Raw genomic sequence first — 72,089 nt, 5'->3', positions numbered from 1 at the left:
GAGTATAGGTGAGGAGGTAGGGAGGGGATAGGTCAGTCCAGGGAAGACGGACAGGTCAAGGAGGTGGGATGAGGTGGTAGGTAGGAAATGGAGGTGCAACTTGAGGTGGGAGGAAGGGATGGGTGAGAGGAAGAACAGGTGAGGGAAGCAGAGACAGGCTGGACTGGTCTTGGGATGCAGTGGGGGGAAGGGACAAGCTGGGCTGGTTTTGTGATGCAGTGGGGGGAGGAGACGAACTGGGCTGGCTTTGGGATGCAGTGGGGGAAGGGGAGATTTTGAAGCTTGTGAAGTCCACATTGATACCATTGGGCTGCAGGGTTCCCAAGCGGAATATGAGTTGCTGTTCCTGCAACCTTTAGGTGGCATCATTGTGGCACTGCAGGAGGCCCAGGATGGACATGTCGATTGAGGAATGGGAGGGGGAGTTGAAATGGTTTGCGACTGGGAGGTGCAGTTGTTTATTACAAACTGAGTGGAGGTGTTCTGCAAAGCGGTCCCCAAGCCTCCGCTTGGTTTCCCCAATGTAGAGGAAGCCACACCGGGTGCAATGGATACAATATACCACATTGGCAGATGTGCAGGTGAACATCTACTTGATATGGAAAGTCCTCTTGGGGCCTGGGATAGGGGTGAGGGAGGAGGTGTGAGGGCAAGTGTAGCACTTCCTGTGGTTGCAGGGCAAGGTGCCGGGTGTGGTGAGGTTGGAGGGGAATGTGGAACAGACAAGGGAGCCGCGGAGAGAGTGGTCTTTCTGGAAGGCAGACAAGGTTGGGGATGGAAAAATAGCTTGGATGGTGGGGTCGGATTGTAGATGGCGGAAGTGTCGGAGGATGATGCGTTGTATCCGGAGGTTGGTGGGGTGGTATGTGAGAATAAGGGGGATCCTCTGGGGGTGTTTGTGTCGGGGGCAGGGTGTGAAGGATGTGTTGCGGGAAATGTGGGAGACACGGTCAAGGGCGTTCTCGACCACTGCGGGGGGAAAGTTGCGGTCATTGAAGAACATGGACATCTGGGATGTGCGGGAGTGGAATGCCTCATCCTGGGAGCAGATGCGGCAGAGGCGGAGGAATTGGGAGTAGGGGATGGAATTATAGTGTTCCTGACTGGACCCACAACACATTGTTCTGGGAAACTATCCCAAGAACACTCTATGAATTCTTTTCCACCCTACATGAAGATTGAAGTCCCCTGCAATTCATGGACTGGCTTTGTTGCATGCCTTCATTATCGCCTGATTGATTCTCTGACCTACCAAATATCTACTTTTAGGAGGCCTGTACACTACTCCTATCGGTGTCTTCTTTCCCCTATTAATTCTTGCCTCTACCCATATATATTCTACATCTTCCAATTTAAGAATATTTCTTGGCATTGTACATGTACCATCCAATTCCAAAAAAACTACCTGAGCTCCCTTTGCTATTCCTTGTCCTTTTGAAAAGTCACCTGCACCTGAATGTTTCGTTGATTTCACTGTGTCCATGCCTCTGCAATAGCTGCAAGATCATTCCGGTTATTGTGTATTTGTGCCATCTATATTGTTCCAAATACTATGCACATTCACATAAACAGGCAACAATTTTACCTTTTCACTGTGTTTTTCCTCATTTAATGGTATTTAGTGCCGTTTTCCTATATATGTCTGTATGCTTTGACACTTTCTGTCTCACTTTGGGAATCATTATCCACATAGCTGCCTTGTAATGTTGCCATTTGCTCTGGCTTTGTAAGTCAAAATTTGCCCTCTTGAAACCCTTACCCTCCCCCCCACCCCGGCAATTAATTGAAGTACAGCCCTAGTTATTCCATTCAGCTTGACATAGAGCTCTCCAGGTTTGTCTTTTAGCACAGAAGTCTCGGTGAATTCCAAGTATTTCAGCATTTGTCATCTTAATCCACTTTCCCCGACCTGAATTTGAACTGAGATAAACTCTATCTTAGTTTGTGCTTCTCTCTTTAATACAGGTGCCATGGTATGGCGACTTATGAAATTTTTCACTTTTTTTTGTAAAAATACACCTGACAATAAAATTGCCAATCCATTCTATTCTAATCCATTCCTCAGAACACTGGCCCTAGCACAGTTCAAGTGAAGTGTATCCCACCAGAACAGCTCCTTTCAACCCCAGTGTTAGTACCAATGCCCCACAAACTACAATCCACCTACAATGAGCCTCACATTTAACTCCTTGCCTTTATCTATCCTATTACACTTTGCCTGTGTCTCAAATAATAATTCAAGATAATAAGTACCCTGGAGGTTTTGCTTTCTAACTTAGCTTCTAACTGTTCAAAGTTTTTCGGCAAAACCATTTTTCCATCACTGCCCCAATGTCATTGGTAGTAACATGGATGATGACAACTGGATCACTATATTTCCAAGCCATTGCTGAGAAGCGAAGGCTGTATTTCACTCCAAGTCTCTCAAGCTAAAGAGAAAGGAGACAGGACACCAAATGACTCTCTCTCTCTCTCTCCCTCTCTATCTCTCTCTCTCACACACAATGCTAGAATTCAATCTGGTCAAAATATATCAAAATATATCAAAGGTACATGTACAGAATCACAAAATTTGTGAGGTTTAACTGTCAAGGTCAAGGTTATGTATGCAACCCAATCAAAGCTGCAATACCCTAGCTGCCCTTCACAAACAATTCCAACACTGACCCGTGTTGCATTTTGTAACTTTTGACTTTTTGGACACCTCTTATTTTTCAGTTATCTGCACGTTATGTTACTAACTCCTCTTGTGTTTAGTAATTAACATACTCACAATCTGTCATACAGCCCTAATGAAGGGTCCCAACCCGAAATGATGACTTTCCTGCCCCTCAGATGCTGTCTGACCTGCTGTGCTCCTCCAGCTCCACATTTTATCGATACTCACGCTTTGTTCATTCAAGAAAGGCTGGTTAAAACTGACTCCTTTGAAACCATAAGTATATTTGGGTTTGGAGTAAGTTATCCTCAAGGGAAGGGAATCTTTCCCAAATTTACTTCGATGCAACCAAGCAATGAGTGAATAAAGAGGGCGAGTCTGTTTCTCCTCACATTACCATTTGGAGCATTCTGTCAGGAGTGAAAATAAATTGGGACACCTCACCCAGAGTCTGCTTGCATCAATCTGAATCAGGTTTTCGATGTAGAAGCATCCCAGAGGCCTTTGTTGAAGGCGTACAGGTACTGGTTTATGGAAGATTCTATTCAAACGTTATTCCTCGTACACTACTACTGCTGACTGTCCTAAGGGGCTGCTTTGTCTTTGATATTGCCAACATATGCTCATTGGAATCATCTCCAGTGGAGACAGGCAGGGAAACCATTGTTTTCACTATACCCCCCACAGAATCTGGTAAGGAACATGTGCTCCCATGGGGTTGGGACCCTTTGTAACCTCCAGTGGGTGCGGTGTAGCCTCCTAATACAGGCTTTCCAGCAAAAGGCACCTTCAAGATGCGGTAAAAGTGCAGGAGACCCATGGTCATTCTCCTACCATGGGATGTCCTGCTGATGAGAGAGAGACAGAGGAGTTATACTCTCTGTATTAGGAGGTTCAGGTTACCATGTCATGACACACTAAAATCTGTGAAATGTGACACCTGCTTCCGCTGCGACCTATGAAAGGCGTTATATTTTTTTCCCTGAGCTTGAGGTTCCCATGCTTGGTCAGGTCTGGGGTGTTTGTTACAATACAGTACAGATCATAGAATCCCTGCAGTATGGAAGCCAGCCATTTGGCCCATCAAGTCCACGCTGACCCTCTGAAGAGCATCCCCAGTGGACCTAACCCATCCCTGTAGCCCTGCATTTCCCACAGCTAATCCGTCTAACCTGCATGTCTTTGGACTGTGGGAGGAAATCAGAGCACCTGGAGGAAACCCACACAGACTCTGAAAGAACATGTATACACCAGGCAGACAACTACCTGAGGCTGGAGTCAAAACCAGGTCCCTAACGCTGTGAGGTAGCATAATTAACCACTGAACCACAGTGCTGCCTAAACAGACAGAGGGCAAAAATTTAATCCTTGGACTCTTCATTCTGACCAGCTGGGCAATGCAACGCAAGTATGTGATGGATAATAATGTTCCGTAACTATCAAGTAGGAAAATGAAGATGAACAATGCTGTCACTATAATCCAGGCAGAACTTGCTGTGCAATTGGAACTGCATTGAGTAAAATCATCAGTCACTGGTGAATAAATGTGTTCATGATGCAGATGTCATCACCCATTGTGTAATCCCGACTGCAAATGCAGCTAACCCGTTTGGCCTTTCTTCTCTTTTCCTGATATTTAAAAAGAGCTAGGGGTACAAACTGATGGAAGCCTTCATGACCACTGATACTCTCTCATTTGATCAAGTAGGAGCAGTAGCAGAGAGACTGAAAGGGAGGCTGTGGAGAAAAGATCTTAGCACTTAACTTTGCAAAGTATATTATCACTGCACTGCCAGGCACTCATCCAGATTGTGGGCAACACACTGAATTGGGTAATAAAATGTGAGGCTGGATGAACACAGAAGGCCAAGCAGCATCTCAGGAGCACAAAAGCTGACGTTTCGGGCCTAGACCCTTCATCAGAGAGGGGGATGGGGTGAGGGTTCTGGAATAAATAGGGAGAGGGGGGAGGCGGACCGAAGATGGAGAGAAAAGAAGATAGGTGGAGAGAGTTTAGGTGGGGAGGTGGGGAGGGGATAGGTCAGTCCAGGGAAGACGGACAGGTCAAGGAGGTGGGATGAGGTTAGTAGGTATCAATGTGGACTTCACCAGCTTCAAAATCTCCCCTTCCCCCACCGTATCCCTAAACCAGCCCAGTTCGTCCCCTCCCCCCACTGCACCACACAACCAGCCCAGCTCTTCCCCTCCACCCACTGCATCCCAAAACCAGTCCAACCGGTCTCTGCCTCCCTAACCTGTTCTTCCTCTCACCCATCCCCTCCTCCCACCCCAAGCCACACCCCCATCTACCTACTAACCTCATCCCACCTCCTTGACCTGTCCGTCTTCCCTGGACTGACCTATCCCCTCCCTACCTCCCCACCTAATCTCTCTCCACCTATCTTCTTTTCTCTCCATCTTCGGTCCGCCTCCCCCTCTCTCCCTATTTATTCCAGAACCCTCACCCCATCCCCCTCTCTGGTGAAGGGTCTAGGCCCGAAACGTCAGCTTTTGTGCTTCTGAGATGCTGCTTGGCCTGCTGTGTTCATCCAGCCTCACATTTTATTATCTTGGATTCTCCAGCATCTGCAGTTCCCATTATCTCTGACACTGAATTGGGTGGCAACTTTAGACCAGGATGTTAAGCTTTGGTGCCTTGATCTCCTCTGGTAGCCCTGAGGAAGACCCTTTGGTCTAATGCTGTCCACCAGATCCTCCAGGCCCTTATCAGAAAATCAGGGCATCAATTTGCTTGTAATGGCCATCTCAGAGGCTATGCTCCCACAATGAAACTGTGAAAGGCAATTCTCGGCATGCAGTATTTGCATGGTGTATAACTGGGCTTTGAATACAGTGTGAGTGATGGAAACTTGGTGAATCCCAGCGGAGGAGAAAACTTCCACTTATGGTGAACACAAGATTGTGAGGGTCCAGTGCCATGGGGACATGGTGCATAGGCAAAGAGTTGAGTGAAGAATTACACAAGGAAATAGACCAGAGTTTCACTCATGGAGAAAAAAACCACACAAAGCACTCCAAAACTGACACTGAGCTAAAGTTTGGGAAAATTCATCCCCTGGTAACTTTTTATTGCGTTTTTTTTTTAACAGATTAACCTGTTCTACTTTGAAATGACAAACAGTTATTCTGTAACAACAACTTATCTTTTTAGGGACACATTGAAGCAGCAGGAATGATATGCAGAGACAGAGATCATTTTTCATTTAACCAAACAGGACACATGGCCTTTTTGAGGGTTCATTCCTGCATTCATTATTGTACATAGGACTGACAGACATTTTATAAAATCCATTTCAGTGTGAATTTCTGGTGCATGGAAGAGATTGAGTTAATCATCATCAGCACACAAAATGCCAAAGAGTTCAGCAGATACAGCCAAACTAAGCTTGACTAGATGACAGTAAAAAGTTATACAAAGTTACAAAATTCTAACTTGGAAATAACTCAACACACTGTAAATCACTACATGCTTCTGAAAATTGTGTAAATATAACAAACATTAGATTATCAGTCTGACAGGAAAAGTCTAGATTCCTTTTCCACAAATCTGACTCTGAGCTGCTAAATTGCAGCTTTAAGCTGTGAGCAGTGGAAATAAATTAATCTGTCAAGGTCAGAGACCATGGGAGATGATTGTGACTGACTGTGTAATTCATTCAATTAACGATGAGACCCTAGACAATGCCCTAGCTAAGTTCAGGCCATATTTGTTTGACCTGTAACAGGAAAATTTTGTGCTGAAAATTATAGAAGTGGACAATGGATGAACTTAGCGAAGAGGCAGGCTCCGATTTTCATAGTGTTTAAAGAGTAGGTGGATTCCTTTGTGTGCGTTTCCTGCAGCGTTTATGAGCAGTCTGATCAATGTCAGGATTGAGTTCAAAAAGCAAAGGTTAGGTTAGTTGGGATGTTCAGTGATTTCAATTTAACCACAGATAAAGAATCTCAAGCTACCCAAATCTTCTTTGTACACTGAGGGGGCTTGCTTTTCACTGTCTTACACAAATGTTCATTTCAATCAACTGATCACTTTTGTGGTGTAGATATTACCTGTATGCATCAGGTAAGTGGTAGCTCCCAGTTTACTTCTCCAAACTTAATTTGCATTAACTCTAGAAATGCAAACTGGAAGAGACATAAAGCAGGCTGCCTGATTGATTTCACTTATTTTCCTTTGTACACTCATAAGAACATAAGAACTACGAGCAGGAGTAGGTCATCTCGCTCCTCAAGGCTGCCCCGCCATTTAATAAGATCATGGCTGATCTTTTTGAGACTCAGCTCCTCTTACTCACCCACTCACCATAACTCTTAATTCCTTTACTGTTCAAAAAGTTATCTAGCCTTGCCTTAAACACATTCATTGAGGTAGCTTCAACTGCTTCCCTGGGCAGGGAATTCTGCAGATTCACAACCCTTTGGGTGAAGAAGTTCCTCCTGACCTCTGTCCTACATCTGCTTCCCTTTATTTTGAGGAGGCGCTCCATATTCCTACTTTTACCTGCTAGCGGAAACAACCTCCCTGCCTCCACCTTATCTTTTCCCTTCAAAACCTTATATGTTTCTATAAGATCTCCCCTCATTCTTCCAAATTCCAATGAGGATAATCCCAGTCTACTCAGTCTCTCCTCATAATCCAACCCTCTCAATTCTGGAATCAACCGAGTGAATCTCCTCTGCACCCCCTCCAATGCGAATATATGCCTTCTCAAGTAAGGAGACCAAAACTGCACACAGTACTCCAGGAGTGGCCTCACCAGGACCCTATACAGCTGTAGCACAGCCTCCCTGTTTTTAAACTCGATCCCTCTAGCAATGACAGACAATATTCCATTTGCCTTTTTAATTACCGGCTGCACCTACAATCCTACTTATAGCAATTCATGCACAAGGACACCCAAGTCCCACTGCACAGCAGCGTGCTGCATTTTTTTTACCATTTGAAACATAGTCCATTTTGCTGTTATTCCTACCAAAATGGATGACCTCACACTTATCAACATTGTGCTCTATCTACCAGACCTTTTCCCACTCACTTAGACTATCTACATCCCTCTGTAGACTTTCAGTGTCATCTGCACACTTTGCTCTACCACTCATCTTAGTGACACCTACAAATTTTGACACACTACACTTAGTCCCCAACTCCAAATCATCTATGTAAATTGTAAACAATTGCGGTCCCAATACTGATCCCTGAGGCACATCACTAGCCACTGACCGTCAACCAGAAAACACCCATTTACCCCGAGTCTTTGTTTTCTACTGGTCAGCCAATCCTCTATCCATGCCAATGTATTACCTGCAATACCGCGCAACTTTATCTCATGTAGCAGCCTTTTGTGTGGCACCTTGTCAAATGCCTTCTGGAAATCCAGATACACCACATCCACATGTTCCCCATTGTCCACCATGCAAGTATTGTCCGCAAAGAATTCTACCAAATTAGTTAAACATGACCTCCCCTTGTGAACCCATGCTCGGTGTTCCCAATGGGAAAATTCATATCTAGATGTCTTGCTATTTCTTCCTTAATGATAGCTTCAAACATTTTCCCCACTACCAGAGTTAAGCTAACAGGCCTATAGTTACCTGCTTTTTGTCCACTTCCTTTTTAAACAGTGGCATCACATTGGCTTTTTTCCAATCGGCGGGAACCACCCCAGAGTCCAGTGAATTTTGGTCAATAGTTATGAGTGCACTTGCTATTTTCCCCATCACCTCTTTTCGGACCCTGGGATGCATTTCACCAGGGCCAGGAGACTTGTCTACCTTTGTCCCCATTACCTTTCCCAGCACTGCTTCCTTAGTGATAATGATAGTTTTTAGGTCCTCACCTGCTATAACCCTCTTGCTATCAGTTTTCAGCATGTTATTTGTGTCTTTCACCGTGAAGACCAACACAAAATCATTGTTTACTGCCTCGGCTATTTCCTCATTCCCAGTTATTAAGTTAGCTTTCTCATTTTCCAAAGGACCAATGTTTACCTTCACCACTCTTTTACGATTTGCATATTTATAGAAATGTTTGCTGCCTGCTTTTAGATTTTGAGCTGCTTTACTCTCGTAATGTCTTACTTTTCTTTATAACTTCTTTTGTGGCTTTCTGTTGGCCTTCAAAGATTTCCCGGTCTACTAGTTTGCCTTAATCTTTGCTTTCTTGTATGTATTTTTTTAATCTGATACTTTCCTTTATTTCCTTAGACATTCATGGCTGTCTATTTCTTTTCCTAAAGTTCTTTCTTATCGTTGGAATCTACTTCTGCTGAGGAGCACTATGAAAAATCGTTTTGAAAGTCCTCCACTGTTCCTCGATTGACCCCCCATAAAGTTTTAGCTCACATTCCACCTTGGCTAACTCCTCTCTCATCCCATTATAGTCTCCTTTGTTTAAGCACAGGACATTGGTACTGGATTTAACCTTTGCGCGCTCCATCTGTATTCTTAATTTGACCACACTGTGATCCTTCCGAGAGGATGCCTAATTGTGAGATTATCCCTGTCTCATTGCACAGGATTAGATGGAGGATAGCTTGCTTCCTCATAGGTTTCATTAGATATTGTTCAAGGAAATTATCGCAGATGCCTAGTATGAAACCCCCCTCAAGGCTGCCATTGTTGACCTGGTTTGACCGATGGATATGTAGATTAAAATCCCCCATGATAATTGCTGTACCGTTTTTACATGCATTAGCTATTTCTATGTTTATTGCCCGCCCCACCACGATACCATTATTTGGTGGCCTGTAGACCACACCTATCAATGACTTCTTCTCCCTGCTATTCCTAATTTCTGCCCAAATGGATTCAATGTTTGTTCAGTCTACTATCTGCCTTAATGTATAAAAGACTTTCCAATTGCAGTCTTCAGGCTTTCTTCTCCCAGTACAAACATGTTCGCCCCTGTTCTGGCATGGAGGTTTTGTGTGAAATAATATTGCGTTGTCACTGTTTTCATATCAAATACAAACGGTTGAATCTTAATCAGAAATTGGCTCAGTGTCATCTTTGACAATTTTCATGGAGGGTTTCTCTTCATGAGGCATAGCAAGTTTCTTTCTTATCTTACCACACTTGCCTTGTTACCTATGCCTCTATGGCACCCTGCTTGGTCATATTGACCCGAATGCCGCAGACAGAGGTACTCACCATTTCTGGGATATCCACAGATCACTGGTTCCAATGCCATTTTTTGGCATCCAGACATGTACCCAGTCAAGCACTGGAAATCCAGAATTGTCCTTCACTGCATATGTAGTGGGAGAGCAACCATAAACTAATGCTTCTTGGGTCTCATGGGTAGCAGAGCTAACACTTCTCTGGGTATTTAAATGCAATCTTACACCTATCGGTGCTCAAACCACACAGCTTATCTGTCCTTAGCCACATTCCGTCTTACAAAACTGTCAAAGTCAGTGCTGTTCTTTCTCCAGTGGCCAGTGTAGTCTAGCACCTTATCATTGTTCAATGTGGGACCATCACGTAGAGCAGAGTCAACAAATAGTCCCTAATGTTCAGTTTTATTCAATGGCAGAAGCAAGCAATGAGCAAACGAAAGGAAGCTGCTCTGGGAACAGGCAGGGACTACTTGCCTTTTGAGTACCAACAGGTTTGTTGTCAATGAGTGACCACTGAACCCAGCTGTCATCTGATAGAGTTAAGTGTTGAGTGAGACCTGCCTGGCTCTTTGTGCTTGCCACTGCAGTGCTCCATCTCGCAGAAGGTCATTTCCTCCTCCTCCTCAACGTCCTCACCTTCCTCCTTAGAACACTGCTGCTGTTCTCCCAGCTGTTCAAAATCCGAAATGTCATTTCTTTGTGCGGAGCGTGGCATGTTAGGATAATGCTGCATGCTCCAGGTTGTACTGCAAGGCCCCACCCAGACTGATCCAAGCATTGAATCCGACCTGCAAGGGGTCTACCATCTGCTTCACCACGGACCTGATTGAAGAACAGGCAGCATTGTATCTACACTCAGCCCCAGCCAGGGTGATGTGGAATGGAGTCAGCATCCCTGTTCGTTCTTTGTCTCCTAGCAGCCATCTTTGTCCAGTCCTTGAATCCAAGCAGAAACCCATGAGTTTGCAAATTTATGGGCAACATGGCAGCTTCTAGGATACTGGGTGCAAGAAATAGTAACAATAATCATGGATCACTTGCACGTTGATGGAATGTAAGTTTTGATCTATTGATAAACTCAGCAGCATATGACAAGACCCTATCAATGTCACATGTGAAGAGTCCTGCATGCCGTCCACCTGGGGGATGCTGGCTACACTGCTAAAGTATAATGGTCAGGCTGCATCACTAACCTGGTCACCACAATGAAGTAGTGTGAACTGGCACTTTGGCATCAGTCACCACCTTGATTCATTTGTGGATCAAAGATTGGGAGATCCCCAGTGGCTCCTTGGAAGGAGCCAGTCGCATAAATGTCTACAGCAGTTGTTGCCATGATGACCACTGGGACAGGATGGCCACCCATTCCTTCAGGTCACAAGTCCCACTCCAGCAGCTGGTGTAGCTATTGGCTGTGTCCCGGGACAGCCCTCAGTGCATGGTGACACAATGTCTCGCTCGTCCCGTGGAAATAGTACAAAGAATAATAAAGTCTGGCCCTCATGCCTATCCCAGGGGACCTGCAGTTGCATCGTCTTCATTTGGAGGTTTTCTGGCAACTGCTGGAGGTTGCTGTTGACCCTGGGCTTGCTAATACATCAGCTCCTCTTCCATTTCTCTGGCCCTTCATTGCATCATAGAGACTGCGACAATTACGTCTGATATGGCTGGATCAATTGGTCAATCTTGAATCTGCAACAAAAACATAAGGAAGAGGCCCTTAGCAAGGAGAGCAGTCAACATTTGCATCGCTTACAAATGACAGTGTAGTATATTCCACTTTACAGTCAAATATGGAGCTCCCTGACAAGGAGGGCCATGGAAATGTCACAACATGGTGCTTTGATGGAGGACCTTTTTCTGAAGATCGTCACACCATTCATCAGTGTTGCACAAGAACTGAGATCTTCACCTCCCAATTCCACATGACCCAACATCACTATTAGGAATATGTTGATGAATATGTGCAGTTTACATTTAGAGGAACCAGCTCTATGCCCCTGTGCAGCCTATAAGATTTTTCAGTAACTTTGTGCTTTGTGTCCACAGGTGCCGCTTTTAAGATCTCCTGTGATTACTTCTGTCTCACAGAGGTGACTATCTTCAATCTGCAATGACTAATAACATAGTCTAAATTGCTCATCACCAGCATTTAGCCCCCATACAGTTGCACTTCACACTTTACACCCAAAGATAACTTCAGCCTGGTTTGTGAAAGTGTCTGATTTAACACAATTTCATGATGAATGTTTTCATGTCACTCTCAAGCAGACTCCCTAAGCCCCAGCAAGGAAGAAGGTTTTGACCACACAACCTGGATGTGATCACAGCCATTTACCATTTGTAGTGCGCATTCACATGTTACATGAGCTTGGAAAGGAGCATGTGTTGCACTTATCATTGCACAACTCAGGCTCAGTCTGGTAATCAAGGAGCATCCCTGAAGTTTGAGGCCCCTTTTTCCCTGTTCTTTATCATCAAAAGCATTCCCTTACTAATGAGTGTGCTTAGCCATCCCGGAAATCCCTTGCCATTGGTCATGGGTTCTGTGGGCCCTGGTGTGGCTGGTGATGCTGATCTTGGAGCCACATGTCCCACCATGCATTTGGCAGGTATTTCCTGGAGATGGAAGTGGTCCTTGGCCTTGAGATCATTGGTATTTCTGTCTCCGATTCCTTATCTCTATTTCCTCTTTCTGGCGAGTGTTATTAAAGAGCTGTGTCCCTTCAGGCAAGTGGTTCTTCCAAAAATTCCCTTAGGGATACAGAAGCATTGTGAAGCTTTAAGACCTAACTGAAGGTTAAAGCATAATTAAGCAAACACAGATGCTGAGCATTGAAGTAGACACAAAGTGAGTGAGCTCAAAGAAAGCAGAGAGGTAGCCCTGAGTTTTATCCCACTTTAATTCATGAGTTGGGTGCCTGTAAAGTGTTCTTGGCAGCGGCATTCCAATGAAAGATGCTGGTGTGCTCCAAAGAACAACATGGGAATACAGAACTGTATTGTGAGTGGATCAGAGATGTCCCATGATAATGCGACGAGGCTAACTTTTGTTGAACACAGGGTTCTTGGATGGTGGAGTGCATATGGTCACTTCCCTGAGATGTCAGGGCCTGGTGTCATGGATGGAGTTCTGGAAGAGCAAACAGTGAACTGGTGTCACAAGATACCTTCTTTGATTTTCATGTCAAGAATTGTGGCTTTTGGGTCCTCTCCAGCCCACTGCCTGGGCCTCTTTATGGCCTCTTTGGCTAAGCCCCTAAACTAACAATAGACAATGTTGTCAATAACTGTAGATGTTCCAACAGATTTGACCTCAAACTGATTTGTTAATGAGGTGAAATGAAGAATTCTTTATAGATGTGAACCGGAAATGAACTTATGTTGGTGAAGTCATTGAAACACAATTACAATGTAAAAGATTAAAATCTAATGACTTGGTTTTACTATCCCAATGTACAGAAATATTATTATGAAATGGAACTATTGATGTCAGTAAATGAATAAAAGTAGCATAGATTAAAATTGAACTGGACAACTCTAGGAAGTGCTTAGTCTCTTCTTAATTAAAACAAATATACCAAAGGGAAATTAAACCACAAATACACTTCAGTTAAACAGCATTCTACTCTGAAATAATTACTGCAGAATAATCAACAGAAATGCAGTAAATGACTGTTGGAATTAAATTTTTGTTCCTGTTCTTGTTGTGGGCATCTGCATGAGGTACTATAACGGTGATGAAGGGGTTGGATCTGGTTGTAATATCAAGCATTTCCCTTCTAACCAAGCATTTGGAATGATATTGTCATAAACGTGAAGATTACTGTAATCTGTGCTTTCACAAATACACAGTTTGAGAAATAGAACACTGAACTGTTAAATCATTTGCTGTCAATGTATAATCCTCCCCACAACAATGTGATGTATTTGTAAAGTACAGTTAATGTAATAAAGTGTAACAAGGTGTTTAACAAAACTGATATCAATTTGTATGGCAGAATGATTTAACTTGGGAATGTGCAAGAAACCGGAATTGGAAGAGTGCAGAGATCTCAGAGGGCTGTAGATTGGAAGAGAGTATACAGATCAGTGGATGTCCGAACTTAGATGTGTTTGAAAATTTGAAAATGGAGTTGTTCTTGAATGGGGATCCAGTGAATGTCAGTGAGCTCAGGAATGTCAGGAGATGTGAAAGTTTAAGACTCTGCGTAATTTTCCTCTTTTGTAGCTCATTCTTTTGTCATATGGTTTAATACTTATATATGAGAACTTGGGTTCAAGGCACATCGCAGAAGGCAATTTCAAGAAGTGACTCCAATCTTTGGTTTCCTCAGAACCTTTATTTCATGTTCATACTAAATACTAATATATCTGGTAATCTGAGATGTATCAGACTCAGATCCTACTGTTACATTTTTAAAACTATTTTCTACTTGAGCTTCTCTCTTCTAATTTACTCTATTCCATTCTCTAACCCATTCTGTTCTTTGCTGTCCTCACTAAATCCTCCCACACCTCTGTATGTGCTCAGTAGAGAGCAGCTCTGCAACAGCTCATTAAGGCAATCTGCAATAATTACTCAGACAATACTCCCAAGCCTTCCCTGTTGGTACGCCAGGCAGCACAATCTTCTCCAAGGGGAGAAATAACTCTGAAGGTTGTTGGTTCATGCCTCACGAACATCAATCGAGTGAGTTATTTGCAATGCTGAATGGCAGCTGCACTGTTTGAACTATCATCTATTAAATGAGATATTTTCTGAGGCACTGGTTCCCTTCACAATCATAGAGTCATAGAGCTATACCCTTCATTCTAACTTGTCCATGCCGACTAGTTTTCCTAAATAAATCTAGTCCCGTTTGCCAGCATTTTGACAATATCCCTTTAAATCCTCACTATTCATATACCAATCCAGATGCCTTTTAAATGTTGTAATTGTACCAGCCTCCACTACTTCTTCTGGCAGTTCATTCCATGCAACCACCAGTCTCTGCATGAAAAAGTTGCCCCTTATGTCCCTTTGAAATCTTTTCCCTCTCACCTTAAACCTATGCCCTCTAGTTATGGACATTGCTACCCTAAAGAAAAGACCTTGGCTATTCGCCTTATCCATGCCCCTCATGATTTTACAAACTTCTATAAGGTCATCCCTTAGCCTTTGACACTCCAGGGAAAATTGCCGCAGCCAAATCAGCCTGTCCCTACAGCTCAAACCCTCCAACCCTGGGAACATACTTATAAATCTTTTCAGAACCCTTTCAAGTTTCCAACATCCTTTCTATAGCAGGGAGACCAGAATTGAATGCAGCTTCCCAAAATTGGCCTAACCAATGTCCTGTACAGCCACAACATGACTTCCCAACTTCTATACTCAATGCACCGACTAATAAATGCAAGCGTACCAAACACCTTCTTCACTACCCTATCTACCTGTGGCTCCGCTTTCAAGGAACAATGAACCTGCACTTCAAGATTTCTTTGTTCAGCAACACTGCCCAGGATCTTACAATTAAATGCACATGCCCAGCCCTGATTTGCCTTTCCGAAATGCAGCACCTCACATTTTTCTAAATTATACTCCATCTGCCACTTCTCGGCCCATCTGGCCATCTGATCAAGGTCCCGTTGTACTCTCAGGTAGCCTTCTTTGCTGTCCAGTACAGCTCCAATTTTAGTGTCATCTGCAAACTGACTAACCATACCGCCTATGTTCACATCCAAATCATTTATATAAATGACAAAAAGCAATAGACTCAGCATCGATCTTTGTGGTACCCCACCCGTCACAAGCCTCCAGTCTGAAAAGCAACCTTCCACCACCTTCTGTCTCCTATCTTTTAACCAGTTCTACATCCAAGTAGCTAATTCTCACTCTATTCCATGTGACCTAAACTTGTCAACCATTTTACCATAAGGACCCTTGTCGAACACCTTACTTAAGTCCATGTAGATCAAGTCCACCTCTCCGCCTTCATCAATCCTGTCCATTACTTCTTCACAAAGCCCAATTAATCTGGTGAAACACAATTTCCCGTGGACAAAACCATGTTGACCATCCCTAATCAGCCCTTGCCTTTCCCAATAGGTATAAATCCTGTCCCTCAGGATTCCCTCCAACAATTTGCCCACCGCTGATGCCAGGTTCACTGATCAATAGTTCTCTGGCTTTTCCTTACCACCTTTGTTAAATAGTGGCACCACAGTATCCAAACTCCAGTCTTGTGGCACCTTGCCTGTGGCTATCGATGATAAAAATATCTCAGCAAAGAGTCCAGTGATACATTCTCTAGCTTCCCAAAAAGTTCTCGGGTACAACTGATCAGATTTCACGGATTTATCTACCTTTATGCATTTTAAGACATCCAAAACCTCCTTGTCTATGATATGGGCATTTTACAAGTCTTTATTTTGTTTACCCAAGTTCTCTAGCTTCCATATGGTTCTCCATAGTAAACACTGATGCAAAATCCTCATTTAGTATCACCCCATCTCCTGCTGTTCTGTTCTTAGGCACCCTTCGCTGATTTCTAAGGGGTCCTAATCTCTCCCTAGTTATTCGTTTGTCTTTAATATATTTGTAACTTGTTACCAAAGCCATCTTATGTGAATATAAAAGATACAATGCAAAGTAAGGCGGTCTGAACAAGGCGTGTCTGGATAAATCTTATTCTTCAACCGACATCAAATAAGACAATTTATCTTGTTATTATTTTATTATTTGTTGTGTGACTTTATTTGTACTTGATTACTGTATATCCTCTGTTAAAATAGTGACCACATTTCATAATTATTTCACTGATGTGAAATAATTTTGCACACTGGATAATGTATTGTACAAATGCTTACTAAAATTTCATGCTGACAGTGCATTCTCTGGATGGTAGAAATACCATCTGGCAGAAAATCTTTTCCTACAACAAGAATGACATTTAACTTGGCCTAATTCATTGAGTTGTTATTTCTAACGTGTGTGAATCGAGGAGACTCCTATATCAGAAAATGGCAGCAGCGAAGGGAACCTAAAAGAAACTTTATATCTTTCGGCTCTCTTTGATCACCTTGACACTCCTGCAGCTTCCAATCTGCTCAACTAACCCATCATCTCCACAATGAAGTCTTAGTTCCAATTAAAACATTATTCTCTCTCACATTAGTTGCTTGCTGCCTGTAGGGCTCTCATCTCCACTCATTTAGGCCAAATGGACAAAACCTGAATGTCCTTGCTGAGCAATTGGTTAAATCATTTACCATCAGACCTGACTGGGCTACTGATGCCATACTGTGTGTTGTTCAAGTCTGCTAAATGGCACACTACTCCACAATGACCCTAGCATTCAAAATCAAATGCAATTTCTTTCCTCTATTGCACACTGCCTACTTACATTTTCATAACTCCCTGCCTCCATCTCCTCAACCCACAATTCTAATCATGTTGATTGATTTTATTGTCACATGTACTGAAATATGGTGAAAAGATGTGTTTATGAGCGGTACAGGCAGGTCACAGCAAGCAAAACTTGTACAGATCAAAAAGATTTAGAGGCATACGGGTTACATGATTTGAGGCTAGAGTCCATTCAACAGTCTGATAACGTCCGGAAAGAAGCTGTTCCTGAGCCTGCTTGTGCGTTTGTTCAGGCTTCTGTATTTTAATTGTGTATGGATTTAATTTTGACCAGTTACCTCTGGCTCTCCCCTCTCTTCCCCAACCTACTGGGTCAAACTTCCTTTAAGTGTTCCTTCTGCTATAACCTTCAACTTCTCTAGTTCCTCTCCTACCTCCTTCCATCTTCTCTTCACACCCATCTTGCCCAGCAGAATCACTTCCTGCTACCTCAATTTTATTCCTATTAAATTATTAGCCATCTGTTTCCCTTTCTGGTTCCCACATTGGCTGATCACTAAGTTTTGTCTCCTAAAGCATCCCCCAACATTTCCTTCAACTCTCATTTCACCCACTGCCCTTAAAATATCAACCTTGACTTTTCTGTTCTTGCAAACAATCCAGCTCACTCACCCCCGAGCCCTAGCCAACCTTTCCTCTCCAAAATTTGTTACCCAGTTTTCTTGTAATTCCAAATTTCAAATACTTAAATCAGGCTACCACCCCCACCACTGTGCTGAAATCGTTCCTTCCAAAGATACAAGTTGACTGTCACCCTAGTAACTCACCTTCCCAAACATCTCCATTGGTGGAATTTTCGAGGGCCCTGAATGATTTGGGCTATTGTGAGAAATCTGGAAGAATTCAGTGAGAAACTCACCAAAGCCTTTCTTGCCGTCGCAAACAGCAAGTCACACTTTCCAACAGAGTCCTGGATGCCGAGTCAAAATTCCCGCTGGGGAGCATCAAGTTGCCTATTCATGGGGATTATTTCTCGTATGACCCTCATTAGTGTTAAATTTCACCTCATTAATATGCAGATTCCTATTCTACCAGATAGAAACTAGAGGGGTATAATTCCTGGCATGAAAGTTAGAGTGAGTGGCTGGCAATTCTAGCATGCTGCCCCACCTGGCACCAATGTTTCAGGACCCAGTCCAGGACAGTGGCTGCATGCACTCTATTTACATTGAGATTGGCATCCAACAGATGCCAGTCTCTCTGCACCATCATGGTCACAGTTCACTTCTTCACTTCAATGCTGTTCCTTGGACTGCACTGACACCTCTCATTGCAATGCTGCCACAAGACTATTTTGACATTTGGGCACGTAGGCAGCTCAATGATTCAACCAGGCTGCACCTCAGAGCTGCTGACTTGTGCCCAATCAGTTTGTATTGTTTGCTCACAACTTCTTTACACCTTGAGATTCATAGTTCCTACACACTCCTGGTTAGCCTCCAATGATAAACCTCCAGCAACTTGAGGTCATACAAACCCTTGCTTTCTGAGTTCTTAACTCATAACCAAGCTCATGTTTATCCATCAACCATGCGCTCATTGGCATACACTGACAGTGTTAAATGTCTGAGTTTTAAATTCTCATCCTGTTTGCACATCCTTCCTTGGCCTTATTCACTCATTCACTGAAACTTTCCACAGACCTGCAACCTTCCAAGATATCAATACTCTTCCAAATCCAGCACTTGAACATCTCAATTACTTCATCATTAGCAGCCTAGCTATTGCTACCATTTGGCCATTTGCCCTAAAATTCTCTTTCTCAGCCCTTCTATCTCTTCCCCTCTTTTTCCTACTTTGAGACGCTCCTTCAAACCTACCTAATTAGCCAAACTTTTGGTCATCTACCCTGATACCTTCTTATGTGTCGTTTTTTTTTATAACACTAGTATGAAACGCCGAGAGAAATGTTACTACATTCATTGGAATTTACAAATGCAGGTTGTTGTTGAATGGATTGCGATGTGGATTGGGAATGTATTGTGAACTCATTTGCTAAAACAACTGCCAGAACGAGAGAAGATAGCAGAAGTTTGGAAGGAGAGGAGGTTGTTGGCAATGAGAGAGTAAGTCTTGATTTGATATGGAACACTTGCCAAAGAAATTCTTTTTTTTTCCTCCCAACAACTGGGTAGGGAGAACAACTGGTTCATTTAGATTAGAAGCCACTAGCTAAGTAGTTTTAGATAAAACCTCATATATTCATTGAAGCAAGAAAAATTAAATCAAATTATGACCTCCTTTGATAGACTAAGCATTAATTAATGTACATGGCTAGCATATTAGCAGGAATTAAAACAGAATTATTAAAATACAGACATTAAAGACGTTAAATTGTATTTTACCTGTTCATTTCTAAGCATCTGTCATATCTGTCTTTAATAAACCTAATGATTTTTTTTTGGTTAACATTAGGTCTGCTATATTTAATGTTAATTTGTAAATATGTGTCTTTGCAATTTCTATGTGTTTTCCCATGGTCTGTTGTATTGGAGGAAGAACTGTAAATCTGGAAAAAATGCCTGCCTCAATAAAATATTGTTGACAATCAGAAAACCCATTGCAGCTATTGCATAGTGAATTGTAGAAATGGGCATGATCTTTAAGTGCTTAACTTTCATTTTCCAGCATTTCTTACTGTAATGTTACAAATAGCAGCAGTTGAAAGGGCTCAAGATGGAAGCACAGCAACAAAGTAAACAACATTTATCATGAGAGGAAAGCATCAAAGTCACAGATAGCTTGAGAATCAAATGTATTAAAGTTGAATTTCTGGTACATATACAGTATTATTTTTAAGCATTAATTGGGTCTTACACAACATGATAAAATACAATACAGCACAGGAGCTGGCCCTTCAGCCTACCAAGCCTGCGCTGACTTCTGGCCCTTATTTAGACCCACTACTTATTGCCCTATCCCTCTGTTTGCCTCCTGTTCAACTCTCTATCAAGAAACGCCTTAAACGTTGCTAACATGCTTGCTTCCATCACCTCCAATGGCAGTGTGTTCTGAATAAAACATAAATTAGTTCAATTAATAAATTTGAATATATTAGAAGATTTGCATTATAATAAATGGGCTCCAAGTTTCAGTCCATACTTTTCATTTGACCTTTGTTTAAGAATAAGTAACATTTTGACATCTACAATATTTATTAATTAGATTGTGAGGTACAAGTGTGAACCTAGTTATAGAATGGGGAACTTACAGTATGAATATTGGTATCATTTAATATAAAAAAAGTCATTAATGATCAATTGCCTGAAAATGAGTTCAGAGGAATAAAACCTTCACATTTTTTGTTATTTACCAAGTCTACTCACTAAGCTTGAGGCTGAAAGTGATCAAAGGGGGAGAAAACTTGAGGAATTGAATATTTTTATCATTTGTTTGAAGAATTTATTCTGTATTAACCTGAATTATTTCTTTGACTGACAACTAGGAAAGTGATAGTTAAACCTGAAGTGTGACATTGATTCCAATGGGTGTAGCTGGCTGCAGAATGATGACCTTCTAAAGGAAGGAGACTTTTCTTGATCTGCTCTCGGTGGGAAATCCAGTTAAGACTACCTCAATGGTAGTAAACTGAGTTATTCTACCTGATAAGATCATAGCATGACTTGCAAGCCTATCTCAGGCCATTTTGCATTATGAACTGAGGAACTGCAGATGCTGGAGCTCTGAAGCACACTAAAACAGAAATTGCTGGAGAAACTCAGCAGATCTGGCAGCATCTGTGAAGGGAAAGTAGATCCAATGTTTGAAGTCCAGTGACCTTGGTCAGAGAGTTGGGCTCATACCAGAAGGGATATCTAATCGATTGTTCTGGCAGAGCTCAATAGTCGGGTCTTTTGGATTTCAAGCATTGATCCACATCTCAGATATGTCTGGAGGAGAGGAAAGCAAGGAGGCCCTGTGAGAGATGTAGATAAGAATAGTTTACATGTTAGCAGCATAAGATGTTTGCTTATTTGGAAGCAGGAAGAACATTCTGCTCCTCCTGACTTCACATTAGTGGCAATTATTTTAAAGGCTACTTGAAATACTTGAAGGAGCTTTGCACAATGCAGATTTTGATTAAGTTTATTGATTGTCCTAGAAATAGCATGGGCTTTATTTGAACATTGAACTGAGATCTGTCTGCATTTAAAGCAGAAGAAAAGTCCACCTAGAAAAATACCATGAATGATTAGCTCAACTAATTGCTCAACTAATCAATTTAACTGTTTCACATTGCCAACATTTCATTACCTTTAACACCAGAAAAAACTTCTAAAAAACAGGATTTCTCATACTTTTTCAACGTAAGCCGTTGTATTTGAACTGACTGTGTAATGGTGTGGAAAGAATCTTATGTCTCTGCATTGCTGTAAGTCTACTGAATATTGCAACATTTGCACTTTTGAGGCACAAGGTAGTTCATAAATATTGGAAGCAGAATCTGATCAAAGTCAGTCTCATTTTTTTCAATTGCCCAAGTGAATATGAAAGTCAAAGTGAAATGTAATCAATTATTCTCTAATCAGAAGGCCAAAAGTGTGACTTCAGTGCCTTCAATTATGCAACATGAGCTTGTGGCATTATCTTGCCAACTGCTTGTTCAGGTACTGGAATTGCTTCTCAACTGGTCTTCCTTCTGACATTTATTCTCTTGGGCACTCCAGACTGTTTAACCCACTGAGGGATATGAATGTCTGCAGGAGATGTTTTGAAGATAAACAGGTAATGGCATTTCTCCCAGATCCTCGAAGGAGACCCAGAAAACAAAAATGATTATTGTGTAAGAATCTGCATTATTCATCCTCTGATGAAGGGTCTAGGCCCGAAAAATCAGCTTTTGTGCTCCTGAGATGCTGCTTGGCCTGCTGTGTTCATCCAGCCTCACATTTTATTATCTTGGAATTCTCCAGCATCTGCAGTTCCCATTATCTCTTATTCAACCCTGGTTGACTTCTCTTCACTGGTAATATTCTCACATGCCCAACAAGCTCTTAAATTACAGTATTCCGGAGTTTTCTTTTATCAATTTTTTGCTATACTTGTACCAGTAAATTAATTTCCATTCTTAACTAGATAATTTAATATCTCCTTTATTAAAGAGAATATGGTCAACATAGTATTGCTCATTTTTCTTAAGAGTATATCACCATAGCTATATAGTTATGATGCACTAACTTTAAAATAAAAGACTGTTAAGTCTTCAGCTTTTTGCAAAAGAATACATTAATCTGACTGGCAGAGCACAAAGCTAAAAATACAACTGCTACAGTTCACTGAGCTTCACTGCTACCAGGACTACACAGATTACAGAGAGACGTGTGAAAACTCTTATTGAGTTCTTTGAAATCTGTTGCAGTTTAAAGTTCCCAGAGCCTTTGAATTGTGACAATGACCTGCCTATATGGCTGCTGTTGCCATGTTTCTTCAGCAATGGTCAAATTAGTAGATCTTGATTTCACATTGAACGGTGATTATTTCACTTTCTTTCCGCCAGTCACTGAATTTTGAAAAAGTACACAGACAGTGAGTGCCTAGGTGAGTGAATAAGTGAGAGAGAGAGAGAGGCTGTGAGTGGATTAATGAGTAAGAAAGAAAGAGATTACAAATCTACCTTTCCTTGTCTCATGTTGAAAAGCAGCTCGGTGCTTATCCGAGAGTCTATCTCCATTGCCTTTCCATTTTGGCTAACTAGCAAGTGAGCCTTTCACCTCACAATGTACAACTTACAAGAAGATATGATTCAACTGGAAAACACAAACCTGAATATTGGTGCTATTTTATAATTATGGAAATTTAAACTCAGACTGATTTTCACTTCTTGATGGTTTCATGAGCTTGGCTCAACCTTAGTCAAGTTATTATGATAATCATTTAAAATTATTGTTTGCACTTTTTAAAAGTTACTTCAATTCATGAAAGTCTTGGTGCTAAAATCAGATGATAGAAGTTGGTTATTAAAAGTCTGTATTTACTGTGATCATAACAGCGCCTCATTGTGAGGAAAAGCTAAGGAACCAGAGGGTGGGAGATGTGCTGTCTTGGGAACGCTAATACTTTATGTGGAAGACAAGCTTAATATCTTTTTACTTTGGTCACCTGATAACAGTGACCATTTTAATTTGTCAACTAAGAATGATTCAAAAGACAACATGCCAAGACAAATAGAGATATTCTTCCTTGAACGATTCGATAAATAAATCACTCCAGGCAGAGCGAGAGATGTTGAGGAAATGAGAGAAAAATGGTTAATATCTTGATAAGTGTTGGTAAGTGTGAGGTCATCCATTTTGGTAGGAATAACAGCAAAATGGACTTTGTTTCAAATGGTAAAAAATTGCAGCATGGTGCTGTTCAGAGGGACTTGGATGTCCTTGTGCACGAATCGCTAAAAGTAGGATTGCAGGTGCAGCTGGTAATTAAAAAGGCAAATGGAATATTGTCTGTCATTGCTAGTGGGATGGCGTTTAAAAACAGAGAGGCTATGCTGCAGCTGTATAGGGCCCTGGCGAGGCCACATCTGGAGTACTATGTGCAGTTTTGGCCTTCTTACTTGAGAAGAGATATACCAGCACTGGAGGGGGTGCAGAGGAGATTCATTCAGTTGATTCCAGAGTTGAGGAGGTTGGATTATGAGGAGAGACTGAGTAGGCTGGGATTATCATCATTGGAATTCAGAAGAATGAGGGGAGATCTTATAGAAACATATAAGCTTTTGAAGGGAAAAGATAATTTGGAGGCAGGGAGGTTGTTTCCGCTAGCAGGTGAAACTAGAACTAGAGGGCATCGCCTCAAAATAAAGGGAAGCGGATGTAGGACTGAGGTCAGGAGGAACTTCTTCACCCAAAGGGTTGTGAATCCATGGAATTCCCTGCCCAGTGAAGCGGTTGAAGCTACGTCGCTGAATGTGCTTAAGGCAAGGCTAGATAACTTTTTGAGAAGTAAAGAAATTAACGGTTATGGTGAGTGGGCGGGTAAGTGGAGCTGATTCTCAAAAAGATCAGCCATGATCTTATTAAATAGCAGGGCAGGCTCGAGGGTCCAAATGGCCTACTGCTGCTCCTAGTTCTTATGTTCTTATCTTAAAATAGCTGGTGATCTGCTGTAAATTAAAATGTCAATTAAAAACTCCATTGTATGCAGAATCAAAAGCAAGGAAAATTCTACGTCACCCTGCTGGTTCACCTGTACAAACAAATACAAACCATCCAACAACATAAGCCATCACAGGTGCAGAAACTTACTTTAAGTGTTAGATTTTTTTAGTTCAGCAACAAAAAAAAATCCAGTGCATACAGTAAGAATATTTGAGACTTTTCTTCTTATAAGTATTCTTTATTTCTTAGTAAAATGGTTGTGGAGCCGGGAGGCCGAGACAGGACCTCATCCGCTCCTGTCTTCTTTCTTTCTCCCTTGTTTCTCTTTTCTGTTACTTTTTTCACTTTTGCTCTTTTTCTCAATGTTTTAAAAATTCTTTTAAGCCAATGATGGCAGCAACAGCAATGTCAGGATGAGACAGACACAACTCCACCCCAACCTGGGGTCTCCCAGTGAGCAAGGAGCAGGTCCTAGGTTGATTCCCCTGGCCTGGACCAGGGTAGGCTAAACCTAGGCTGGTCATCCACAGGTAGACCTGGGCATCTAAAGGAGGACAAAGGCGACCTTGTCCCAGCTGCATCTTCAGGGTATTTCATCTCTTCCAAATCAGTTTTCCTCGAGCCCAAAAGATATTAACTGAACTGTGATGAGCTTGGTCTTAATTTTACATTTTTTTACTATTATGTATGACTCCTGTCATTGATGTAGGCTCCATGGATGAGCAACTTATAAAATTTTTCATTGCGCTTTTTGAGAAAAAGTACTCATGACAATAAATTTCTATTCTATTCTACTATTTTCTACTTGCACTTATTTTAATTTTGGTATCTGTAATTTTTGGACAATAACTTTGGGTGGAATTTCCTAAGGGCCTGACTGATGTGGAATATGGTGAAATTAATGGCAGAGAATTCCAATGAGGCCCATCCCGACTTCAGGAGCAACTTGCTATGTATTTTATTCATTTGCTGGAGAGTGAGTTAAGTTTCTCTCAAGATAACAGTGTGTTGCCGACTCTTATAACTTGTGAAATACTTTATCAAGGGCTTAACTCACCTCATTAATATTCACTTTAACGTCTTACTCAACATGCCAAGCAAGCAGGATGTGGAGAATTCCTGGTATGGAAGGCAGAACGGGTACCAAGTGACTTCAGGTCACAGCTGACTGCAAGGGGAGCCTCCACATTGCTCAACACATAACAGAATCTTGGGGCACTGTTCAAAGCCCCGAGCCACATGCCCTCTTTATCCAAGGACTTAAGCATCTGACATTTCCCAATCCCTCATAACCATTGTGGCACCTCCCCAACAGACTGCAAGCCATTCAGGAAGCACAGACTTGTTTTGCAAGGCACGCTAGTGATTAGCATTGGAAGGCTTTTGAAAACCGTTTTGCGAAAAGAGAAGCAACTCACACTTAGCCCCAAAAAACATAAGCTTCAGCCCTTGATCCCTTTTCCCTAAGGAACAATTCAGATATATATTAGACACAATCTAATTTTTAAACAAAAGATTGACTCCTATTTTGCTCTAACTTAAATCATTAAAAATTAAATGGGAGCAACATGAAATGTATTTATTTGCAGTTCGCTGACCATGAGATGAACTCACCTGGTGGCTTAGGCAGTACTCACTTAATTCATTTGTTTCCATAGTTAACATGCACCCACTGTTTCTCTTCCTGGTTACCATTTGAAACTGTTATTAACCTTGATAACTTTGACCTTGACAAGCCACCCTAGATCCTTCCACACCTTCATAATATCACCAGTCGCTATCAATGCTTCAGCTTATCTGATGCTGAAATATTCGTTCATTACTTCGTCACCTAAAGACTTGACTATCCCAAATGCACTTCCGACTTGTGTCTTATCTTGGATCATCAGTAATCTTCAACTTTTCCAGAACTCTGCCACCCAAATCCAAATTTAAACCAATCCTCGTCCACCCAGCACATTGTCAACTTATATTGTGTTCCTCGATTTACAAATGTCTGTGCTTATTTACAGTCCTTTCATGGCCTCTCCAGTTCATGTCTCTTTTGTTCTTCCAGCTCTCCTATCCTTCAAGATCATTGTAATCATTCAATGTCGACCATTTGTATCTATTTAATTTCTATCACCTTGCCATGAATCATCATGTGACCCTAAGTTCTTGAAATGCGCCCATCAACTTTTCTACATCGCTCTCCTCCTTTGAGGTGGTCCTTGAATCCTGTCTATTTCATCAAACTTTTGAGGACCCCTCCTAATATCTTTTTATGCCATGATACAGGTTGGGCCTGGAGAAATGCAGCAAGTCAGGCAGCATCAGAGGAGCAGGAGAGTTGATGTTTCGGATCTAGACCCTTCATCAAGATTTCCTTTCAGTTTAACTTCGTATCAAATTGTACTTAATAGTTCCCCTTGAAATTACTTTGGAGGTTATGTCTTGTTAAAATGAAGATATAAATGCAAATTGTTGCTGCTATAAGCTCATAACATGCAGGATTACCTGTAGTCTGCCGCTCAAAATTTTATAGACGGCGATCTAATAAACATTCCATGCAAGTAAAGGCATCGAGCATGTAGTTTTGCCGAGCTCTACTCTTTTGCTGGCGGCAGGCTGAATTTTGCTGATGCTTTTAGTGTCTCTTAGTAAATATTGGAAGGTTTATATTGAGTAAAACATAGTTGCTTGAATGAGAAAATAAATCAGATGAGGGGGCTGTCTCGTAGACAATGAAGAGTGTTCAATAACAATTGCTTTTACTTGAGCTCGACATGTGTTTACTTTTAAATTGTAAATGTAACATACATGCACTTTGCACTTACATTGAAATCAGAAAAAATATTATTCCTTGGAAATTCCATTGTTCCGCCTTACTATACCACCAATTATTGTGAAATTGTTTGGCTGAATGGCTCCAGTAGAATCAGAAACAAAATGAGTTCATGTAGACATGTTAATACAATACTGTTATATAGTATGATACAATTACCAGCTCATCAGTAATAGGTACAGTAATAATATGGGAAAGAAACAATACTTCTCTTCAGAAAAAAATGATGGAATCTTAAGTTTTGTGAAAAAGAAATGTAGCCATATTTTTACAAGTTTAGAAATTAAGATCCTCAGATCATTTTCATTCCAGTCATATTTCTACTTGGATTTTCAATGAATATCCATCAGTATTACAATAACCAGACAAGTTATAGTCTTCACAATGTTACTCCTCTTTCCAAAACACCAAACAACCTCCCACCGCTCCCACACCACCTCAACCCACCTTGCTACATAGCTACAACCATTTTGTTAAGTGGACAATGCGCTGTTTTAGTATTCATTATCTTATTATATAATAATATTACATAATGTATTAATCATTTACATACATATTATTCGGTAACATTTGACAACAGATTATGGATACAATAATTCAACTATTGTTGGTGCTTACTTCCAAATGAATAGCCAGATTCCAGCAATAAATTGGTTTTGTTGTCTAATTCTCAATTTCATTCTCATTCCCCCAGTCACCTCACATGGTATCAATCTGAACCTCCAGAAATATTTAATATACAACAATCTAACTTCTTGTTATCTGACTACATCATTCTCTCATAATGTGATTTTCCCAGCCTGTGTTTCCAAATATATTTGTATATATAAATTCAGATTTATATATGATCACATCCATATTCAACATAAAAAAGATCTCACTTTGTATAAAAATAATGTTCTGAAAATTATGATGTTTCTTCATACATTTTAAGCCCTTCATTGTGTTTTGGCAGTGTTATTATATTTTCACTCTTGGACTGTCCATGGTGAGTCCAATGGTTCTGGGGTATTACTATCTGCTGTGGATAACACAAAAGGCCATGAAAATAAATGACTGTGTAATAATTTAGAAAGCCCAGTTGGAAAAGAACATCATTTATTGTTGAACACAAAAAAAATTGAAGTGCGCACAGGCTGGTCTGGATAGTTCTGCAGACTCATCTCTGGCTGCACTATATAGTTTTTTTAAAAATATTTTAACCCATTTTTCTAATCAACTCATTCAGAAATGTTATTACATTTTTCTGGAGCAGGTGGGACTTGACACTAGGCCTCCCAATCCAGAAACAGGGACATTACTTTGGAGATTCCACCAACAATACCCTTATGAAGAGCACACGATGCAACGCCAGAACCTGAAGCTATTGCATGAAGTCTACATTGCAAATAAAAAATTAATTTACTAATTTTATAGTGACAGTACACTCAAAATAATATTTTCTCTCCTAAAGTTTTATCTGACTTTACCTGAGAACAACTGAGAATCCCTCCAAATAACTTTCTAAATAACTGTATCAAAACATTGACTACATACATTTTATGGGTTGTGGAGAATGTTGAATGGCATGTTTGCTAAGCCAAGTTGACATTATAATTACATAACAAGACTATGATTTATGAATTTTCAGCACGTGTTTCAAAATTACTCCTTAATGGAATTACTTCCAGCAACCTCGATAAAACAGATATATTTTAAAACAGTCACAGACTAGCCAGAAAATACAGTCAAACTCACTTCCATGCGTAATAATGTGCATTAAAATTTTTAGCCCACTTTGGAATTTCCTGCCATACATGTGTTCAATAATGGCAACTTCCTGTAATTTTGTTGTCACTACATAGAAATAGAAACATATGTACTCTTCTTTACATTCCATTTCTTTATTATTTGGTTGCTAGATAATTGAAACCAATGATCTGTTTGAAAGTAAAGGTTTAATTAGAACGTTACAAGCAAATTGTGCATCAATGTGAACGCAATATTACATTTGGAGGTCTATTTCTCATTAACTGCACTATATTGATTTACAATTCACACCACCATGGAAAGCTGGCCTTGAGGAAAGGCCAGTCAATACAACATAGGCCTTCTCTTTATTTTAAACAGGACAGTAAAATATAAAGCCTACTCTGGAAACTAAATCTCCTGTCTATATATTAAAGGTTGAAATTGACCACCACTTGAAGATTAGCAACACCAAGTTCCACCTCATAATGCAGGTCCTGACATATCTTACTGAGGTAGGAGATAGCTAATACTGCAGATATTGCAGTCAGAGCAACACAGTGTGGAGCTAGATGAACAAAGCAGGCCAGGCAGCATCAGAGGAGCAGGAAAGTAGCCGTTTCGAGTTAAGACCCTTCTACAGAAATGGGGAAGGGAAAGGGAGCTGGGAAATAAATATAGAGAGGAGGGGTAGAGCTGGGGAAAGGTAGGTGGGATGGTGGTAGGTGGATGCAGGTAGGAAGTGGTGGGAATGGGTGGGGCAGATAGATGGGAGAGAAGATGGACAGGTTGTATCAGGTCAAGGATGTGGTAGAGAGGATGAGTGGGGCCGGGGAAAGGTAGGTGGGGTCGTGATAGGTTGGATGCAGGTAGAGGATGGTGGGGATTGGCCAGTGGCAAGGGTAGGGAAAATGGGTGGGGAAGAAGAAGGACAGGTTGTTTCAGGTAAAGGAGATGGGGATGAGAGGTAGGGTTGGTCATGGGATGCGACCAGGGATGAAGAGATTTTAAAACTGGTGAATTCCATGTTTAGACCATTGTCTATAGGTTCCCAAGATGGAATAAGAGGTGCTGTTCCTCCAGTTTGCGTGTGATGTCATTGTGGCACTGGAGGAGGCCCAGGATGGACATTTCACCCCAGGGAGTGAGAGCTGGAGTTAAAATGGTTGGCGACTGGAAGGTGTTGTCGTTTGTCACACACAGAGCAAGGATGTTCTGCAAAATGGTGTCCGAGTACAGGAGACCAAATTGGGGAATGTACAATGTATCCCTGCTGGATGCAAAAAGTTTGCTTTCGGCCTTGAATGGAGGTGAGAGGGGAGGTGTAGGGGCAAGTATAGTACTTCCCGTGGTTGCAGAGAAAGGTGTAGGCTGTGGTGGGCAGAATGGAGTGGACAAGGGGCACACAGAGTGAGTAGTCCCTGCCAAAGGCAGATGGGGTGGGGAGGGAAATATCTCTTTGGTCTTGGAATTGGATTGCAGGTGGCAGAAAATGATATGCTGGATGTGGAGGTTGGTGGCGTGGTATGTGAGGACCAGGGGGATTCTGTCTTTATTTTTGGGGGGATGGGGTTTGAGGGTAGAAGTGCAGGAAATCCAAGATGTGCATTTTTGATGTCCGGAGGGGGTTGTTGCAATCCTTGAAATAGAGGACATCTGGGATGTCCAGGAGTGGAACACTCCATCTTGGGAGCAGATGCGGCAGAGGCAGAGGAATTGGGCGTAAAGGATCACATTCTTGTAGGAGGGTGGGTGAGAGGAGGGGTAGCCCAGGCCAGTGTTGGCATTGGTGAGCTTGAAATAGATGTCAGTGTCGAGGTGGTTACCAGAGATGGACACGGAGAGGTTCAGGAAGGAGAGAGAGGTATCAGAGATGGCCCAGGTGAAATTGAGGTTGGGGTGAAAGATGTCAGTAAAAGTTGATGAACTGTTCAAGCTCCTTGTGGGAGCACGAGGTGGCGCTGATGCGATCATTGACGTAGTGGAGGAAGAAGTGAAGGATGGTGCTAGTGTAACAGTGAAAAAGGATCTGTTCCACATATTATACATGTTACTGAGTTTTCCCAAATTAAAGTTGCACAGAAATGAGAAAGGCATTCTAAATTACAAACAAAAGGAAAGACAGCACCGAGAAGATTATAGTCCAACAGCAGATAATATAATTGTGATTACATTCTCTGTGGCATCTCACTTAACCTGATGAATTCACTCTCCCCACTGCCTAAAGGGAGGCTATCCATCTCATTCCTTACCATCTCATGCCTGCTAGATAATGGGCAATGAGAATGGCTATTTCTGTTCAAGATAAATGGTGCATTTACACTTCCCAATAAACTGAGTGCAAATAAGTTTCACTGAGCTTTTGGAGAATAGATTCCCACGGGGCTTTTCAAATGTATGTTTGTGAAATCAGGTTGAAGCCTTCCAATCCTGCGATTTCTTGACCATTTAAGAGTGCCACTGGTGGGGTGGACTTTTAAGCACAAATTGGCAATGAACATTACGTCATGGAATCTCAACTTCACAGTATGAAGTCCTTAGGTTCCAGCTCCAGTATTCTGGTGTAAGCTTTCATCAAATCAATAATTACTGATAACCCCAAATAACAATGTTGACACACACACACACACACACACACACACACACACACACCAAAACGCTTGCAAAGGAAGAGTTTGGGAGGGGTGTCTAGTACAAACAGTAAAGTAAAGGCAAATCCAGTTACAAAGAGATGCTTGGATTATGAGAGTCTGAGTTGAACTGTTTAGCTATTCTTCTGCCTCTTTAGCAATAGCTTGCAGGTTTTGAATGCTTATTGAATAATGGCTTTTCAAATTTGCTTTTATCCTCCAGCATTGGTTTTGGTAATTGAGCGATTGAGAGACAGAACAGCTGTCAATATCCTAGATAATAAAATGTGAGGCTGGATGAACACAGCAGGCCAAGCAGCATCTCAGGAGCACAAAAGCTGACGTTTCGGGCCTCGACCCTTCATCAGACTCTGATGAAGGGTCTAGGCCCGAAACGTCAGCTTTTGTGCTCCTGAGATGCTGCTTGGCCTGCTGTGTTCATCCAGCCTCACATTTTATTATCTTGGAATTCTCCAGCATCTGCAGTTCCCATTATCTCTGATCCCAGCTGTCAGTATCCTTGCTGCTATCAATCCATGCTACTTTCCCTCACTTTTCACTCAAAACTGCTGTTAATACTTTGCTTTTTTGCAGATCCTGTTGTCATTTGTGATAGTAAGAGCTGCTGATGCTGGAGTCTAAAATAACACAGTGTGGAGCTGGAGGAACACAACAGGCCAGGCAGCATCAGAGGAACAGGAAAGCAGATGTTTTGGGTCGGGACCCTTCCCGAAACATCAGCTTTCCTGTTCCTCTGGTGCTGCCTGGCCTGCTATGTTCCTCCAGCTCCAAACTGTTGTCATTTGTTATTTGTTCATTTCAAGTTGCATAGCTGCATGCAACCTTTCATCTCTCAATAGTTCAGTTTAACACGAGTGTGATTAGAACAAAAGATGTGAATTTCCTGGTGATTCACTGAGTTTCAGTGACTCTTGATTAAAATAGTAATTCTGATGCAACTGATTTTGTTCTTCCATGTGGATTGCCTGGGCTTGTCAGGTGATCACAGCAACTGTTGAAGGTCAACAGTAACCTCTTTAAAGCCACTGTAATCTCAGGTATTAATGCCAAGTGACAGATGTTGAATATTGGCAGTGTATTCTCACTATCATTATAGCAACCTACTTAAGTAAGTTATCTGCATCTTTAATAAACTACATATGAGCAAAATATATTAAATACTATGTGAATTAATTGAAGTGGGCTTGATAAAATAAAATAGTTTTGTGAAGCTCTTCTCTAAGCTAACATTGCATTCCTTCCCGTCACTGAATATAGATATTTCTTAATCAACCTGTTCAGAGACAGGGGCACTGCCACTGCACCATGAGAACTTTCCCTGTTACTATGTATAGAGTTAGATCACTACAAACCTAGTTGTCAGGAATTATGTAAATTACACATGGCTTAATTGGCTTCAAGCTGGCAAAATTTGTACTCAATATAATCAATTACAAAGTACTAACTGACCATTTTACGCAGAGAAAGTAGATAGGTTGCAGATTGAATGAAAGCCAATTCCACTTATTTCACATCTTAAAAAAAAGTAACTCTCATGGGCACTGAATGATATTTAAAAGCAGAGAGATACTTTTCTCTTAATAGCCCAGACCTATTCCCACATTATTGCTTTTCTGAGTTTTTCAGTCTTTCTGAAAGGAAGCAATCAAAATCAATGTAAGTTTCTCATCCAGGATTGTTACGGCTTTTTCAGACTTTATCACAGAGAAAGACACTATGGGATGGAAAGGGATGCTAAATCCGGCATACATCTGCAGAAGTGAGTGAAAAACTTGTATGAAAGGCCAGATTTCAACACATACATATTTTGTCAAAAAGTGATGCTGCTTTTCATATCCTGAAATACTTCCCTTGGAAAAATGCGCAAGGTTGATTAAGAAATGAGGAATAAAATTTCTCCTTCACAATCTCAGGATGGTTCAAAGTATTTTGCAACCAATTTAGTGACAAGAAACAATATTGATTTGGCTATGAGAAGACCCATGCAAAACTTTGTTTTTGATTAACCACATATTTATTTACTTGCAAACTGTTCAGTAAGTGTTGTTCAATTTATTAAATATACAAGTGTGCAACTTATAGCCGTGTCTCAACAACATTGTTATTGATTATTCCTCGCGGTTGACATTTAATGTAAAATAAGGCAGTCTCTGTCATAACGTGGGAAAAAGAGTCATCAAAAATTTGCACGGGAAATTTTCGTTAACATTGATTATAATAAGGACCTGGTTTCAGGTGTTGGTTAAAGGTTAAATAATGACTGAATAAAATCTCTGCTCTTCTACGGAAAATGCCATGGGATCTTTACTAGTCACTAGGCAGGGAAGACACTTTTGTTAAACACGTCACCTGAAAGACAGGTAGGCAATTGAATCAGATCAAAAACATCTTTGTACCAGCTGATAGAGTGTTCAGTCCTACATTGGCGAGAAGGTTTCAAGTGCTCGCAAAACTCTCATAAGAGGAGTAGTGCCCTGACGCACCAGACACATATATCCAACTGAATATTAACAGGAGTTCAGAGCTGAAGTCCCAATCTCCACTTACCTGAATCTCCATAATTCAGAGTTATGGAGGTTTAATCCCTAAAAAGAAGTAATTTTCTGAGTGGTGATTGCGCTTAGACTGTCATTCCGTTTCCTTTTGAGGTTAAAAAAAAGAGGTCCACATTTCTGACAGTTGATACCGATCAGGGCATCTTCAGAAATGCTGACCTGATGCTCTAAATCTGTGAGGTCACCCATAGAGCTGGACAGTCAGAAGAAGAGAGCCCATGGCCCCATTTTCACAGCTGTCAGTTGCCATGTTCTTGATTTAAAGGTTCAGTATCACAGACAGTCACTTTTGTAGTTCCTGTGAAAGGGCAAGTGTGCCAGGTAAGGTGCCAGGAGGATAGGTCACGATGAGTGGGAGATATCAGTCCTGGGTGGGTGGTGAGCAGAGTTCATGGTGTCAAGGATGGTGTTGTATCCTGTGGAGTACCTATTTGCTTCTCTGAAGCAGTACCTTCCAAAATCTTTAATTTTAAATGATTGATTTTGGAGGGCTTCAGACATTAAGGAATTGCCCAGTGGATTCTTCAATTTCCCAGGTGATTCTTTTGAGGGTGGGGAGTTCTGCAGAATTCCCATGCACATTTTCCATCAATGCAATGGAAACAACTCACTGGCCACAGGTAAATCTAGATCAATGTTAATTGGTGAAAATGCTTGGAGACGTCTCCAATAAAATGCCTTGTCTGTGACATCCATTTTATAGTGATTTTCGTCCATGTAAGTAACACCCTTCTGCTTATGCAGATGTTGGATATGCAAAAAGGTCTACTGGGAATTGGGGTACTGATGGCTGAGGAGGTGAATCTGTAGGAGATCCATTCTGGTACAAGTACCACATAGAAAGTAGTCATCAGGTTTCATTGAGGCTTGTTGTTTCAGTGTTAGCACAATGCTGCAGCCACTGATTATCATGGTGGCACATATTAGGTAATGTTGCCATTTTCTCTGTGATCGATTAATGTCTGCTAGATGTGAAAATTAAGGCTTTCATGTCACGCTTGGAAACTCCCCTGAAACGGACCTTTAGTTGCCCTATCTATCCTTTAGCTGTGATTATTTTAGTTTACAGAAAATTCCAGGATATGCAATTATCTTTCACCCTGTAAATGTACTAGAATCAACACATCAGACTCTGCTCCAAAGTTGGAGCTTTGTCTTTGCGAGTGCTGCCACTGTTGTGATTTTGTTCTTGGAGGCAATCCCCAGAGGGTGTCACAAACAGCGAAGGTGGAAGTCAGCGATTTTTTAGATAGTTAGATGTTACAGTCATGCAACAAGCTGCTGAAAAGATAGACCTCCAAATCCAACAGCTTGTTCCATGAACATTTCATGAGTTGGCCAAAAAAAGGTAGCTGCTTTCTCTGTGAGTTTAAAGGTTTGGCATCAAGAGACAGTTTGTCTGTCACCTATGCCCAAATGGGTAGAACTTGCTATCCACTTTCAGAATAGTGTGGCATTTGACATCCTATCACATAGCTACTGTTTTCTTGATACTTATAATGAGGAGAGAAGGAACAGACATAGGATCTACCTTTGTAATTGAGACCAGTCTAATTGACTGACATGTTGCCATCAGTATTGAGGAGTTCTCTGATTGTGAAGGGCTGGACTAGATTTTGTGTCTCCATCCTTCCCTTGGGTGGGGTCTATTTTAGTGAAGAAACCTGTTAAATATGATGGGTAATGTTGTCTACCATCTCCCTGTGTCCCCAGTCCCCTTAATCCCAGGGAAGTTAAGTAAGATGTACACTAGTCCACCTGGCTTGAGGCCTACTGGGGCCTTTCAGTGACCAAGTAACAGTCACGAAGAGCCTCAATCCACCTCCACTGACAATAATAGGCTAGACATTAGAAAGTGAGCGAGAGTTAGAAAGCTGCTTTCTCAATAAATTCAATGAAAAGGTGGGAAGACAGAAGGAGACATGTATTTCTGGCAGTTGGTCTGTATGCACTGGAGCACCCCCTCTGAGATTGTCCCACCATCCTTTATGCCTTCCTGTTTAGCCTCCAAAACCTGCTCCTCTACCCCTTGTCCCAGAATATGTTTGATTCCTTTCCGCCCTTAAAGCCTGGGACTTAACCTGAGTCCAGTGTTCATGCCACTTCCTTGTGAGGCTGCTGGTTTTCCCAGTAGCTGAGGTCTAGGCCTGCTGGGACTACAAGAGTGGTTGACCATTCTGCTGGTGCTGTAGATCTCAAGGGCTGACCTTCTTCCCACTGAGGGATGGGAGCTATTAGCTACCTACAGGGCTACCTTCTTTAAAGCAAATAATTTTCCTAGTGCAGGTGTGGGCAATATTGCTCGAACATTTATAAACTCCAATCTTGACTTTCAGTGTGAATATTTTGTAGAACATGCTGTCCAACTTAATTTAGGTTTAAAAATCTTTCATACCTGCAGGATACACTGAACAAAGTAAAACAAAACACTATCCTGATACACTCCATTCTATTTACCCCATCGTAATCAACAACTGAATAAATTTCACATTTGGAGAAGATGTGTGGTACTGAATGGTTAATTCAATGTATTTTGTAGAAATCAAGATGTAGGGAAAAAGAAACCCTGAAATGTCAACTCAACTACATCCTGACCCAGGGATCCAGAACCTAGTCCATTACTACATGAGGCACATAGTTGACCAGTGTTGCTTCACAAACTGCCTGCAGGAGATACACACTGGACTGCATAATGTAACATCACAGCAGAGCTCAGAATTCCTCCCACAATCTTACCTTTTAACACGATGTGGTTTGACCTCAGTGTATTATATGCAAGTAATTGGTGCAGTTTCAGGTAAATGTAATTAAGGGACAGATCTTAGAACCAATTCCTTGATTAATGAGGCATTGCTTTCTTACATGACATGCTGTGGGCTGATATTATGAATCTCCATTGACACTGGCTGCACAAAAAAACTGAATCATTTTCAAAATCTTTCTTTCCAGAGGCATTCTCTGTCTCTGTTTATCGGTGGATGGGTAACAATTTTAACTCTTGAGCACCATAGCAGATCCATTTCTTCAACTTGAAGCCCAGAGGGCTGTTGGATTTCTTAGCAGTCTTTCTAAAGGTCTCAGTCCTAAAGTTGTCTTCGTTCTGACATGTCTCCAGGACATTTCTGAGATAATGGCATTGACAAACTTCCAAATCTTTGCTTTCTTTCTTGTCAGAAACTGGGGAAATACCTTTGTCAAAATAGACATCATTGCCGTCAGATGCCTTTCAGCTTTCATCTAAATCACTGAATATGTACGTTTTCTCTCTGTACCATCAGTATAAACTGAGCTGGTTTCATTAGCATAGGGAATATAGTTTATTTCCAGTCGATATGGTAAATTTGCTTCATTTTATTTAACATCACTGTGTCTCCTCCCCACTGACTTACCACACTGCAAAGCAAATATGTGAAGGGTTACAGTAATTATCTCAGAATTGCCCTGTTATTGTTGGAGGTAATGGTAATGTAATGATTATGTTACTGGGTTAAGAGCCAAATGGCCCAGGACTAATGTTCTGAGGACATAGGCACCAACAGGAACTGTTGGAATTTGAATGCCATTTTTCTTTAAATCTGGAATTGAAAGCTTCTTTCAGTAATAACAGTCTCTAAACTGTCATCTGTGGTTGCAAAAACCCATCTGGTTCATTAATATCCACAACAATGTCTCTACAACCTCAGGAGAGTAAGGAAACTTGGCACGTTCACGAGGAGTCTTACCAATTTTTATAGATGCACCATAGAAAGCATCTTATCTGGATGCATCACATCCTGCTTGGGAACAGCTCTTCCAAAGACCACGAGAAACTATAGAAAGTTGTGAACACGGCCCAATCTATCATGCAAAGCAACTTCCCATCCATTAACTCCATCTCTATTTCCCACTGTCTTGGGAAAGCAACCAAAATAATCGAAGACCCCTCTCACCGCCGTTATACTCTATTCCACCCTTTTCCTTTGAGCAGAAGATACAAGCATTTGAGTGCAGATATGAGAAGATTCAAGAACAGCTTCTTCCCCGCTGTTATCAGACTTTTGGATGGACCTCTCAAATGTTAATTCTGATCTCTCTCTTTGCACCTTCTCTGCAGCTGTAACACTGTATTCTGCACTCTGTTCTGCTACCCTGATGTAATTTGTACAGTGCGATCTGCCTGCATGGCACGCAAAACAACAATTTTCACCATATTTCAGTACATGTGACAACCTTAAATTAAATGATCAAATTTAGTGTTCTCACTTTGTTCTGGCCTACGTGGGACTCCAGCCCCACAACTGCTCTCAAAGACTCGTCAGGGACATTCACAAAGAAAACATTGTCACCAGGAGTCTCTTATTTATTATAGCCCTCACTCAGACTCAAATTCACTTCAAGGTAGACTACTAAATACTGAAAACATTCACCTAAATATGGATCTTACTGTTTTAGTGGTAAGGCTAATTTGTGTAAAATAAATAGGCTAATATCCTCCCTAAAGGAGCAGAACAAAATGCTGATGCAGTAAACTTTCATTCAGCCATATTTTACCCTAGGTTGAAGGGTTTGTGGGAAATGATCAGGATTGTCATTCTGCCTGCAATGATCAGATTACAACGTGTTCCTCTGACAATGTCAAAACCGCAGATCGAAACCTGAGAACATTTAGCAGGGATGATATCAAGGTACAGAAGATGCCGAACACATTTTTATTCAGCACCACATCAAAGGGAAATTGAGGGCCTGATAGAGGGAGTGAATATTGCTATAAGCCCCTCCATCTGTTGGAAACCTTCTAGAAACTTGCTCCCACCCTCCCCATGTTGGTTATGGTGCCCCAACAGTGGGGTTGAAGCTGAGTGACTGCTTGCAAATTGCAGCACATGTCATCCCTACTGCTCACCTACCCACCTTGACTGATCTGTCATGTCTCCCATTTTACAGGGACGGCAGAGGCATCAGTCAGCTTGCCCATCTTTGGGCCTATTGAGACCAATTACTAAGCACTGGAGTGCCACACCCTTCTCCCTCAGCAGGCAGAGGCTCACACCATGTGGTAGCACATCAGCCTTTAATGGGCAAACTCGTAAGGGAAGGGAAGTGAGTCTCCTTTGAGGGTTCCCAGTGCCATCCAAAGCACATACATCTAAGGGCACACATCCATGTTTATAACATCCAGTGGCCTCCCAACTAACCTCTCAAACCTTGCCCCTCAAACATCTCACCTCTGTCACTATAGCCTGTCAGAAAGACCCCACTGATGCTCTGAACTTAGCCTTAGTCAGGCCTTCCTGATTTCCTATTCCTCTGGGACTGTCTGTACTCCCAGCGGTGGCCCAATGCGTCAAACTGGCACAGCAGGGACTAGAGAGCTGGTGCCCAATCAGATCACTGGGCAGCTCACTAAGGCAGATTTCCTCACCAGAGTTTGGTGGAAGAATCTCCTTTAGCCAAGTACAGGTTTATTGAGTTTTAAATGGGAACAAGGTAGCCAATATCAGCAGGATGCGTTTCCTACCATCTCTTCAAGTTGCGGCGAGGGAAATCTCACCAGCCAAAATATCCTGGCTTCTGGTTAAGTAACCAATTTCCGTTAGTTCTTTCTTGAAAAGATATCTGTTTGATTTTATTCTTTATAAGCAGATTAGGTACATTTGCACCTCAGCTACTCTGATGCTATCAAAGTTAGGTCAGCAGATTCAAACATCAACTAAATGTTTCGCTGAGTGTCTTTGTCTCCAATATGTCCCCAATGTTAAACAGTTTCAACAAATGCCAATTTTGTTTTATTCAATCATGGGGTGCGGGTGTCATTTATTATCCATCGCCAATTGCCCTTGAGAAGATGGTGCTAAACTTCCTTCTTGAACTGCTGAAAGCCTTAGTGTGTAGATGCTCAGATAGCTCTGTTAGGCAGGTCTTTTGATGTCGACCCAGTGACAGTGAGGGAACAGCGATATACTTCCAAGTCAGCATGATCTGTGATTTGGAATGGAACATGCAGTGTGATTATTCTGCAAATAATTCTTTGAAATCTAATCCTCAATCAAAGCGAATAGCAACTTGATGGACTGTGATGATTCAGTTAATATAATGATGGCATTCAGGTAAATATCACTCTAGAAGATCACAGCACATTTATGGGTCATGGCCTTCATCTATTTGAGCAAAGGAAGATCTATACATTCCCTGCAGGGCTATTGTTGTCAAAGGGCCCTTCTACCCTTTTATAATAAAACTTCAACGAGTTACACAGCATCTGATGCTGTAGCAAGAGTAAAAATCAAACATTCATTGGAAATTACAGAAAGGCAAAATCAAAATTAAATCAAAATATCAATATCAAGGTGATGCTGAACCCCAAACTGGTCTTTCTAAGCCTCTTTTTAAGTAATTAGTGTGCTAATAGATAGCGTATTGGTAGAACTGGTGACTATGATTAGTCAGTGAGTCTAATATCCATTTGATATGCCCATCTTGCTGATTGAAGGTAAATTCTTCTTCTTTTGAGAACGTTTACCTCTCCTTCTACCTTACTCATGTTGTCCCTGTCATCTTCTACTACTCTTACCACATGACATCCTTGTTCCGCCTCATCGTCTTCCTTATGATGCTACCTTTTCAACATAATTGAAAAGTTCCAAGGTAGGATCACCGGACCCGAGACGTTAATTCTGTTTTTGCCTTCACAGACGCTGCCAGATCTGCTGAGCTTTTCCAGCATCTTTGTTTTTGTTCCTTTTCAGCATAGTTGTGTGACAGAACCAATTCTTCTTCTGACGATTGGAAGCATGTATCCAGTCAATCTCCTTACAAACCCTCCTAAATACTTTGAGCTGCTGAGTTTTTCCAGCTACTTTGATTTTACTCCTAAATCCTTTGTATGGGTCATTGAATTTCATGTTCAGTGGTTCAGTTTGCAAAGGTAGCCATGCCAATGCTGTCTTCCACTTGAAACGTTAGTTATCTGCCCATTTATTTTCATTTCCTGTTCATGTGAAACTATCTAATGCTTCATAAATAGTTTCAGTTCCTAATAGCTGTTCAAATTACTTTGTTCAACAGTTTGAATTCCATATAGAATTGTTCAGATTGTTTCCTTAAAATCTGAGACCTTTGACGATATGCCCTAGGCAGTGACTCATATGCAGCCAATACATTTTTTTTAACAGCATCATTACCGCAAGAAACCTTTCTGGCAGTGGGGCATAAATTTCTTGCCCTTTACCTGTCAACTTACTCTGTATGAGTGGCGTCCTGTCTTCTTTTCATTTGCATTTCCCATCTTCTTAATTCCGTCTCACTACCCTCCCTGTTCATCCCTTTCGAATTCCATCTCCAGTTTATTTTCATTTTCTCCATACACTAAAACTACTTTAACCGTAACCCATCATCACCTGATAGCAATGTGTTATTATCCGGAAGACCTAGTCTATTCATTCTTAACTCTGTCAGGAAATGTTCCCTCTATTTTACCCACTAAATCAATCAATTTGGGTTTTGGATATTCCCTTCAGACGCTAAATGATGACTCTGCCACTCCAGGAAATCTTTTCCTGTTTCCAAGGCCATATCTTAATTGAAATAAAGAACTTGGCATTTTCTTTCTCATATGGTATTCCCAGTCTCACACGTAAATCCTCATTAATTTTGTTTCAAATCATTCTTGGATAAATCCTCAAACATTGTTACACCTCAGTGGAATAGAGTATTGGAAAGCAAGCCTCATTATTCCCAGGTCATCTCAAAAGTTAAAGATGTTATAAAAGTATGCAGAATTCCCTAATTTACCGATCATAGAACCCCAACTGTATGGAAGCAAGCCATTCAGCCCACCAAGCCTGCACCACCCCTCCAAAGAGCAACCCACCCAGACCCATATTTCCCAAGACTAACCCGACTAACCTAAATATTCCTGGCACACAGGGAAACCCATGCAGACACAGGGAGAATGTACAAACTCCACACAGACAGTTGCCCAAGGTTGGAATTGAACTTGGATCCCTGTTGCTGTGAGGCAGCAGTATTGACGACTGAGCCACTGTGCCATCTGGGTCCTTTAGACCCCAGCTGACAGAAAGCAAAGACCAGGTTTCTGTACTTAACAAGTAGTAGTATTTGTTACAAATAAATAGATTCTAGTTCCAGGTCAACAATTATAAGCCATTAACAAAAAACTCTACCAATTAAAACTCTAAACCCCGTACTAAACTCTACCTACTCACAGAGACTGAAAAAAAATGGGTGCAACGGGAGGAGGGAGATCCAATGGTTGCTGAGTTGATCCTATTGGCATATCAGGACTTGCTGCTCCTTCTCCAGATATATTCACTTACAGGAGGTACAGGGCAACTGGAACACACTTGTAATGTTTTTGACCATTGATTAAAAGCCACAGATTATGCCAACTGATGAGTGGAAATAATTCGGCTTTCTTCAGGCTTTGATGGCTTTTTTGTAACTGCAGAGATCCAATTCTGACCAAACACTCACATTCACAAGCTGTTCATGCACCTAGGAGCCAATCACACTGCTGTTGACAGGTGGAAGGCCTTTGTCATTTACAACAAGTCACCATTCCACAAACTAATCAGCTACCTGTTGCCAGCCAAATCTTATTTTATATACATGTTCTGAGTCCAGCTCCTCTGTATTAACCTCCACAAACAGCAGTGGAAACAACACTTACAATGAGGGTTGGATAACCTGCTTTCAAAAATTGCTGTAATCCTTTTCACAATCCTTGGTTTTAAAACGAAGATTTTTCTTACTTTGGTTCACAATCAAAACTACAGAGAAGCTAAAAAGGAGACACGGTGCGGGCTTCACATCAGACTGTATACTTAAAAGTCTAACTTTTTCTGAGTAACTATTGATTTAATATTGTCAAAACCATCTGAATTCCCCAATTGAATGGAGATAGTTCCAGGTGTCAAAGCATTGCCCAGGAGAATCTTCAATTTTCTGGGCAATTGTTTTGGAGTTCACTATGATGGGGATACTGGGAGGGTCCCAATGAGCAACTCTCATATACACTGAAATAATGAAAATCCAGTCCTATGAGTCTATGAGAGCTACAAGTACTGCTATATGGGCATCAGATTCTGAACAACAACGTCTCAATCCAGAGTAGCAAGAAATACGCTTGATGTAGTTCCAGCACTTTGATAAGTGATTAGAAATACAGAAACCATGACACCAGTCACCCGTTCCATGAACTGCTTCTGCTGCCACTTCTAAATTACCCTTGTTTTAGTTTGAGCCCATTGTATTAAGCAGCACCCAATCTGATATTGTCACTCAATCAACGGGTAAAGAATTGGACAGTCTCGCAACAGCTCCCAATGGAGGCAGACATGACATGCCTGGCTCCTGATAGTCTTAAGTCATTAACTTTTGTCTATTGTTGTTGTGCAATAAACCATTCCATGTTGAGAAAGACACATTCACCTTCATGTGTCTTATCCACAATGACTTATCAACTACCATTACCAACTAGATGGGCCCTTAAGCAGGATTGGTAGTTAGTTAGAGCACAATGAGATTGGAACCAAGTTCATAGGTTCAATTCCTGTACTGGCCAACCCATGGAGATTCCAGGCAAGTGTGTACCTTCATTTGAATCTTGAAGCACTCACGACACATGATGGCTGTTTGGCTCTTCATGCTTTATGGATGATCACGTGATACAATGTTAGTGTCCATGCCTCTTGACCAGAAATTCCAGGTTCACATTGCAATGGAGGTATCTCATAACATATCTGAACAGATGGATTCGAAACCAATTTCTGCCCTGTCAATGTTGTTGCATTTTGTTAAATTTGGTTGTTTTAAAAACATAGAAGGAAGGATTGATGGCAGCAATCTATTCCAACCATCCAGAGCTTAATATGGCAAATCCCTTTGTTCCAACATAATAATTCAGTTTGAATTATTGTTCAATTGTTTCAGACCAGAAGCATATAATTCAATGGGAACAGGAGTAAACCATACAGACTATCTAACCTGGTCTGCTATTCAGCAGAATCGTATTGATTTTGGGCTTCAATTCTACTTTCTCACTCACTATCCATTTCATTGAATTTCCTCGTGACCAAATATCTGTCAGTTCCAGCCTTAAACTTGATGGAATCTTCACATCAATCTGCTGTACAGAATTGTATAGATTCACAAACCTTCAAGTGGAGACATTTGTCCTCATCTATGACATTTGTGGTTGACCACTTTACATGAGGCTGTGCCCTCACGTGCTGGTTCCCCAGCCAAAGGAAATAAACTCTCAACATTTATCCTGTCAACTCCCTTCAGAATCTAACATGTTTCAATTAGATCTCCTCCAATGCATCTTTTCCATGCTATTTATTTTCCTAGCTATACCTTTCATTTGTTTGCTTCAAAGCTAAAAAGTCTTAAACTTTCTTTTCAGCTAACTAAGTCTTCAAACTCAGCAATATCTTCATGAGTCATCTCTTCACTGATATTAAGAGTTTCAATATTTCATTTCACATTGGTGAACGTTTCTCTTCGATATTGGTGACAAGAACTGGACACAGTACTAAAAATGTGGTCTGACTGAAAATTGATTTATAGAATCACTGTCATAGAGACATTCAGCACAGAAACAGACCCTTCGGTCCAACCGGTCCATGCCAACCAGAATACCAAATTAAACTAGTCCACCTGCCTGCACTTGGCTCATGTTCCTCCAAACATTTCTTATTCATATACTTATCCAAATGTCTTTCAAACATTGTAACTGTACCCACATCTACCACTTCCTCAGGAAGTTCATTCCACAGACGCACACACTCTGTATAAAAAAAATTGCCTTTCATGCCTTTTTTAAAATCTTTCTCCTCTCAACTTAAAACATATGCCTTGCAATACTGTAACTCCTTTCATGACCTCAGGATGTTCCAAAGTGATTTTCAGTCAATGGCATACTCTTTCTTGGGTTATTGTTTGGGAGATAAGTATTGGTCGGGATGCTAGGGATAACTCTTTTCCTATTCAGCATAGTGCATTGGCTTACTTTATGTCTACTTTAGTGACCAAACAGGGTTTCAGTATAGGGTCTTAGAACTGTAACATCACATATCCTCAGTACTGCAATACAATAACACGCCCTAGAGTGGGACAAGAACCCATATCTTGCTTGTTGCTTGCACTTTTCAAATTAAGAAAAGAATACTATTTTATAGTATACACCAATAAATACCGGCAGAAATAATAAAACATGAAATGAAATTGTCACAACGTTATCTGTGGGTTCACTTCGCAAATTCATCGTATTTACACAGTGTAAGATATTCCACGACCTGTAAAATTGAACAATTCCATTTTGACTCCATTGTGGTTTCATGGTCTTAATTGGGTCTAATAACGTCCAGACTTGGCTACATGTTTGAAGCATGAGCTCAATTGTTTTAGATATCTTCTGTCCAGTGGGACTTCAGTAACAGCTAGGGCCTTTGCAAAATGGGCTGGTATGATTTAGACATTCCTCATTGAAAATAAGAATGGAAGCTGCAACAATTATTGTGAAGCATTCAGTTCCTATCTGACTGGTTCCCTGAACTTATAGTGACGAGTCATTAGTTTCAAGAATTACAAGCCCTAATTTGTTTTAGACTACTCAATGGGGATCAGTTGTTTAAATATGCTCAGCAGGCAAGCATCATTGTCATTGCTAGAGCTCTATTATTTGTAAGGTGAGAAAAGACACAAACATTAGCATACAGGCATGAGGAATACAATGTCTTTATACTTGATGAAGAGGAAAACCATGGGCTAGATGTTACCGTGGGCAGGAGAAAAAATAGTCATAATCACACTGATTTTTAAAAAGGCTGGTCTACAGTGACGATACTCTGGACCAATTTTAATAAGGTGAGTGCTGGAGTGATGGAAATCCTACCCTCCAGAACTAACAAATATCCTGACATCCAGAGGAGGAGTGCCATGGATGTTTGGGTGGGGAGTGGCCATAAAAAGGGAGGAAGTGGGTAGGGGTTTGGATTTTGGAGGCTGGGGCGGTGAGGCACCTTGGAGAAATAGCATCATTAGCAATGCTCCTAATGCTCACATAGGACCTCCCTTCCTTCCCAACTTTTCAACTAAGATGGGCAAAATGAACAGCTAGCCACCTATCTTTGCCTCCCACAGTCTACCATATTAGAGTGGAGGTGCTGGATTTAAGTCCATACAGGCCAAAGAGCCTCAATAGGTTTAAGTGTGGGAAGGCTGGCAGCTCTGGTAATGATTGATAGCGAGTGTAAAGATAGTGGGATAGTCATCAGCAAGGTGGGGAGGGGCAACAAAATCCCTCTATTCACATCAGGAAGGAAGAATGGAGGATATGGTATGAAATGGGCATGAAATAGTAGGTTTCTGCAATTGAATAATTTTTCTCTTGTTTTTTAAGGGGCTGGTCAAGCAGTTCTAAGCTTGTTGGATGCTGAGTGCACCTGTAGCATTGAACTCTAGTTCTGTGCTGAAATGTAAGCCCAGACCTTTGGATGTTGCGTTTGCACATTGCTTGAAATAAAGATGCGCCCTTTTTTCCAGCAGCTTTTAGAGGGATACTTCCTACATTTAAACCTACACTCTTTGCTGAGGCATGGAAATGTTGTAGCAATTCCTAGATAACAAACAAAGCTCTCCCTGGAGATATTTTTAGAACATCCTGCTGGGTGGCAAGACAGGACTAGAAATTGATTTGTGACAACTTGCTATGGGAGACGAGGCATTGTACAGGATGGGCCGAAGGGCTAAAAGTTGATGATATTTGACAACTGCATGAGCGACTAGATTGTATAGGATGGGAAAATAGGCTGGGAAAATTTATGATGATACTTGACAAGTTGCATGACCTTGAATGAGTTCTGTGAACTTTCCTGCATGCGCCAAGGCTGGCATAATCCATGTGTTTTTCTGTGCTTGCTGTTTGTTATACTGTATGCGAGAGAGAGTTTCATTTCGAGTCGCTGGACTTCACCTCAGACCGGGATCTCAAATGGAGCCAGAAGCAATGTCAGCCTCCAGGTCAGCTGTTGATTGAGGGGTCCCCAACAGGCAGAAGGGTGGGAGACTTATTATTTCTTCCTTCACTTTTTAAAGAACCACTTGGATACACTCTGATTCAAGGCGTTCTTGGCGATGAGGATGGGATTCAGAAAAATGTGTAAGAGGAGGGAGAAGCAACTTGATGCTCTGGAGACATTCTGTATTCTGGGATGGAGTACAGCAGTCTCTGGATTCAGGTCTATAGATACCACATCAGCCCAATTAGGACACCCAGAAATATGAGGTTGGTTATAACCAGAGATAATGAGATAACTGGAAGCCAGATTTCTATGCTATGCAAGTGCACTGAACTTTGGAGAAGTGCTAACTCTTTGTGGAATAGTTTGAATGCACCTTTGTCTGTTGTTTACTAAATGTCGTCTTGTACATTTTGTGTCTTTTTGTTTCCTGGAGCTCAATTTCTGGGGATATTTTGAAGATTCAGTTTGTATTTTGAGAATGTCTGGTGGTTTGAAAGTGTACTGTGTCCCTATATTAGCATGGGATATGTATGGTTAAAGTAATACCCTTTTAAGAGAGCATCAGTGGTTGTATTATGCAAAAATTTGCGAAATGTTGATTCAAAAATTTGGTTCGTAAAGCTTGGTAAAAATATATCGTTTGTAATTGGCCCCATGTTGTATTTGGAATTGGGTAAATTTTAACTCCAGAAATTGCCAATCTTGGAATTTCATTTTCCGGTCAGATTGAGCTTCCAAATATTAGATACCCTAGAGATTAGATACCCTAGAGCGTGGAAACAGGCCCTTCGGCCCAACAAGTCCACACCACCCTTTTGGAGCATCCCACGCAGACCCATCCCACTATAAACCACACACCCCTGAACACTACGGGCAATTTAGCATGGCCAATCCACCTAACCTGCACATCTTTGGACTGTGGGAGGAAACCGGAGAACCCGGAGGAAACCCACGCAGACACAGGGAGAATGTACAAACTCCACACAGACATTTGTCCGAGGCTGGAATCGAACCTGGGTCCCTGGCGCTGTGAGGCTGCAGTGCTAACCACATGAGTCACCCTTTAATTCCCGATGATAAGATTGACTCATTGTTAATATCTAAGTGATAGGGGCATTGTAATATTGAAAATGCCATTCCCTGTGTTTGAGGAGTTTCGGAAAGGCAAATTTAACAAAAGCTTGGGCTTTTCCTTCATTTAAGGAGGAGGGGGGATGGATCACATAATTACATGCAGGCGTTTATGCCCTACCCCCTTCTTTTGAATCTGTAGCAGATTAATACTAATTAACCCATTCTACTTGATGTGGAATGGATGGAGTTTGTTTGTTTTTTTTTAGAAATTGGAGACACTGAAGAATGAACCCATTTACAGAATTTCAACATCTCAATACAGTGATGGATGAGGCACTCTGAACTCATCAAGCCATTCATGAATAACATATTTCAGTTTTGAGGAAGTACTCTGGAAATAATAATTGTCGTGAGTATTAGGGATCTCAAAACCATTGAGCCTGGGTACACTTAAGCATGTCATGACAAAAACTATATTAAGACTCACATGCCTTGATATTCTAAAACACTTAAATAAGATAGTTACCTGAAAATTTAAAAGGGTCCTGGGAAACGATAAAGTCCGCGCACACAGTCTCAATGGTTTCAATGCATACAAGAATGTTCAGTAACTTTAAGGGAGTAAACAGAACTTTGAATTTGGAAAAATTTACATAGAGATATATCAAATGTCGAGAATGAGTGATCATATAACCTTTCTTTAAAAAGGTGGGTCATCTTAGAAAAAGAAAAATGTATGTTCTGCCTAAATGAAACAAGTAGTTGACTTCTGTTTAAAAATATAATAAGATTATGTTCCATGGACTACAAGTCTCTATAGATCTTATGTGGTTTATTGAGCTTGTTCATTGTTTTTCTGCAGATAGTGCATTACGCTGCTGGGTATCATCATCAGTGCAGCATCTGATGAAGCGCTGTTTTGTTTTTACACCTGTTATACCTTACATCAAGAACACATCTGAGCTAAACACAAGACTCTGGACATGCACATGGACAGCAGTGAATTGAGGGGAATGTAGGTTAGGTTATTTTGTTTTTGGATTAGGATTATTCCACGGCATAACATCGTGGGCCGAAGGGCCTGTACTGTGCTGTACTTTTCTATGTTCTATGACTCCTATGACCACTCGGCATCAGAGTAGAGCACACACGCGCATCAACCCTATGCCAACTGCTCACCTGAACCAAAGACCCACTGCCCACTATGGACAGGATCAATGTCATATACAAGATTCCTTGCAGAGACTGTAACAAACAGTACATTGGAAAAACAGGGAGGAAATTAACAACAAGGGTATATGAACATCAATTGGCTGCAAAAAGACACAACCAATATTCACTCCAGTATATGAGAAACCTTGGCGGGTAGGATCAAGGAAAACCCCAAGGCATTCTATGCTTATGCGAGGAACAAAAGGATGGCTAGAATGAGGGTAGGGCCAATCAGGGATAGTGGAGGGAATTTGTGCACTGAGTCAGAGGAGGTAGGGGAGATCCTTAATAAATACTTTGCTTCAGTATTCTCCTGTGAGAGGGACCTCGATGTTTGTGAGGATTGCATGAAACAGGAAGATAAGCTCAAACAAGTTGATGTTAGGAAGGAGGATGTGCTAGAAATTTTGAAAAACATGAGGATAGATAATTCCCCTGGGCCAGATGGGATATTTTTCAAAGTTATAATGGGAAGTGAGGGAAGAGATCACTGCCCCTTTGGCAATGATCTTTGCATCCACAATGCCTGCTGGAGTTGTACCAGAAGATTGGAGGGTGGCAAATGTCATTTCCTTGTTTAAGAAATGCAATAGGGATAATTCTGGAAATTAAAGACCTGTCAGTTTTACTTCTGTGGTAGGCAAATTATTGGAGAAGATTCCTAGTAAGTTTGTCAGTGACATAAAGTTTGGTGGAATTGTGGACAGCATGGAGGACTGTCGTTGGTTGCAGTGGGACATTGACAGGATGCAGAGCTTGGCAAAGAAGTAGCAGATGGAATTCAACCCAGAAAAGTTTGAAGTGATTCATTTTGGAAAGTTGAATTTGAATGCAGAATTATAGGGTTAATGGCAGGATTCTTGGCAGTATGGAAGAACAGAGGGATCTTGAGGTCCACGTCCATAGACCCCTCAAAGTTTCTACCCAAGTTGGTAGGGTTGTAAGGAAGGCATACGGTGTGTTGGCTTTCATTAGCTGGGGAATTGATTTTAAGAGCCATGATGTTATGCTGCATGTTATAAAACTCTGTTATAAAACTCTGGTGAGACCACACTTGGAATGTTGTGTTCAGTTCTGGTCACCTCATTATAGGAAACATGTGGAAACTTTAAAGACGGTTCAGAGGAGGTTTACCAGGAGGCTGCCTGGACTCAAGGGCAGGCCTTATGAGGAAGGGTTGAGGGAGCTAGGGCTTTTTTCATTGGAACGAAGAAGGATGAGAAGTGACTTGGCAGAGTTCTCCAAGATGATGAGAGGCATAGATAGATTGGATAGTCAGAGACTTTTTCCCAGGGTGGAAATGGCTATTACGAGGAGCCATAATTTTAAGGTGATTGGAGGAAGGCATGGGGAGATGTCAGAGTAAGGTTCTTCACACAGAGATTGGTGGGCCTGTGGAATGTGCTGCCGGCAGTGATAGTGGAGCCAGATACTTTAGAGAGTTTTAAAAGACTCTTAGAAAGGTACACGGAGGGTAGTAAAACGTAGGGTATGGAGGGTAGATTGATCATAGTCGGATAATAGGTTGGCACAACATCGTGGGCTGAAGGGCCTGTACTGTGCTGTACCGTTCTATGTTCTGTGTTCATCTCTGTCCCCATAGATAAGGAGAACCATCAATACGATTGGGACAACACCAAGGTCCTGAGACATGCAAAGCAGTGACAAGCCTGGGAATTCCTAGAAGCCTGATACTTCACAAAAAAGCTATCAACAAACACATAGAGCTCGACCCTATATACGTTCCACTGCGAAGGAAAAACCGAAAGTAGGTAATCCAGTTCAACGTACACCAGAGTTCAAATAACAGGCGGGAAAACACGTCAGCACTTCATCAGAGGCTGCACTGATGATGTCACCCAGCATGGTAATGAAATATCTGTGGAACAACAAACCAGCTCGGCGAGCCAACCAACCACAACGCCTGCAATCCAGCTACATATCTACTCTAAAACATCTACAGATCTCTGGAATTAGACATGGTGGGAATAGTTAAGTTGCAAAATTGAATGAGACAAAAAAGTAATGGGTGGAGACTAGTGGCAGAAGAAATAATACAGAATAATAAGTTGAGATCACAATTAAGGTTAAATGCATTTTAGTGAAGAGAAAGTTTAAATGAAAGCACCAAATGGATCGCTTTCTCTTGGTCATGTTTGTGCCCTTGTCTGTTTTTTCAAGAACGATTGAATTGGTGATCAAGCCACTACTATTGGGACCATATGTGGACAAATAAGTTAAAAACTCATAGATCATTTGATAAGATCATATGGGAGTCAAGAATGCATGACATGGTCTCGGGACACTGATGGAAGTTTGCAAAAGTGAATGTTATCTTGAAGGTAACAAACATGAGATGGTCCAAAAGCATGCACTGAAGAACAGGTCTTAGATGTGTACACCTCCAGACAAAAAGTTTACTGTGGCTTGGAAGAGCACAAAAACATGGCTTTCATGATAAGATACTGACACAAAATCATAGAGCAACTAAACTTAAACGATGAAAGCAGTATTAACGAAAGGGATGTAAAACGCATTATAATCAAAATAAAAGGTGTAATTGGTTATTATGTCAAAATGTTACAGATAGAATATGAATTCTGGGAGGAGTAATAGTGGGCTGAGTGAAAGGATCAAATGACATACAGATACCCCATCTTGAACATTTGCATGATTAAACCAGGAGATGAAACTGTAATGAAACAATTGTTGTATGTGAAAGAAGGCTGAAGTAAGACTCAGTTGGTGTAGGAGTCTGTGGGATGGGATCCCAAAGAAAAATAAAAGGCGGGAAGCATAAGCTGAAGGTAAAGCCTGATGAACATTAAAACTGTATTGTTTGATACCCTGGATATTGTAACGCAAAAGGGGGTTACCTGCATTTGGAGGTAGTTACCACTCAGTGATACGATCATTCATAAAATTGGCAAGGAGGGAAACACACTGAAGAAGTATCCTGAAGATGGATACAGATGAAGAGAGCTGGACAAAATTTAAGTCCATGTATGATGTTATTTTACTGATTTAGTGAGGTGCTCTGTGGGTGGGGAACTGGAAGATAAAAACAAAATGCAAATTAAGGAACCCGAATTTGGAATATACTGCATTTTCGAGCAAATCACGTAAATGGATTAACTGAAAAAGAATAGATGCTATTCTGGGCACCACAACCAGGTAGCATGACTCGCTGTTCCAGCACAGCTTGAGCATTTTTCAGGGGTGGAAAATATATATTTAAGAGTCAGTCCCCAAAGGCCACAATGATTGTTAATTTGATGAAACACACTATTGCTAGTTTATTCGTATTATTGATCGTTATTTTCATTGTAGTTTTAATTTTTTGGTGTAGGTTACATTCTCTAATTACATGTTCTCATAAGGCTATCGCTGATTTGAGACTGCATTTGCAATTGTAACATGTGCTGTTAAATATCTTCAGGGGTGGATTGTATAGGATGGGCTGAAGGACTAAACATTAAAGATGATATTCAACAGCTGCATGAGAAAATAGATTGTATAGGATGGTAAAATAGGCTGGGGAAGTTTATGATGATACTCAACAAGCTGCGTGACAATGAATGAGTCCTCTGAACATTCCTGTATGCGCCAAAGCTGGCAAATCAACATATTTTTCTGCAGTTGTTTCTTCTGTTCTTGCTGTTTGTTACACTGTGTAAGAGAGAGAGTTTCATTCCACCTGCGTTCCTAGACTTTACCTCAGACCGGGTTCGCAAGCAGTGCCAGGAACAACAGAAGCCTCGAGACCAGCCGTTGATCAAAGGGCCTCTGATGGTCTGAAAGATGTGAGGCTTATTGTTTCTTTCCTCTCCTTTTAAAGAAGAGCTTGGTTACACTCTGTGATCCAAGACAGGCAATCAGGATGCAAGGTGGTCAAGTATGTTTGGCAGATCATGCACAAAAGAAATATGACCTTTGAAAGGCCATTTTCTTGCTTATGAGCAGTGACTTTAATTTATAATTCATGACAGTGCAACTCTGGGATTGGAATGTAACGAATTTTCTCATCAATACAATCAGTGCATGTTGTGGCATTTAAAACAATGACCTTTGCCCCACTGTGCATGATGACTCTGAAGTAACTCCTTCTTTGAACAACTGATTTTGACCTCACACCCTTCAATGCTTTCTAAAACCACGTGATTTAATTTTGATCAGATAATTAAATAATAGGCTTCATATAATTAGAGCCTTAAATAATTGGCTGATAATTGCTACAGGCAATCTGTTTTCATGTTATATCACATCGTTAATCCATTGTACCTCATCTGCAATATACATTGCCAAATACTTCTCTGTTTGCAATACTTTTGCAGTTTGTAGCACTTTTCATATGATGCTTTATAGACTGATCTATTCAAATCTTAATTAAAACCTTAAAAATGCTGAAATCCAAAGCTTTTTACAGCCAATGAGTTACTTTGATTGTAGTGATTTTTGGGGTGGCACAGTGGCTCAGCGGCTAACACTGTTGCCTCACAGCCGTAGGGGCCTAGGTTCAATTCCACCCTTGGGTGACGAACTGTGTGGAGTTTACACATTCTCCCCGTGTCTGTGTGGGCTTCCTCCCACAGTCTGAGAACTTGCAGGTTAGGTGTACTGAGAAGTACAGGGTTACAGCAATAGGGTAGGGGGGATGGATCTGTGCAGGGTGCTGTTGGGAGGGTTGCCTTGGACTCAGATGGCCTGCTTTCACCGTGTGGAATTCCACAATTATGATTCTTATAATGCACTAAAAATATAAGAGCCAACTTGAGTAGACATGCTCCTGTAGGAAAGAATTTATATCCTTGATATCCCGTACAACCTTAATTTAAAGATTTTTGCGAGTTAATGTGTAATCTAAAGTAACTCCTAGGTATAATTACACAAAGAACATGTTTCAGAAAAAGAAATGTTAAGTATTTAATTGGATTCAAACCTCAAGCTACATTAGCAAGACAAATATTTGTAAACATTTCTTTAGTCACTAATGATAAATGTATCGGTGGCACAGGGTGGGGCTAAGTCAAGAAGAATTACACAACATTGCTTTATAATCAACATTTATTTGATGCATTTTATAATATGATAAATGGTTCTACTCAGTGGCTGTCTATTATATATTAAAACTATTTCTCACATCTGAGTTATTTCCAAACAGAGTATTTTCATCAAGTCACACTGGTCCACAAACAAGTATTCAAATTTACCTAGGGTTTACCAAATGTTAAAGGATGTATATGAATCAAAATATTCAGAATAAGGTTCGTTTTCAGACGTTTCATCACCATACTAGGTAACATCATCAGTAAGCCTCCGACGAAGCGCTGGTGTTATGTCCCGCTTTCTATTTATCTGGTTAGGTTTCCTTGGGTTGGTGATGTCATTTCCTGCATTGGTGCTGTCATTTCCTGTTCTTTTTCTCAGGGGATGGTAGATTGGCTCCAAATCAATGTGTTTGTTGATGGAGTTCCGGTTGGAATGCCATACTTCTAGGAATTCTCGTGCGTGTCTCTGTTTGGCTTGTCCTAGGATGGATGTGTTGTCCCAATCAAAGTGGTGTCCTTCCTCATCTGTATGTAAGGATACGAGTGATAGTGGGTCATGTCGTTTTGTGGCTAGTTGATGTTCATGTATCCTGGTGGCTAGCTTCCTGCCAGTTTGTCCAATGTAGTGTTTGTCACAGTTCTTGCAAGGTATTTTGTAGATGACGTTCGTTTTATTTGTTGTCTGTATAGGGTCTTTTAAGTTCATTAGCTGCTGTTTTAGTGTGTTGGTGGGTTTGTGGGCTACCCTGATGCCAAGGGGTCCGAGTAGTCTGGCAGTCATTTCTGAAATGTCGTTGATGTAGGGGAGAGTGGTTATGGTTTCTGAGCCCGTCTTGTCTGTTTGTTTGAGTTTTATTGCTGAGGAATAGGCCGATTCTTAAATCGGCCGAACTTAAAAGACCCTATTGTTTTATTGCTCCTTGTGGTCACTCCTCACCAGTGTAGTACACTGGAAATCAAGACTTGTTGTTTTCTTCCTGGTCATCATAAAAATTAAATATTTTACAGAAGTACACAAAGTTCCTAATTTACTTGCCGGACTGACACAGATGATCAGAAAACATGGAATAAGTTTCTGTACTTGATGAGTATTGTAAATAAATAGATTCTAACTACAGATAACAACTATGAATTGTTGACATAACTGCACTGTCGAACTCTAACCACCTTCTGAAATTTTCCTCCCACCCAGCACTCTCCCACATTTGCAAAATCTGGTGTTATGGGTCAAGGGCATAAAAAGGACAAACAGTTCAAGTGGCAATCTTCAGGATTCAGTAGAATATACTTTTTGTTTCCCAGGTCCTTCAGTTGTCTGAGCTTTTCTTTGAGGTTCTCACACTTCTTCACAGGAGGCATGCTGTGACTGTTTCATGAACTATAATGTTTCAGTCTTATTATTTAACAACAATAGTTTACTGCAAATGATGGGAGAAAATAAGTTGCAGTTTTTCAGGATTTAGGTATTTCAATGCAGACACACCATCTGCCTTTTCAGCAATCAGAACGCTTCTGCTAGTGTTGCTCACATCCACAAGCTGTTTAGCCTCCCAGGAAAAAGCAACGCAAACACCACTCACAATGATTTCCAATAACTTAATGTTTCAGCGCGAAGCAATCCCTTCTTCAGTCCTTCATTATAAAATGCTTTTTTTTTCAAAGCCAGGGTCTAATCAAAAAGAAAGTAAAACAAAAAAATTGTCCCTATAGTATATGCAACTGGAATGCTATTAATCTTTTTGATTATTAAAGGAATCACATAAAATAAAGTTGAATTTCAGCAACATTTTTAAATGTCATTATAATAGATACTTGAGAAATACACAAAAACTGCAACACATTCCAACTCAGTTTACAATGTAGAAATTACCAAATACTTGGATTAATTTTTAAACACTACCATGGGCATGGAAAAAGAAATGTTTTTTCGATTAGGGTGCTTAGGAAATTGGGAGATAAATGTTATGTAATTAGACATAATATTTTCTCAAAGTTAAAATTGCCCTTGCTCATGCAATCGCAACATATTAAACATAAATGCCTTCCATATTAAATCACTTAACATAGATGACACACTTATTTCCTGAGCTTTACACCCATATCATGACTCCTATTATGCCGAAGATGAGATGTACTGGGCTCAAAACATTAACTAGTTTCTCTCTCTACAGATGCTACCAGGCCTGCTGAATTTCTCCATCATGCTGAGTTTGCTTCCACCTTGATCTGAGGAGCAGAAGTAGACTGTTCAGCCCTGGGACCTTCTTCACCATTCCATAAGGTTATGGCAGAGCCAATTGTGGCCTCAATACCAGAGATAACCATTTGATAATTGTTGGTCAATAATCTATTTACCTCTGGGTTTAAAAAAAATCAATACCTCTGTTACCATTACTCTCTGGGTAGCATTCCAAAGGCTGATGATGCTCTGAGATCAAGCGTTCCTCCCCATCTTCACCTAAAATGTGAGACTTCTTATTTGTAACCTCCATTAGTTTGTGACCCTCTGTAAAATAGCATTCTCACTGTTATAGTGCTGCTATTTATCATAATTTAGGACGGCTGTTAATTTAAATTAAAGGCTGGTCTCCCTTTTGTTAAAAATGTGAACAAAATATTCTTGCATAAACTTTTTAACCAATTTGTTTGTAATTGCTATGTAAAACAATTCCAGTGCAATTGTTTGAGATAGCTGAAGTCTTTAATCCAACAATAAGCTTAAACAATAACTTTGATTTAGATGCATGAGCATGCATTTGAATTTATTCAAATAACACTGACTGCGCATCTACAATGCACAGAATTCTAACTATATCATGACAGATTAATTTAGCCCAATATATTTTGTGACCTCAGGGACTCTATCTCATGAAATACAACAATCCTATAATGGTATGGTGTCAAATTGCACTTAATTTCTGATGCTTTACAGTCACTGGAGTATATTTTTAATTTAGTTTGTTTTGGCTGAATGAGGAATAACTTATAACTGTAAATGTCATCAATATTCATGTTGCAATTCCACTAGAGGCTTGAAACCATTTTGTCTGAATTGTAGAACTCGTGTTGAACAACCATTTATGAAGACCATGAAGGCAAGCAGCATTGATATAAATTGTCAGAGAGTCAGGGGTTTCTTATGGTGCTGGTTGAGAGATAAATGCTCAGCAAAACATTGGGAGATCTCTCCAGCTATTCTCAGAATAGTGCCATGGAATCTTTGACTTCTGTCTGCAAGTTCACCCATAGCTTCACTCTAATATCTGATCCAAAGAACAACATTCCTGACAATGCAGGACACTTTCGGGATACAGATCTCTGGAACGGGACGGAATGTTCTCACTGAGAGTTGACATTGCTATCACTCACAGACCATATCTGTCACTTAGAAAAGAAAGCATCCTGTGCACTAGCCATCATTTAGATAACATCTAGCTGGTTAATCCTCTCAAGAGATAGTATGAATTACACTTACATTGCATGTGTCATTATCGCTTCAATTGTGCTGGAAATTTTCAATCTGTATTTAGCATTGGTTGCCCCATGTAACACAAACAAGGACTGAACATTTTGCAGTTTGGAGGCCAATGGGTTTCTCAGATAGGATGGAGCAAAGAACCACAAGAACAAGGACAACTGTATACGCAGAGGCAAAGAGAGAAGATTTAGGATACATGAAAACTGGGAGCTTGAAACCAACTTGAAGCTAATAAATGCATCAGCAGTTGAAGGTGAATGGTGAGGAAGATGGGCAAGGGCTAAGTCAGAGTGAGATGCACATATGATGAAGATAGGGAACATGTGCTGGAAGCACATTGAAGTAAAGTATAGAAAATTGTCAATTGAAGGGTGATGATTTAGAAATCAATTGTCTATGACACAGTGGACAGAATTGCAGTGGCATGTTGATAGCACAAGGCGAAGCAGACCGATGTCTTGACTATGAAGGGGATTTATTGGTCATGGCCAACAAGAGTCTGTCGGTGGGGCTGAAGTCTCACAAAGGACAACAACCTGTCTCTCTGAGCTTCCAGTCCCATCAAAAATAGCTCAGCAGCCTTGATGGCACTGTCGGTAGAAGTGACCACTGCTGGAGTTGCAAAAAAAGGAGATACTATCAGGAAGAACTGCTCCTAATGCACATGGAAGGATATGATGTCACATTATATCATATGGTTTGAAGGGATAGCAAGAACTGCAGATGCTGGAGTTGGAGATAACACAGCGCGGAGTTGGAGGAACACAGCAGGCCAGGCATCATCGGAGGAGCAGGAAAGTTGACGTTCCACTTGACTTTACATTTTGACTCAACCATCTTCTGCCACCTCTATAATCTATTTGAAGATAACCATAATTAAACAAAGTCCAATTTCACAGTCTCACATTTAGTGAGAACCTGATTTCTGTTTACCACTTGTCTAGAGCTCGCACACCAGTAATTATTATCTTGCATGTTTATACAACCAATACTGTGGAGTTATAGAATATAACAGGGAGTCAGGTATACCTCTTATTCCCAATTGTTCCGTAGTTATGAGGATCAAACTGAGACAATTGACAGTTTATCCATGTCTTGATGGCTTTGATCTAATGGTCAATAAGAGGCCACTGGCCCAAAAGCACAACTGCCCAAAGTGAGTATCAAAGTCAACTATTTACGAGGAAGGGCTAGATATTACTAACAATGTTACTGTTGAGTGGAGAATATAAAAGCTGGATGGATATCCAGGATGTCGGACAGGAGAATAGGCCATGGGCTGGGAATATACGGTACAAATATAGAAGGTAAGAAAACACACTGGGGAGGCAATGTGTTATCGTTGGACTGTTAATCCATACGCAGAGGTAACGTTCCAGAAAGCTGGGTTCAAACTCCAACGTGGCAGTTGGTTGAATTTGAATTCAATAGTAATCTGGAATTAAGAGTCCAGTGATGACCACGAATCCATTGTCAATTGTTGGACAAACCCTTCTGGTTCACTTTGAGGAAGGCAACTGCCAACTTCACCTGGTCTCGCCTACACATGACTCCAGGCCCACAGCAATGTGGCTGACTCTTAACTCTAAACTTGCCTCAGGGGGATAAGGCTGGGCAATAAATGTTGTTCTGGCCCTCATCATCTGAATGAAAGCAAATCGAAATCCATGGGTCTAGGGGTAAAAGAGATCATGAAACTTTGAAAGGAGTCCTACAAATTCAAGGGAGAGGTCTAACAGTAGTAGTACAGAGAGAGCCAGGAGGCAAGATAGAGGGTATAGTTTGACAAACATAATAATAAACAAAAACAAACCAGGAATGCCGTCTGGAGCAGAAGCCAATGTGATCAGGAAGTCTTAGTGGTTATGAACTATGAACTAGAAGATAAGTTAATGACAGTTGCTAACCAAATAAGAATTACAAAATTGGTGAGAATTCGGATTGTACGCAATGATTGGACAACCAGCTCCAATGCATATGTGAATGTGTATGGAAAAGGTGTCGCCTGATGGGATGCCAAAAGCTTCAAAGGACATTAATACAGCCTATTGTAAGTCTGTCATTAACAAGTGATTTCAATGAAGTAGTGGCTGTGGATTTGAAAGTATGGGATGTGGCAAACCAGATTTTGTCAGTCAATAATAATGTACAGCATACATAAGAAAACAATTCCAAACAAGGCAATGAAAACATGGATGAGATTTTGAAGAAGAATAGTAGGCCAAAATATAAGAGTAGATTCACTGACTCCAGCAAAAACAAATCTAAAAATTGTTTTGGCTTTGATAACAATGAATGCTCGGGAATGTAGGCCAATTGATATTAAAACTGCATTTCTAAAAGGAAATCATCTCAAGAGGGAAATATTTCTTTATCCTTCAAAAGAGAGACCAAACACAGTGAGGAGACTTTGAAAATTAACTAAATGTGTATAAGGTCTAAATGGCGTATCAAAGTTTGGTACTTTTCTGTAAGGTCTATCTTATTAAAAATTTGTCTGCCTTCAGTTAAAAGCAGACCCAGGATTTTTTTTATTGGCCTTGTGTAGAGGGGTTGAGGGGGTGGCAGCTTCCAGGAAACTTTATGATGAATGTGGATAATTTTTTTGGGCAGAAGCAATGAATCTGAAAATAATGTCATAACAGGACTTGAAGCAGGATTCAAAAGTGGAAATCAGAATTCTAATGGTTTCAAATACATTGGATTGGAAATCAGGCAGAATGGTTCACCTGCACATCTGCTAATGTGATATATTGTATCCACTGTTCCCTTTGTTGATGTTAATCAATGCAGGGCCACACAAGAGGATGCAATGGGTTCCAAAATTAAAATGGGCAAATTGTGAAGTCAAAATGTTTGGGCAGCAAAATAAGACTAAATGCCAGTTTTTCAAGTATTAGAGTAAAATGTAACTACAAAATATTTAAACATGAAAGATATTATTCCTCTGAACAAATTATTAAAGAAATTCAAAACAAAACATCACGTTTTGAAATTTCCATCATTAGGAGATGGCAGGAGCATAAAATTTGTTGGTCTCTTAAGCAAATTTCAATGATCGGTGCTCAAGTGCACCAAGGTTAATAATTTTTCTCATGGGAAAAGGAGGTAAACAGTGCCCCTTAGCTTGGGAAACTAACAAGGTGAGGGGTGCAGTGATACTGTCCCTACCTCTGATTTAGATGATCAGCATTCAATCCCTGTCTTTTCCAGAAATGTCAAATAGCAAATATAAACAAGATAACACTTTTACAAAAAGAAAATCTGTAGACATATTGTTAAGCTGAAAGTGGCTAATAGGTTCTTTAAGTTCTGATCAAAATGGACACAAGGTGACACATGCATTTTGATAACATAACAAATGTATTTGTTAAATCTGCTTAATATATATACAAACTAACACATGGATCTCTTAACTTTGACTACTTTATACATATGCAGACTAATGACTCTCACTGCCTGTCTGTTCATTGGGGATTGGAGTCAGTGGCACTTGGAGTTCAACATCAGATTCCATGGCACTTCTCTCATGAACCCCAGCCTGGAGGTGGAAGTTCAACAAGTGGGACAAAGTCCCTGATATTAATACTGTTCTGAATCTACTGTTATGTACTCCATCACCATTTCCATCTATCACTAGTATTTTTTCAGGCATTCTGTTGTGTGAAAACAGATTGGAAAAATGCATCCAGATCTCTCTGGGTTTTCTACACAAGAGTCAGTTTCCACTGCAATCAAGATCACCACAGTTAAAATAGTCTGTTTATACCCGAGGCCAGTTTTCATGTAGCATTCCAGTTTGCTTCAGTTGCACATTGTCTTGTCGAATTAAGCCTTAAAAGTTAGTAACCTTGTTGGGAGATATCATTTTTGAGTGGGAACACTACAGTGGAATGTAAGTTTCTTTTTTTTTCTATGGAGTTTTGTGAACTAAAATAAAGCTCTCACTACATGTCCGGACTTACAGTGTATAACAGAATGAACCATCCACAGCAACAAATTCAGCACTATGATGATGACAATTACAGCCACCATTTCACCAGTACCCTTCCTTATGCCAGCCTGATGCTAGGGACCCGGTAAAATCTCAACCAGAAAGTCGGCACAGCTTGGCTGAAATGACAGAGTGATGGTTGCAAAATACCATGTTGTGTGTAGAACACCTTTTGCATCCCACTGAGGAAAGCTTAATGATTCCTGTATTTATTTAAATTAAACAAATCCTTACAATACATCAATATAACATTTGATTAGTTTTGACAGTCATATAGTAATTTCTGCATAATACATGTCAATGCTGCTCAGTTACAAACAAAATGAAAATCTGCATTGTAGTTCTAACTAGCACCATAGCAAGATACAACGTGTACACTTTATGGATAACGCAGTGTGGAGCTGGTTGAACACAACAGGCCAGGCTGCATCGGAGGAGCAGGAAAGTCAACATTTTGGATTGGGGCCTGAAATGTTGACTTTCCAGCTCCTCTGATGCTGCCTGGCCTGCTGTGCTCTTTCAGCTCTACACTGTGTTATCTCTGACTCCACCAATGGCAGTTCTTACTATCTCTGATTATACATTTTATGAACGCGTTTGTGGCTATACTATGACATAAGAATATCTGACATTCAGGGTTAAAACTGCTACGCATTTCATTGTTATTGATGGAGATCTGCACGGTGCTGTAACTTCAGCACAATACCAGGCAGTCGTCATTATCAGTCAATTTTAAAAAGTTATTAAGAGACCCTAGAATCTACTTTTGCTTTTAAAATCTAAATCATTTCCAAGTGGTGGCTTTGTCATTGTTTCACATTCGATCACTGCAGTGCTGCATTTAACTTCTACCCAGGTATAAACATAGGAATTCCAATTCCCTGCTGGATTTTAGAAATTTGAACTGTTATTCTAATGCTGTGGCTGTCATTTTCTGGTGTATCAGTTCCCATGTTGGTGTGCTAATCACTTAAATGCAGAAGCATCTTTAAAACCAAAATTAAATGAATGGCAATAGCTTGCTAAACAGTAGGAAGGGATACATATTATATTTATTATCCAGTATGTAATGAATTAAAGAAATAAGTAGATTTAAGCTGCAATTCCCTTCCATTGGGCTCTAGATTTATTATGCCTATTACCTATATGAGATACATAAAATATCAAGTGCTATGTCATGTGAATGATTGTCTCTAACCGCCGAATGTTTTTCTCTTTTGTCTTTCCTTTACTCGGTTCTTCTTTTAAAGTGCTTTCATCCTTGCACGTATCTACCACATGACAGCAATCTTCCAAGGGCAATTTCCTATTGCCATTAACCCCCTGTTATTATCTGTAGACAGGGCCTGACCTGAGAAGGCCCAATTACACAGCACCCAAGGCTTCATCATTACAAAAGAAGTAATTAGTACATTGGTCATTAGACCCCTGTTAATGTGTGATTTTATTTGTGGAAAATAACCAGCATGTCGAAACATCATTTACTGAAGGTATTAACAATAAAGAGTGACACTGATGAGAAGCACAATACAGGAGACAAGCTGTTTAATGTAGCTTTAATTATACTTTTCTTCAGAGAAACAGATTCAGATTGACCACAATACAGTAGATTAATCCTGTACCACAGATGTGGCAGAAATGGATTTTCCCAACCCTTTCCATGCTGTAAACAACCACCTAATTTCCTAATTTTGAACTGTATATAAAAGCCTTAGAGATAGTAGGAATTGCCAATGCTGGACAATCTGAGAAAGCAAGGTGTGGAGCTGGATGAAATCAGCAGGCCAAGCAGCATCAGGGGAGCAGGAAAACTGACGCTAAGGGTCTCGACACAAGACGTCAGCTTTCTTGTTCCTCTGATGCTGCTTGGCCTGCTGCGTTCTTCCAGTTCTACACCTTGTTATCCCAATATAAAAGCATTGCCTATGATTTCTTAAGTGTTCTTAAGAGGAAACAAACATTTTTACTTTGAAAATCCAATCAGAAAGCACTATCAGGTCCATTTTCTTTCGATACTGTCTCTTTTTTGTGTTGAATGCAAATATTAGTCAAAATGGTTTTTAATACTTTAGTTGGCATTATGTCTAGTAGGGTGTTGGATACAAATTTAATGTAGCTTTCAAGAGAGAGTTAAGTAAACACTTGAAAGAAGAAAAAGTACATATAGGGATGGGAGAAAAGCAGGGGACAGAAACTAAATAAAACTCTTTTTGAAGAAGCATGCAGGTTCAATGGGCCAAAATACAAGGTTCAAAGGGCCAGGTGGCCTGCTCCTACTCCTGGTTCTTCATCCGTGTTGTATTATTCCTTAGTTCGCTAGCGTTCTGAATGTGGTGGAACTCCTCACGTTCCCACCTCATTGCGTATAGCACAAGAAAGTAAGAAGAATAGTAATAGTTCATTTGGTCAAGATTTACTTAAAGTCAGATGATGATTTTAAAAATGCAATAGCCAGGTAACAAGAGACCGTATTTGTATAACATTGAGGGAAATTATCAAGCACATCCATACTGTTTGAGGAGGAAGGAGGTCAAAAGCAGCAATTGTAGCCTCACAGTGTTGACTCTCACAGCGAGGCTGCTGCTGGTTTGTACAGAATGGATGCCTATCTATGGGTGTTGTTTAAATATGATGTCCAGGCATACCACATGAAGTCATCAATTTCTTGCTCAACTCTGTCACACAATTCTCCAGACACTCGAGCCTGAACATCTCATTAGTCCCAATGGAAATCCCGTGCACTTGTCATCAGAACACCTTTGGCGCCAAGATTCTGTCAATTGTTAAACCTGACAATTGTTTATTAGACCTGGCGTATTCAGAAATGAAAGGAACAGAGAGAGAGACAAGAAAAATTCTTTACAGATATATTCAGTCCTTCAAATATTTCAGCTAAGTGTCTCTTTTGATGTGTTTTATGGAAGGTTTCTCTGCGAGGCCTAGTACATTTTCTTGCGATATAGTCCCTAAGCCACTTCATTAACAGTGTGCCACTCACCCATTGGCACCCTGCTCGTCTGATACTTCCATTCACTGTAAGCGGAAGTATTTGCCACTGCTGGGACATCAAAGGATTCCTGCCACTGATGCCACATTTAAAATGTCGGGCACTTTGCTTTGGACATGCCCAATGAGGGGAAATTGAGACTATGCCAGGGACCTGGAGGTCTTGGTAGCCTTCACATTCTATCTCTATTTTTACCCTCCTTTAACCCTAACGCTAAATCTAATTGTTGTCCTTCCCCACCCCCCCCCCCCCCCACCCCACTCCAATCATTACATCCAATCCCTTGGGAATCCTAATCATGATGGGCATCCCTATGGACAGGCCCAGATTCTCGTGAACTTCTGACATATACCAGGCACTGTAATTGCTAGACCTTGGGATCTTTCTATGCATCCTATTCATTCACATTCTAAAGCTACTGGCTATACTCATTCGAATCTGTTACAGGCTTGCATATCTTGAAGGACAGCTTGAATTCTATTATTCATTATATTCCATGTGCTGTCTTCATCAAATTCAGTTACTCCTTTAATATTTCCCACTGTCCTAATTACATATGTATAAATACAAAAGACAGTTAGTTTTAACAAATTGCTATAAGGTTAATTTCTATTATAAAGTTAATTATAACATGCAAAGTTGTACAGCTATTTCTATTGTTAGTGCTTTGTAATTAATGGGTTGTGAACAATCTATCTTGCTCAGGTTGTAAAATAAGGTGTTTCCTACAGCTAATAAACTTTCACATCTAAGTTTAAATGTATTTTTTCTAATGTTTGTATTATATTTTGGTTATATATGTATCTATCCTTTATGTTAAAAACTACTTCTATGATTATCCAAAGAATCTTCAACGAGACTTTCTTAATATTCTTAATATTAATAGTAACTTCAAAGAAACAACAATTTACTACGAAATAACTTGAGCTGTTGTCTCTGCAGCTGCTTAGGGAATTATTCTGGCTGGTTCATGGGTTGAAACTCACACCTGGTGTTATTCATTTACTGGGACAATCATCCTTTCATTAATGAGGTTGGGATTAATCACTTGTCTATTTTTAGGCATTCCATTATTAAAACTCTCTTGGATGGTTTGTGGAGGCTCTTTTGCTGACCTTAGAGTAGTCTTGTTCAAAGGTACCAATACGTTTCACTTAAAAGTTAGAGCAGGCTGTCCCATTTAGTTTTAATCTCTGTTGACCATTTTGTGTCTTTCAAACATGGGCCGCTTTGGCGTCAGTAGGTACGGGCGTCACTTTGTACGGACAGGTACGGCTCACCTTACACTAGACTTGACTGAGGAATACGCTCCTTAGAGTTTGAGACATGACAATTTTTTGAAGCATATCAGTGTTCTGTTATGTACAGGACTAGCATATGGTGAAAGTATGAGATTGATATGGCACGGTGCTGTGCAGCAACATGTCCACCCCACTTGAGTGATGAAAGCTGCTGACCATGACAAGCTGACTGGCTTTGCGCTTATTCTGTAGGGCAAGTCAAGGTGGAAGTACTGTTAGCTCTGGCTCAGGGTGTAAAATACAAAAAGTAAAGGGAAGGAAGAACGTCAAAATAGGCACAAAGCAAGCGCAGGCTAAGATCACAAGTGCGGATCATTGAGGTACGTTCTGGTCCAATCCATGGGCTGGACTCCTGTCTTTGCATGCAAAGTGAATTCTTGCAAAGTATTCATGTGTATTCAAAGGTACTGGTGAGCAACCAAAGTGCGACATTTGCAGTACAGAACCATACTGTAATTGGATCAGAGGCGTGCCATGATGATACTGGTATGTGACTGATGCCAAGGTCTATAGAAAGGGGTTGCATGTCGTTGCTGTTCACACAGTGGTGCAGGATGGACAATCAAGTGATGAACTAGGCTCATCAGGCACTGTACCACATTCCATACAGAGATTTCGGAGTACCTAGTTTCTATCCATTGGGTGGGAGAAAGGAAACCTGCAGACTATTAAAGTGAGATTAAGTAATAATGTGGCTGCGAATGAGAGATAATCCATGCAAATAGACATCTCACTGCTGATTAGGGTGAATCTAATCTTGTTGTTCAAGATTTGATTGGAGAATGGGACTTTTTCTCCTTAACAATGAGAAGCTCCACGTTGGATCACTCATCTGAACTTTTACCCTGTGACCCACATTGTTCAGAAGCTGAAAAGCTGTAAAGAAATCAGTCAATACTGTATTATTGGTGTTGCCTGATACAAGACAGCCTGGCACAATCTTTAGGCATTCAACTAATTGAGCAATCTCCAAGAAAATTTATGCATCTGCTGAGGTGCCATCAGATGATAACAACTGACCTATTGACTGACTATTATTACAGGTCAGCCATTCATTTTGATAACATTGACAGAAACATCGGCTAACATTTTCAGGTCTAATGGATCATGCAAGCTGCTTGCTTACACTTGTTCATAGAATATTCATGAATTTATGGACTTGCAAGTTTTTGTTGGCCAACCAGTAAAAAAGCATACACGTTGTAAAGGATGTCTGGAAGCTGTCTGAACAAGACATTGGATGTTTTCCTAACCAATCGGATTAAAGAATAACTAATGAGTAGCATCAATTCTGAATGCAGAATTATAACATAGATTATTTACTGTAGATATTGGTGTATCAGTCATCCTGTGCAGACCCCAGAAAATCCCTTCTTGAAGAGGGGGTGACTTAAGCACTGAGTGTAAAGCAGAAACATCAGTGTGGGTGTGACACTTTGAAGCATCATGTGCTTCTGACTAAGTACAGGCATGCGTTAAACTCTTGCACATCTTTTCAATGTAGCTAGTGTCGCCAGCTTGATTCCTTACATCGGATTATAAGGATCAGCTCAGAAAAAAGACACATTTCCAGAAAGTAAAGCTCAGGCTGATCACTAATACAAATAGAAGATGTCATGGCTGGAAAGGAGATTAATTCATATACTGAGTCAATGCGAAGACATCATTCTTGCATGTGGCAAATGCGTTTGCTTCGGATACAGAATGTAAAATAAAGGTAGGCAAAGAAAGAATGTATTTGGACAGAGAGTTGAAGAGCCAAAATGAAAAACATATTTTTTAAAAATACAATCTTAAAACAATCAGACGAAATGAGGCTTTCACTTATAAAGTCTAATTTGCAGATTCAGAGGGCTTCTGCGATTGTATTCAAGTTGTGTCACAGCATTAGAAATTTACATCGTAATAAGCAAGCTGTTTTGTTTGTTCTGGCATGGTTAGTGTGTATTCATCATGTATGTATAGCAGGTTCATGCCTTTCCATATATTTGAACACCCAGTGAAATACCAGTGTACAACAGCTTATGGATCAGAGCCAAAAACCTCCTGAAGTCCATCTTTAAATGTGTCCATGTAGAGCACAGAAGTTCCTGTGATTACTTATACAGTCTGAACCATTTGAATAATTAATTATGTCCAAGGTATATTCCAGCCTGGCAAGAAGACAATGTGTGCGAGAGATTATTCTTTTGATCTTTTCAATACAATAACAAAGCCCTCAAACCTTCAAGGAGATGAGTAAAGCGTTGAAAACATTTACATAAGGCTCAGCAAGCTTACTAGGTAATTTTGACAAATCACAATTAATATTTTATGCAAAGGTCATGAGACAGACATATCATCAGTGCAAATATGGAATCAAAATACATGATCAATTTTGGAATGAAATGAACATGTAATATTTGCAGGTGTAATCACTATAAAAATCAGTAACTGGCATTGACTTAAGAAATGTTCGGTAAAAGGTTGCCCTTTCATTGAACGATGAGAGCTGCTGTCAGTTTTTTTTCCCCTGGAACTTTTCTGAGTCACAAATTTGCATACAAATTATGTAGAAATAATCTGAATATAAGGTCAAATGTGAATTGGAAGGCAGGAAACTGTCAGGTGGTATGTGCAATGTTTTACTGTTCCCAGACTACTTTGCCAGCAGCAGGTAACATGCCAGTTGACCCATTCATTCAGAGACAACTGAGTGACTTATGAGTCCATTAAATGCTCTGCTCACGTTTTCTGTGTCCGGGCAATGGCAGAGAAAATCTGAGAGGAAGCTTTGGTAGGGAGCTGGGGCAGAAGGGAAGTGATAGAAGACACTCCTTTGTGGACATTTTTCAGCTCAAGATCGTGGCAGCCTGTCTGCAGTTGCGTATCCCATTCCAAGGGCACTGCCAGGACTTTGTGAACCCACTCCCCAGTTGCTGGGAGTTCTTACCTAGTCTTGGGGTACTCAGTGGCACCTGCCTGGCTGTGAGAGTGAACAGCTACTCATAGATCCTCACACTTCAGGCATGGACATGCTGCTGAGGTGCCAGCCTTAGTTCTTGGTGGGACAATGCATTCCTGGGTCCTGTCAACCACCGAAGTCTGTTCATGCCCAGCTTTTGGCCCTGGCAGAGGATTTCTGTGGCCTGTACAAATATTGAGCAATATCAGGAACGGCGATAACCAAACAGCCCCTCTGGCCATTTTGTGCACTGAGTTAAATCATAGATATTCTGCAACTCAACTCCATTTACTTGCCTGAGTACTGCATCCATTGTCACCCTTAAACAACAAAATTAACTCACACTTAAACTTTTCAGTTGTCATAGTATCTCCAATCTAAACTTGTACAAACTTTTGTGCAAAACAAGTGCTTCCTGATTGTGCCACTGGATGGATCAATTAAATTTGCAGGCATGGATCCTTGTTTTGGATATAGTAGGAAAAAAAATCTTTCTAGTCATGAGAAACATGAGTTACAAGTCTCTTGCAAGAAGTCACTGCTCAGAAACTGATCGAAGATCAATTCGCCTTGACATTGAACATGTCCTTTCATTGGAGTGAAACTGGATGGACAACAAGTAGAGAGGCATATCATTGCAACATGGACGAAGAATTTTCTGCTCAGTGTAGATGATGTTTCGTAAATAAGTGAGTAAGTATGACTTTAAACTGCCCTCATTGGCTATTCCCTGCAATTGATCAAAAACTTTAAAAAAAAGATCAACAGTAAGCTCGATTTTACTTTCTAAAATCCTCTTGTCAAACTGGAGGAAAGAAGTAACAGAATTATATGAAGGGAATGTCACATGACACACAGATCGAGACACTTTTAACCACCCTCATCTAAAGGAAAGAAGAAAGAAAATAGTTGCCTCTGAGCCTTGTCACAGAAACTCTGAAGATGTAAACAATCACAAATGGCCACAAACAGCAGAACATGTTTAAAGGAAGATCATAGAGAATAATAATCAGGCTGAACAACAGTATTTACTCAGTAGAATTATATATAGGTTTCTGGATCCCTGTTGCTCCCTCAAGTCAAATCAGTGCAGTTACTGTTGGATAAAATCTTGGTCCCTCTCTCTCAGGAGGTACATTTAATCGGGTGGGAAGATAAGAGGTGTTGGGCCCACCATCTTCCTGCCACCACAGCGGTTAATGCTCGGACAAGATGACATGTGGCCAGGTCTCCTGTCCGAGTGCCAACTGAAACCCATAATAGGTCATTCAAAGTGACCACATAAAGGCACATTCTGCAAATTCACAATGTTTTGCTGCCACCCACCCTACCCAATGACCTCCAACTACTGTCACTGACCTCTGACCTGGATCAAACAACACCTCGGTTGAATGTCATACCATCACTAGGCACTGTTTCCCCATTGGCACTGCCATTCAATAATAGGCCTAGCTGCTGGTTCGCCGACTGCCTCAGTGGGTGGGATTTGATATCATAGGCTCTGTCATCTCTCTCCTGACTTGGTAAGTGCAATGATCTCTCCTGAAAAGGGGTAGCATGTGGTCTTTCAGGCTCCCTCGTAGATGTTTGAGATCCCTGTGACCTAAACAAAATTCCATCCAATTTATGAAAATAATTCAATGGCAACCGACTTGAATCTAATTGTTAAACTGGATAATTTCTAGCAATTAAGAGTTCTCCTTATTGACTGAGAAAATATTACAAAATCAGGCTTAAGGAATTAATTTTCTGCTGTGAAAAGTTAGTGAACCCCAAGAAAGTGTTAAGAATCAAGGCTTTTCAGACTCATACATTGCTCATAGTCAGTGAACTGATCACTATCCTAGAGTGGCCAGAGTATTGAATTAATATGTTGTATAGTTTATTACCGTACAGTTAATCTTCACTCACACATAGTAAAAATATTATGGTGTACAATAAACACTGAAGAGTGACTGTGTTAAAAGTTCCAAAGATTAGGTTGAAAGCACACACTTAAAGAGCTGTTGGGAAAACTGAAAAGCGTATGATGAGAAATGTGAGTTTATAACAATTAGCAAAGGGTGAATTAGTTAGCCTTAGATTTTCAAGAGAAAAGAAAGCCGAGTTCTGATTAATGTTAAATTCCTGACATGAGTTGATGAAGAAGGTGACCAGGAGTGAAGCTTTGCTCAGTATTCAATTTTTTCATAAAATGAAACATTACAAATACATAGCTTCTGACTGAAGACATTTGAACTTCATTTATCCAATTAACAACCTGTAACCATGTTGAAAATTATTAAGGTTTTTGATAAGTAATTTCAGGTTGTGGGGAACAGCAAAATCAGGCCCACAATGTTAAATCACGACTTTAAAAATCCAGTAGAGAATTTGGATTGTGGTTCTATCTAGTGTGTTGTAGATGTGAAACTTGCTACCATAAGGAGTTGTTGAGGTGAATATTAGGGTGCATTTAAAGGGAGGTGAAATAAATACATGAAGGATAAGAGACCAGTGTTATACTAAAAGCAAAGGGAAGTAATAGGGAAGGCAAATGAAATGTTGGCCTTTAATTTAAAGAGAATGGAATATAAATTTTCCATGTCTTTGCATTTCATAGACATTTACATGTGATGCGAACAACAGCCATATCTCCAACACTATTGTGGTATTCTATGAAAAAGTTGAATTTCTAATATTGACTTGACCACTCTGTAGAATGTTGTGCAAATGGTGAGCGATGTCCCTTTTGATGACTTTCTGGTTATTGAAAAGATAAAGAAGTGATTAGGTTCAAGTTCTGTTCTCTCTCTGTTGTCTTATGTAATTGTTAATGTATGTGTGTAAATAATAATCTTTCATGATCTGACATTTATCACCATCAAGGAAGTGCATTTCTGGTTTTAGCAGCTCACCAAACATCAATAAGATGAAAAGGTCAAGTCCTCTTCCATTCACTGAAA

This window comes from Stegostoma tigrinum, chromosome 11 (assembly GCF_030684315.1).
Source record: "Stegostoma tigrinum isolate sSteTig4 chromosome 11, sSteTig4.hap1, whole genome shotgun sequence".
Classification (NCBI taxonomy): domain Eukaryota; kingdom Metazoa; phylum Chordata; class Chondrichthyes; order Orectolobiformes; family Stegostomatidae; genus Stegostoma; species Stegostoma tigrinum.
This window is presented reverse-complemented; position numbering follows the sequence as displayed.